This window comes from Helianthus annuus, chromosome 12 (assembly GCF_002127325.2).
Source record: "Helianthus annuus cultivar XRQ/B chromosome 12, HanXRQr2.0-SUNRISE, whole genome shotgun sequence".
Taxonomy (NCBI): Eukaryota; Viridiplantae; Streptophyta; class Magnoliopsida; order Asterales; family Asteraceae; genus Helianthus; species Helianthus annuus.
The window spans coordinates 6,223,020-6,283,967 of NC_035444.2; the positions used below are offsets into that span (position 1 = coordinate 6,223,020).

The 60,948-nt window shown below is 35.3% G+C and overlaps 5 protein-coding genes and 1 long non-coding RNA gene across 6 annotated transcripts in view; 5 read left to right on the plus strand and 1 right to left on the minus strand.

The window, feature by feature from the left end:
• Positions 1–203, plus strand: part of LOC110893902 (O-acyltransferase WSD1) — a 4,915-nt gene extending 4,712 nt beyond the window's left edge. The window contains exon 7 of the mRNA XM_022141056.2: positions 1–203. This exon is cut by the window's left edge and continues 106 nt beyond it. Within this exon, the coding sequence (XP_021996748.1) occupies positions 1–47 (47 nt within the window). The 3' untranslated portion in view covers positions 48–203.
• Positions 204–9,667: 9,464 nt separating this feature from the next.
• LOC118484766 lies at positions 9,668–11,136 on the plus strand. Its single transcript, XR_004874398.1, has 3 exons — positions 9,668–9,808; positions 10,577–10,665; positions 11,077–11,136. It is a non-coding gene; the product is annotated as an uncharacterized LOC118484766 (long non-coding RNA).
• A 1,138-nt stretch (positions 11,137–12,274) lies between these two features.
• LOC118484985 lies at positions 12,275–12,808 on the minus strand. The gene has a single exon (XM_035981158.1). It carries the CDS (start codon positions 12,806–12,808, stop codon positions 12,275–12,277), a length of 534 nt encoding a protein of 177 aa, XP_035837051.1.
• A 16,738-nt stretch (positions 12,809–29,546) lies between these two features.
• Positions 29,547–33,453, plus strand: LOC110893901 (O-acyltransferase WSD1). Its single transcript, XM_022141055.2, has 7 exons — positions 29,547–29,807; positions 30,745–31,299; positions 31,400–31,466; positions 32,100–32,215; positions 32,501–32,710; positions 32,802–32,939; positions 33,084–33,453. The coding sequence occupies exons 1-7, from the start codon at positions 29,568–29,570 to the stop codon at positions 33,246–33,248; spliced, it is 1,491 nt and encodes a 496-aa protein (XP_021996747.1). The 5' UTR covers positions 29,547–29,567; the 3' UTR covers positions 33,249–33,453.
• An 8,672-nt stretch (positions 33,454–42,125) lies between these two features.
• Positions 42,126–45,661, plus strand: LOC110892320 (O-acyltransferase WSD1). Its single transcript, XM_022139490.2, has 7 exons — positions 42,126–42,404; positions 42,710–43,261; positions 43,842–43,908; positions 44,038–44,153; positions 44,557–44,766; positions 45,069–45,206; positions 45,430–45,661. The coding sequence occupies exons 1-7, from the start codon at positions 42,126–42,128 to the stop codon at positions 45,592–45,594; spliced, it is 1,527 nt and encodes a 508-aa protein (XP_021995182.1). The 3' UTR covers positions 45,595–45,661.
• A 1,218-nt stretch (positions 45,662–46,879) lies between these two features.
• Positions 46,880–48,786, plus strand: LOC110893900 (putative pentatricopeptide repeat-containing protein At5g52630). Its single transcript, XM_022141054.2, has one exon. It carries the CDS (start codon positions 46,919–46,921, stop codon positions 48,689–48,691), a length of 1,773 nt encoding a protein of 590 aa, XP_021996746.1. The 5' UTR covers positions 46,880–46,918; the 3' UTR covers positions 48,692–48,786.
• Positions 48,787–60,948: the final 12,162 nt, after the last annotated feature.

Below are 60,948 nucleotides of genomic sequence, written 5' to 3' on the forward strand. Positions count from 1 at the left end.
AATCCCTTCAACAAATCAAGGCTTCTGCTAAAGCAAAAGAGAGTTAAAGAAGACAAGTAATAAATGGACAAGATAATATATAGATGGTGTTTGGACACATCATTAGCTTGTCATTGTTGAGATTATAAAAATCGTTTTAGTATTTTGTTTGTTAAATCAAAGTGCTCTGTAGTGAGTACACCATCACATGTTATATATATTAACTAGTTGTTTACCATGCGCGCGCGTTGCGGCGCGCTAAACCAAATCGTTCTATAAGAATGACAAAACATGTCAAATAACAAAAAGTAGCTCGAACTAAAACGTAACGTATTTTCGGTACCGGTGTTCACCGATTTTTACCCTCAAATACCGGTGTTGTACCAGTACCAACCGGTACCGAACCGTATCGTACCAGGTATATTCGGTACCGATACATACTTTTGGGGATTTCGGTAACGGTATTTTCGGTGCCGATTGGTACCGAGCTCATAAAATCCTGTAACAACGTAGCAATACAAGTAATTGCACAGTTTAGATTACCTTTTATACACACAGTAAATAAACTGACTGACATCATTCTTCAAACGATTCGAGATAAACGATGCGTAACCAGTCATATCCGGTATCGTGGAGTGCATTAAAAAGGGAGCAATTGGACGATTGGATGCTGGGCTAGGTGTTTCTTGGAATGCCCACGGATTTTTCGGGTCAAAACCTCGATTATGAGGATTCATTTTTTCGTATTGTGGTTGGATGAGAATTTTTTTTAAAAATAAGATAGAGATCATTATAGAAGAGGTGGAGTAGTTGTGGTAAAAAATGAATAGAAGTGTGAGTATTTATAGTGAATAGATTTTTTTTTTAAACACATAGCCGTTGGCCAACGGCTAGCCCAAACGGCTACTTGTCTTGGCCAATGAGATCCCACCATGTCATCTTGATAGCCCCGCCCAACGCCCGGGCTGAAAACCCCGCCCAAGAGGCCACGCCGAAACCCAAGCCCACCCGGGGTGGTGATTTGGGCGTTTGTACCCAACCCACGCCACAACCCCCGCCCCATACCCCATATTCTAATATTTCCTAGATCTTTTTTTTAACACATAGCCGTTGGCCAACGGCTAGCCCAAATGGCTACTTGTCTTGGCCAATGAGATCCCGTCATGTCATCTTGATAGCCCCGCCCAACGCCCGGGCTAAAACCGCCGCCCAAGAGGCCACGCCGAAACCCAAGCCCACCCGGGGTGGTTATTTGGACGTTTATACCCAACCCACGCCACAACCCCCGCCCCATACCCCATATTCTAATAATTCTTAGATCTTTTTTAATACATAGCCGTTGGCCAACGGCTAGCCCAAACGGCTACTTGTCTTGGCCAATGAGATCCCGTCATGTCATCTTGATAGCCCCGCCCAACGCCCGGGCTGAAACCCCCGTCCAAGGGGCCACGCCGAAACCCAAGCCCACCCGGGGTGGTGACTTGGGCATTTGTACCCAACCCACGCCACAACCTCCGCCCCATACCCCATATTATAATATTTCCCAGATCTTTTTTTTAACACATAGCCGTTGGCCAATGGCTAGCCCAAACGGCTACTTGTCTTGTCTTGGCCAATGAGATCCCGCCATGTCATCTTGATAGCCCCGCCCATCGCCCTGGCTGAAACCCCTGCTCAAAGGGCTACGCCGAAACCCAAGCCCACCCGGGATGGTGACTTGGGCGTTTGTACTCAACCCACGTCACAACCCCGCCCCATACCCCATATTCTTATATTTCCTAGATCACTATTGATTTAGTTTGTTTTAATTAATTGAAATAACTATTTATTTCATTAATATATATAATTTACTCAATTACTGTTCATTGAGTTTTGTTTTTATCAGTATATAATTACAATATAATTTCATTTCCTTGAATAGAACTACTTTTTCTAGTCTTTTTCTTTAATTTCAATTCCACCTTATACTTTAAATAATATATATCTTAACTTATTTTTTAATATATTTATCTTTTTCTAGTAATTGTATTCGTTATTTATTTTATTTTTTACAAAATGAAAACTAAATATATAATTGTGTTTAATTTTTACCCAATTAAATAAAAGAAACTAATAAGAGAACACATTTCATTCATTGAAGCCATCTATTTTTTATAGATAATTAATATCAATTAAAAGATAATTATAAAATTTAGTTTAATATAAATTTAAACAATTCGTATAGGAGATAATCTAATATTTTAAAATATTTATCAGATTTCAAAATTATTTATCCTGAAATTAACAAAAGATGTACGCTAAATATAAATTAATATAATGTAAATGATTTATTTATTTTATTAAACTAAAGTAGTTAAGGGTAGCACCTATTTCAAAAATGTTTATAAGGGTAAACAAAAATATTAATCAATGTTTATTGGTTCGATACCATTCTCGTGTTCAGCTCTCAACTCAAATACGGTAATCACTATGTTTACGTGACATTTATAAGAACCATCACCGCAATCACTCCATCCATGGTATATCGAGTATATCCGTTAGTTTTTTTAAAAATATAAATTTTTATTAGATTCATTCAACCCGTATGATAAACTAGGTTTTTTAAAGATATAACATTTTAATTTTACTATTCAAAATTACATTTATGCAACTCGTGTAATACACCAGGTTTTTAAAAATATAACTTTTTTATTTTTGTAGTATTTAAAATTAGATTTATTCAATTCATATAATACATAGGGTTTATAAAGATAACCTTTTATTTTTTGTTATATAAATTTGCATGTGCTCAACCCGTATAACACATGAGGTTCTTAAAAATATAACTTTTTTTTCATTATTTAATATATAAGATTAAATTTATCCAACCCGTACAATACATGGGGTTCTTAAAAATACAAAAAAAAAATCATTATTTAAATATTAAATTACATTTATTCAACCCATGTAATAAACGAGATTTTTAAATATATATTGTTTTATTATTTGATATATAAAATTACATTTATTCAATCCGTGTAAATAAACGAGACTTTTAAAGATATATATATATATTATTTGATATATAAAATTACATTTATTCAACTCGTGTAATACATGAGGTTCTAACCTAGTTTGATAATAAAAAAACGTCCTATTTGTTGGATCTATATGTTCAAAATACAACATATATCAATGTGGCTATTAGGCCATGGGGTGTACTCTAACATTTGAGGTGTTAACGGTGACATGACATATTAACCGAGATTGCAAACCACTCCCTCGTTGTGTTAAGGGACATTAAATGGGTTGTATGTTAACTGAATGTTAAGAGACTGAATTAATTATTATTTTCTTTTTTAAAACCAAAAACCACTAAAAAATAGGGTTAAATGAACTTAAAGGGATTAAACCATTTCCTTGAAGTGGAGTAAAATAAAATGGGAAAGAAAGATTGATGTGGCATTTAGGTAGAGGTATTTATTTTTTTTATATTATTTTTATAAGTAAATTAAATACACACTCTTTTAGACCATAGGTAATGGTTAATGCCCACTAAGGGGCATTTTTCACCACATCATCATCATAATGCCCTTTTAGAAAAGGTGTAATGGTTAATGCCCATTTCATTTATTACTTTCCATTATTTTTCTTCTCTTTGGGCATTATTATAGAAATGCCCCTCACTCTTCATGCCCCTATAATGCCCATGAGTAATGGTGTAAGGGCATTATCAAAATCTTTCATGCCCTTATAAAGCCCCATTACATATGGTCTTATAGTTTATCAAAAGCGTAAAAATAATCATTCTAAGTATAGATAACTCATTTTTTTAATAAAAGTTAGCAGTAGAACCTGGACTAGTGGACTTGATACAAAAATAAAAACATATAACATACTACTTTTTAAACTTAGACCTCAAATGCGTAATTAGGACTGCAAACGAACTGAACGAACACGAATAAGACCTTGTTCATGTTCGTTTGTTAAGAAATATATGTGTTCGCGAACCGTTCACGAACACTTATCGAACAAGATTTTATGTTCGTGTTCATTTGTTAAGAAAATGAAATTGTTCGTTCATGAACACAAACAATCGTTCATGAACAAAATATATAATACACTAACACTTATTATATATTTAATTTGTCGGAATTTTAAAGTATTTAAATAAATATAAAAACTAAAAACACTAATGAACTGTCGAACACAAACGAACACGTTAACGAACGCTCACGAACATAAACGAACGAACACGACCTCTGTTCATGTTTGTTCATTTAACTAAATGAACGAAATTTCTTGTTCGTGTTCGTTTGTTTAATAAACGAACGAACACAAATGAACTTTCAGCTGAACACTTCATGAACAGTTCGCCAAAGTTTGGTTCGTTTGCAAGCCCTATGCGTAATTAACTCTTTGTCGGCAACTTCCCGCTGGTTGTTGGTTGATAAAATCGCTGTTGTTGAAGAAAAAAATTAAATAAGAACAATTATTAGTATTCTAGATTCAAATGTACTTCCAGTATGATATCATCAGCCAATTTATATTTGTCATTATATTCGTACCTTGCTACATGTCTCCATCATTCGCACTTTCATGTTTTTATTATTGCTTGAGTTTTTAATAATGAGTTTGATATAATTAATTAGCGACTTGCGTACTTTTTTGGATTATGTGAAACATTGTTTTTTTTTTTAAGGTGTGAATTGTTCGTGAATGTCGGGAGGTCTAGTATACGTTGTCTTAACCGGGTCGCACAATAGATCCTCAATTTAAACCTCTCAATGAAAAATCCCTATCACGCAGACTCGAATTTGAGACCTGTATGGGAAAACTCATCCTGGATGGTTAGGTGAAACATTGTTTGAAACTAATTCTTCAACCTTATCTAGTGTGGGGTTGCACAAAGCCTTATAATTAAGAAACACACCAAACTGATAAGGTGTATGTATATTGTTTCAAGATTGTGATACACACCAAACTGATGATAAGGTTTATGTATATTGTTTCAAGATTGTGATAAATATACACGAGATATTTATAAAAAATACAGTGAATTAAATGTATATTGTTTCAAGACTGTGATAAATATACACAAGATATTTATAAAAAATACAGTGAATTATAAAAATGTATTTCGTGCATTCATAAATGACCTATGATCCATTTGTGGTTTGCAACATATATCAGTCCCATTGTAGGGCCTGATAACATATTCCTCGAAACTATATATACGGACTATGAAAACTCATGAGAAGCCATTTATAACATTTAATTCATGGCTAATGCATGTTTTCTAGCAATTTGAAACTTTTTCTGAAAAGATAATTTGGTTATTTCAAAAGTTATATGCAATGTATTTGGCTAACTAAACACTAAGGTTGATTGAAAAGATTTATAGCTTTCGGATATTATAAAAAAAAAAATAAAGGTCGTTAAATTTGTGTGCAACCCAATGTAAAAGTTGTTGAGTTTTAACAACACCAGTAGTGGGGCAGTATTTGGGTGTGAATATTCTCGAAAACGCCAGAAGCCATTACGTGGGGCGTGTTTTTTTTTTTTTTTTTTTTTTTTTTTTTTTTTTTTTTTTTTTTTTGCTTTTGGCGTATTTTAAAAAACACCTTTCATTTGTAAAATTGACCAATGAGAAGTGAGGACCGTTGATTATTTGTTTTAATTTAAAAAAAATAATTGGTTAATCATGAAATGGGACATTATGGGGCATTATAACACGACACTCGTTTTAACTTCAAGCCTCATAATGCCCATTTTCTTACTAGACAGCTACGTGTCACTTCATGGTCTAAAATGGAGGCAAATATGAACACCATTCAATTTATGTAGGAAAAAAATATGTGATATAACATTTTTCAACGCACTATTAAATTTATGGATTTTGTTTGGTACAGGGTAATAGTGAGCTTTAATGGACCTTTTTAGTGTGTTACTTAGTTGGTTTTGGTTACACACAACTTACATTAGGTCAAAATAAGTCATTTCTGATGTGAACTAAATGAGTATGAAGGTCACTACACTAATAAGCCTTCATGGTCCATGTCATGTGTCAGTGAGTTTGGTTAGGTTACACAAAGCCACATTGGGTCGATCATAATATGTTATTTTGGTGTTAAATCACAAGTGTATAATGTTCGACACACTTATGAGCTGTAGCAGTCCTTGTGATGTTAGGAAGTTGGTTTAGGTTACACAAAGCCACATATGTCGTATCAAGTCATTTTTTTTTTATTAAATTACACGCGTAATGATTGGCACACTAATGAGCTTGAGTGGACTTAATTTATTATGTGTTAGTGAGTTAGTTTCAGCTACACAAAACTATATTAGGTAGTAATAAGTCATTTAGGTGTTATATTACAAGTGTATAATGATTGGTAGAGTGATTGGCTATAATGGGTCTTGTGATATTACACAAAGTCACATTTGTCTTAACATGTCATTTTGGTTTTAAATTACAACAATATGATAATTATTATAGTGATCGGTGTTAACGAGTCATATATGTGTTAATGAGTTTGTTTAGGTTATAAAACTATATTAACTAACAACATGTAACTTCAGTACACTGTTAGTGAGTTGCTTTATGTAACATGAAGCACAATAAATTGTAACAAGTCATCTTGGTGTTGAAAGGCGTGCTTATGGAGTTATGGTTAATTGACATAAACTTGGATCAATAGAACATGCAAGTCAAATCCCACTACAAACCGTCACTCACTATGAAATAGAGGACCTTTGTGACGGACAACGTCGTCGTGTTCCCATAATGAAGACAATAACTTAGGTGAAAAATATCAATGGTAGGCATATTTGAAGCAAACTATATGCTTTTGATTATACAACTAAAAATGTAGAGCATTCATATTTGGGTCTTTACTTTACTTTTATTTCCATCTCCAAAATTTGAAGATTTTCTTGATTTTGCATCTCCATCAAAATCTCTATCTCCAAAATCTAGAATTTTATGAATAAGTGTTTGTATGCAAGATAAAGATTTGAAATGAAGAATTAAATGTTATAAGGTTAAACAAAATTTAAATATGAAATTTAAAGAATGATTATAACTAGTTAAGTTACAGAAATGGAGATTCTGTCGTAAATGATTACAAGAAATGAAAATCACATGGTATTAGAACCATGATCAAAGAAAAAAAATCAAAACAATATATGCATATGTTAAGTATATTTTTTCAATTATATCAAGAAATTTTTTAGAGTTAATTATGCATATAGTCCTTGTAGTTTACTAAAACTAACATATTTCACTGCTAAAGTTTTCAAGTAACAGTTCAGGTGCTATGATTTCAATTTTATAACGTCTTTACTTATTAAGGCTAAATGTCGTTAAATTTCTTGTTTAATCGGTGTAAAATGACTAAAATGCCCTTGAATAAGAAGAGAAACTATTTTTATAACAAATTCTATTTAAACAGAGAGACCATTTGGACAAATTACTAAAATAAAAATAAAAACATAACAATAATTAACCCAAATCCCACAGAAATCAAATTACCGGTGGCCATCGCTATCGGCTCCGGTGACCACAAGCAATAAAAGATGAAGACCTCAAACAAACATCTGTAAAAACAGAAGAATTTGAACTGGAATCAAAGAACAGGCGTCGCCATGAGATCGGGTTTAGATTTTTCCGCAGTTTACAGATGTAAAAACATAGAAATTTAAACTTTGGAATTTAAGATTAATAAAGATTTTGTAACAATTTCACGCCAAAAGTTTACAGTTTATAATGTAATTTGAACGGGTACTAACTACTAAGAAAGAGACAGAATACTACACCTCTGCTTTTGAGATTCTTGATCTTGATGGATATCCATTTGAAATTAAGGCTTTTGTAATGTAACTAGAGTTATTCGCCGCCCGTATTGCGGGACGCTAAATCGAATATTTCTTAGTTTAATAACATGTACGTTTTTATTTCGGTTAGTCATACATGCTACTTATAACACGATCTCAAAAAATATCATCGAGTTAACCAATTAAAGAAAAACACTACCACAGTTATGATAAAAAATAACTAAAACGATGACAAGCGTGTAATTTAGAGTTTGGGGCAAAACAATAATTTGTCAGGACGAATTAGCGAGTGCTAGGCAGCTATTTGGCACGAACAAAAACAAAATTAGTCAACCAAGTAAAATAAAACACTACCAAAGTTTTGCCCAAAAAACGACGGCAAGATTGCAATTTTTAGCTGGGGTAAAAGCGTAATTTTGAAATGGAGGTTAAATAATATTTTGAACTGAGGGCAACCAATTTTTTTATTTTGAAATGTGGGCAAAATCGTATTTTTTTTAACTGCGGGCAAAGTCGTAATTTCTAGCTGAGGGCAAAACCAAATATTTATTTTAAACTGGGGGTGAAATCGTAATTTCAAACTGGGAACCAAATCGTAATTTGGCAGGACTCTAGCTGGGTGCAAACCATAATTTTATTTTAAACCGGAGGCAAAATCGTATTTTTTAACTGAGTGCAAAATCGTAAATTTAAGCAGGAAGCAAAACCAAAATTTTATTTTGAAACGAAGGGCAAATTTGTAATTTTAAACTTGAGATAAAATTGTAACTTGACAGGACCTATAAATAACTATTATATGCAAGGGCAAATTCGTAATTTTAAAATTGAGATAAAATCGTAATTTGGCAAAACCTATAAATAACTATTATAAGCAAAAAAAAAATAAAAAAATTGGCCGCCCAAAATGGCCTACCACATTTAACCACTATTCCCTCCTGCAACTCTAATATGTATGTATTGTAAATGTAAATAACACCCATTTGGGAATTAATTATTATTAATTATTACTTATTATTAATATATATTAATTATTATTATTATTAATTAATATTAATTAATTATTATTAATATTACATATTATATATTATATATTAATAGAGGAAGGAAAATGAATGAAATGGATGAATGAAAAGCAGGATAACCATTAATAGTTTAAAGAAGGAAAGGACGTCCATGATGATTTCTTTTCAGGTAAGAATCTTTTGTTGCTTCAACAATTTTGTTAATTGGTCGGCAGACATCTCTAATCAAATCATGCAAAGTTGAACATTTAACCGCGAAGTCAGTTTTCCCCCACCAATTAGATTCCTAAATATATTTTTTTAACGGCAACAACACTTTATATATATATATATATATATATAGGATTAGGTTCAAACGTGAACAAAATCCTATGCGTGAACTGCGTGAACTGATCTGGGCCCTTGATTTTGATCATCTTGAGATTTTAAGTCAATGGCATGATGGTAATTATTTGATTAATTGTTACTAATTAATTAAATGAATAAGGGTATATGTGTAATTTCTATTTTAAACTGATTGCATAAATCTCGTTCTCTCCACATTTAGGTTTCAAAATCCCACAAAACTCTTTCTCTCTCACATATCATCGTAGCAGAGGATGACGAACCCTAAAATTGATCCTCGCCATCCGCCTCCCACCGCCACCACCACCTCTAGTCGTCGACCTTCCATCCTATCGTCATCAAACATCACCGCTCCTTCGAAGATTATTCTCCTTCCGATTTGGGCCCTCAATCGATTTTCACTCACACACAATAATCAATCAGGTACACTTCGTTCATATTATTCTTCAATTTGTTTCTGTCAAATTTTATGGGTTGTTTATTGATTTAATGGGAAAGCAGGCAGAACGTCGATCATATGCGTCCAGGCCCTGTTTCTTTCTTCATCATCACAGCAGTCAACAGAGGAGTGTAAGGTCGAAATCGAGTGAGTAAACAAGCCGATATCATCATCATCATCAACGCAGGAGGACATCATCATCATTAAGGTAAAAAAATTCTTGTTTTATTTTTTGGTTTTCGGCCTAGTAAACCTGGAATGTAATTTTCAATTGAACTAGAAAGCTTATTTTCATTTTTCATGATATGATTTCAAGCTTACTCCCTATAGGATAGGAGGATTTTGTTACTTACTGTAATCAGTAATCTCCAATTTCTTGGTAACTAATTATTGCCTTCAAGGTGTTTGATGAAATGCCTCAGAGAATTTGAACTTTAAGAAACACACGTGAGTGTTTCCAATTGTATCTTGTTGGGTAACTTGATTTTGGATATCTGGTTTGTACACACCCCTTTTACTATTTTGATTAAAATGTGAATAAAACATAGTTTTCCAAGGGTGAGCCACATAGCATAAATAATCAGTTTTCTTGCAGCAATTCTTCAGCTACTTCTCTCCGTCTAAATAATCAGGAATGAGCATTTTAGACGCACATCCAAACACTCCTTATGGCTGTATATATCAAACATATATAACATCTATTATATGCGAGCTATGTGACTAACGTTGTGGATATATGTAGATGCAAACACTGAATTAAAATTCTTTGTTCATAGGATTTTATGGGTTGTTTATTCATTTAATAATGTGTCAAATTTTTAACAAGAAAGTGGTTTGACTTCACCTATAAAATTACTCAGACACTAATATCAATTGCACACGGCTGACATCCCTGTTTCTAGACACATCCTTGATGCGCTACAGTTATCGTCCTCAAAATTACTCAGATACTAATATCGACTTTCATTTGTTGCAGGGTTGTAATGATTTCAGTTTCTTTTCAAGTCGAAACATTAAGGTTGCAATGCCTGTTGGGAACTATACTACATCGAGCATGAAATTCAGGTACTAGTCTATTTCTAACTAGCACTACAGTTTTGATGTGTTATTTGAATGGACTATAACTATACACCGTCATTATTAGATGTGTCATTAGTTTTTTCACTGCTTTAAGGCGATGTACACATGTGTGTTCTGATTTTGCTTGTTTTTAAGGCGTTGTACACATGTGTATTCTGATTTTTGCTCTGGTTTTAAGGCACTGTACACATGTGTATTCTGATTTTGCTCTGTTTTTAAGGCGCTGTAACATGTGTATTCTGATTTTTGCTATGTTTTTAATGCGATGTACACATGTGTATAGCGTCTGTTTTTGTGATATCTCATATTTTTTTTTGTATTGCATGTGTAAAGTTGTTGATGTACACTTGTGAATTATGCAAAGTACTAATTGCTGAGTTTTTTGTGTTATTATAGGAGACGTCGTAAACGAGGAAAGTGGAGATGGAAGGTCGATAAGGATGATTCACGTATGAGGTCGATAAGGATGATTCACGTATGTTTGTTTGCTTGGTCGATAAGGATGATTCAGCATACAACGCGGTGAATAGTTGTAAAAGACCATGTCTTTTTTATTTTTCCTATTATGTTGCGTTTATTGTTTTCACGAAACTGGAACTTGTAATTGTATGTTTTTTTTTTTGGTTTGGCAAACATTATGGAAATTGTTATTTGTTTAATATAAAATAGGTTTACAAGTTTTGTTTATCTGTATGTAGTATGTAGCTAATTACACATATGTACCATGTTGAGTACACATGTGTACTGTTCAATTCATATCAAAGTACACATGTGTATACCGTTGAAATATGAAGATTACGTGAATCTTAAAAATCATAATCCGAATTCTGGGGGTGAAATCTAAAAAATAAAAATGAAATAAAAGATAATGTGAATAATGAATTTAAAATAGGAAAGATGTAACTTAATTCAATTATTAAAATAATGATTTAAATCTAATTTTTTATATAATTACAATCATACCCTTAACAACTAAAAAGGAAATCAATGGTCCAGATCAGTTCACGCATGGGATTAGGTTCACGCTGGAACCCTACCCTATATATATATATATATATATATATATATATATATATATATATATATATATATATATATAGGGGAAGGATGTATAGAAAACCCACTTTAATTTAGAAAACCCGGGAAACTCAAAGCTCCCGATGTTTTTTTTTCTTGAAAAAATTTACACATGTTATATACATGTTTTTAAGGGTTTTGGGCAAAAAAAATCAAAAAAACGCCGAGTAGATATTTTTAAAAAAAAATAAACAAGTTTTGGTGTAACACATGTTACATTTATCTGACATATTTGTAACATGTGTTACACCAAAACTTGTTTATTTTTTTTTAAATATCTACTCGGCGCTTTTTTGATTTTTTTTGCCAAAAACCCTTAAAAACATGTATATAACATGTGTAAATTTTTTCAAGAAAAAAAAACATCGGGAGTTTTGAGTTTCCCGGGTTTTCTAAATTAAAGTGGGTTTTCTATAGATACTTACATTTTATATATATATATATATATATATATAAAGAGCCAGCAAGAAACTGGGAACAAACAAGAACAAAACAGGAAACGCGCAGAAAACACACATTATAACAAGTTAACAATATTGAACTCCATCCAGTCTTCCCACGCGAGGGCCTTCAACTTGGTTCTATTAATGATCCAGGAAAAGACGTCCTCCTTGATGAGATCGACCGTCTTCTTAACCGGAACAAAAGAATCTTCGAAAGTCTTAAGGTTTCTCGCTCCCCAAATTCTCCAAACCGCCGCCATACCAACCGTGTACACAGTGCGCTTCCAAGCTTTACTTCCCGGGCTTTCCTTCAATATATCTATGAGGTCCTTCAAGCTACTGCAATTAACGGGGAAGTTGATACGCATCCAGGTTAGCACTTGCCACCATATGCACCTAGCCCACAAGTAATTGAGGAATATATGGTCAGGATCTTCAGTCTGAATCCCGCACCGAGAGCAAAGGGTATCCGGCAAAGCAACACCCTGACGAGCCAGCCCAGACTTCGACGCAACGCTGCCCCAAATCGCCCGCCAAAGCAGAACGTTTTGCTTCGGAGGAGCCCAAGAATTCCAAAAAAATTCCCTGTTATGAGTTGGTTCCCCCATACCGGCTTTAAGGATGTTAGCACGAACCTGTTTGGCCGAGAAAAGGTCACCAGAATCATTGACCCACTTCCATCTATCTCTCTTGTCTTCTAAATTAACTTGCCTTAATTAATTCATAAGTGTTTGGGTCAAAAATCAAGCAATGATAATGCAACCAAACTCTCTGTTACGGGGATGATGCTTGAATTAATGAGCAAAAAAATAAGGATCACTCTGAAATGTAATGAACAAATGACGCAGAGATTTATATGAGGAAAAAGCCCTTGATCAATGAATGATCTCCGGCATAAAAAACCTCGGGTGATGGAAACTATCGATCACCAACTCAAATTAAACAAGAAATGTATTACAACTTTGGATGATAGCGAGCTAATTACAAGGATCACTATAGTGTAACGTGTATAAAAGTGTGTAATCGCCAAGTGAATGGTTACGAGCTGGTGAGAGCAGTTACTAGTGTGTGTTTTGCCAAAATTAGCCAAGTGTTTCTATCTTAGCTCGCTATCCCATTTAAAAATAGAAAATATCTAAGCTAACAAACATTCCGTAAATGGTGCAAGTCCTCCACGATCTCCATAACGTCTATTTCAGTCATGCACGTGCGGAATAAACATGGAATATGCTCCAGGAATATCGCCAAGACCAAGTCCAAGTTCGTACTCCTGCAAAACAACATCATATTCAAAGTAGACAATCGTTAGAATAAGGATCCTTACTATGATCCATAATCCTGGTCCTGCAACACTTCTGAGGATCACTAGCTGAAACAGAAGCAAGGATCACTAAACCCAACAGTAACTGAGGATCACTGATCATTGGTAAATCCACCCCTAACAATAAGCATCCCAATTTGCGCCCATTCCTCCGTTGAACTCGGGTCCCGCACCCACTCCTATCTCCACAATCTAAAGCCATCTACACAAGGAGCACAATCCGCAACAGAGGCGTTTTTTAGTTTAGCTAAGCTGAAAATATACGGGTAAATATCTTTTAGAGGCCGAGTGGACAGCCACGTGTCCAACCAGAATCGGACATTACAACCATCGCCAACTTCCGCAATAAGCTTCTCTTGAATACGAATACGAATCCCAATCTTTAAGAGGTCCTTCTCCATGCATCCTATATCCTTCCAAACTCTCGGGATCGTCTTCTTCAACGGGATTAACTTAGTCGTGTTTCTCGTCATGTGAATCGCACACACTACCTTAGCCCATAGTTGATTAGGATCCATCTTATACCGCCACCACCATTTGGTCAACATAGCTTGATTAAAGTCTTGGATCCCCCACCCCATACCCATACCACCTCCTTTCTTCGGATGGACCAAGAGGTTCCATCTAACCCAACGGATTTTATGACCCAACCCGGTTTTACCCTAAAATCCCTGCGAAACTTGTCAAGCTTGTTGATAATAGCCTTAGGAGCCGGAAAAAAAAAGGTAATAGGAAGGAAGGCTCCCCAAAACCGATTTTGCCAGAGTCATCCTCCCCGCGAAAGAAAGGTGCCTAGCCTTCCACTTGGAGAGTTTATTATGGAATTTGTCGATCACGGGTTGCCAAAAACGAGTTTTCTTCATATTCACGCCAATAGGGATTCCCAGATAAAAGAACGGGAATGAACCAGCATCGCAGTTGAGCATCTGGGCTAGTCGAGACACCTCACTATCCTCCACCCCGATCCCAAAAAGTTTACTTTTCCGATAATTCACTTTGAGACCGGTAACGAGATTGAGCCATCTCAACATGCGATTAAGAGTAACCACATTTTGCTCCGACCATTCCCCTAAGAAAATAACATCATCCGCATAACAAAGGTGGGAGATAGTCGAACCACCGTTCGGAAGTTGGACTCCTTTAAACAAACCCAAATCATGCATTCTCAACATAAACATATTAACAACTTCCATAGAGATAATGAAAAGAAAAGGGGAAAGGGGATCCCCCTGTCTCAAACCCCGTTTAAACTTAAATTCTTTCGTAGGAGACCCGTTAATGAGGACCGAACCCGTCCCAGAAACAAGACAACCCTTGACCCACTTGATCCATTTAACAGGAAAGGCCATATAATTCATCATTCGGCATAAAAATTTCCAATTGAGCGAATCGTACGCCTTCTCGAAATCCACTTTAAAAATTAAAAGCTTCGTCTTCGACTTCTTAGCCCAAGCCACTATTTCACTCACAACTAAAGGACTGTCCAATATATTACGACTCCCCACAAAGGCCGATTGCGTGGGCGAAATAACATCATTAATCACCTTCTTCAGGCGGTTCGCAAGGACTTTTGAAATGATTTTATACACCGAGCTGACTAACGAAATTGGCCGGAAATTGGACAGATCCTGCGGGTCTTTTAATTTAGGAATAAGGGCAACAAAGGAGGGATTGCAACCTTCACTGATCACCCCATTCGAATGGAAGTCCCCCATTACCGCCGTAATTAACGGTTTCAAAGATTCCCAAAACGACTTGTGAAACTTCATAGAAAACCCGTCCGGGCCCGAGGCTTTACCGCTATGACACTCAAAGATAGCCTCTTTGACTTCAATAACAGAAAACTCGGCACAAAGAGACAAACCTTGCTGAACAGAAAGAGAAGGCAGCCCTGTGTTTGCGAAAAGCGGCCTGCGGCGAATAGGTTCTGAAAAATGTTTTTTAAACCAGGTTCTGACTTCCAATTTCAGCTCCACAGGATCCGAAATCCACGAGTCTTTAAATCTAAGCCTATTGATCCTGTTATGCACCATGTTCACGTTAATCAACCGATGAAAATAAGAGGAGTTCTCGTCTCCAAACGTGATCCAGTTAACACGAGCCTTTTGTTGCAAGTTTTTTCCTCTAATTGCCTCAAACCTTTTCACATTAGCCCGTAATTCAGCCCTTGACTTCTTCTCACTAAAAGAAAGCGGCCCCAACTCAGCTTTAGATTCGAGAAGATCAATAGTACCCATCATCTCCAAAACTTCTTTGTTCTCGGACACTTTGACTTCTCCTCTCCATTTTTTAATCTCCTTTTTAATGTTTCTCAGAATTTTGGCTAAGAATACATCACTGACATCACCCTCATTAGGAGCAGCCAAGCAAAATTCCACGATCTCCACTAGCTTCTGATCCCCAATCCAGGAGTTAAAGAACTTGAATGGAACGGGACCAAGTCAACAGAAGCACACAAAAGGGCCAAAGGGCAATGGTCGGAGAGGCCCCTTTTTTGCACCTCAAGTTTAGCAAGAGGCCACCGATTTAAGAAATCAACACAGACCAGAAACCTGTCGATCTTACTCATTTTAACCTCCAGATTATCAGAAATAAAGGTGAACTTACCTCCCGTCATCGGATACTCCTGAAGGCCCGTTCTGGTAATAAAGCCTTTAAAAGCATCTGCCGCAGCTCTATCAAAGCGCGAGTTAACCCTTTCTTCTTCTGCCCGAACCTCGTTAAAATCCCCAAACACGACCCAAATCCCAGCGAACTGGGTCTTTAAACCAAAGGAGTCGTCTACTGCTAGAATCATTCGGCTCATGAAGGTTCAAGATGTTCACTCTCTCTTCCACTCCGACAACCTAACCAGAGACAAAAAGGAATCTCTGGTTCTTCACAACAAACTCATCGCTAAAAAAATTCGAGTTCCAAATGGACACCAATCCCCCTGACTTCCCGTCTGAATCAACAGATAAACCTTTCATATTTGAGTTATCCCAGAACCGACGGAGAAAAAATTCCGACATCCCCACCTGATGGGTCTCCTGCAGGCCCAAAAAATTACACTTCAGCTTGCTTTTCAGGTTCCGAACCCAACCAGCTTTGTTAGGATCGGTGACTCTATTAATATTTAGAGAAATAAAATTCATGGGTCACGATTCAAATTAGTCTCCCCAGCAACCAGTTTTCTCACATGGTTGTCAAAGCCTTGAACCTCCACACCTATCTGGGAACCAAAAATCAAAAAGTATCCGAAACTTCCTTTTCAAAGTTATGTCTAATCGACGCCTCTGCCTCACCTGCTTCATCCATAATCGGAGGATCTTGCCTTGGAACCCCCCTCATCGCCGCACTTCTCTGTTCTTTTTCTAATCTAAAAATCTCCCCAATATTAAAAGGATCCGAATTCACCTCTATTGCATCATTCAAGTCGGGTGTTTTAAAGCTCTGGGCCTCCGGTCTGTGAAGTCTAACAGACTTGGGTCGAGTAGTAATGTAACTGGGCCTGTGAGGATCCATATTCGACTCAACACTTGGAGTATTATAATCATTAACCCCTAGGCCCACATCTTCTCTCTCCATCGGCACAACACTTGGAGTATTATAAGCATTATCCCCTAGACCCACATCTTCTCTCTCCTGCTGATCAGAGTCAGCCGCCGTACGAGAAACACGAGGAGTGTCAGGGTCCTTTTCATGCGCCGCATCCTTGGAAGAAGAAAAGTCCCCATGATTTCCCATGCAGGATTGCTCGAGGTCCGACATGCAACACTTCGAGTCCCTACCTCCAAATTCAACCGAATTTTCAGCGACCTTTGAAGATCCGGCAAGATCAGAGTCCTCCGACAATCTATCGGACAGAAAATATGGGCACCATTGTCCGGATATTTCTTCAACCCAACCGGTGAACGAGTGCTCCTTCCAGGTGATATTCAACTCCATTGAAATTCTTTTTTTTTTAATGGACCAAGACGGCCATCCTATCCTCTGCCATGTTACCATCGTTAAACGAGGCTTCCGATCTAACCAACAACCTTCCACATCTTTCCCCAATACGGTCAAAGACGTGACGATCCCACAGGGAAACCGGAACTCCAAACACCTTGATCTAGGCCACCCGTTCAAACAAAGGTGGTGTTCCATCCCAAACATAGAGCCTAGAGAACCAGGTAGCCCACTCCTCACCCCGATTTCTCAGAAAGTCATTAGCTACTTCTTGGTTAGAGAAGGTGACCAAGACTTTAAGGCCACCCAAGTATCTCAGAAAAGGACCTTCATCCACCAGCCCGTCAAGATGAGATTTGAGATTATTGAGAGTCTCAATATCTTTAACTTCCCCAATAAGCGGTCTAAGTTCCCACTTCTTCTTCGTTTCAGTGTCCATAGGAGGTAACTCAACAGTGTTGACTTGGATGATGCAAATTTTGTTTGAAACCACATTACTAAAAGACCGGCTATCTATGTTACCAGAAGTCATACCCACAACATTAGGCTTAGACCGACGAACAGGACCACCGAAATTAAGCCTAGAGAAGACCGACACTCTCTCCCCAGGGTTGAACTTCTCCTTCTTCGAGCCATCCCTATTGAACTTCGCCAAGTTAACTCCAATAATCGCACCATCAATACTGACCTCCTTCATACTCTCCATACACGAATCCACATCCCAAACATTAGAGAGTTTAACAAATCCAAAGTTATTCCCAGCCTTATCCTTCTTCCCCAGGATAAACACGTCCTCAAGATTGTCCATAAAAGCAAAAGCCTTCCATAATCTGTCCCGAGTACAGTCGTCAGGCAGATTGGAAACAAAGAAAGAGGTTGCATTGCGAAGCCTTAATTCCCTGTTCAAGAAAATCTTTTCTTTTCTAGCCTCTTTTTTGCTAAGCACAGTATTCCATCCATCATCTTTATTGAACCTCACATAGTTAGCACCAAAACTGCCGAAGAGACCCCTCCTACCCCCGCGAGACATTGCAACGAAACGAAACCACGGACCTTTAAAAGGTTAATAGGATTCGAACTAGTCTAGCTAAACTATCAGAGATAGCCGTGACCAGTATCAGACCTACTAAGCAATCAAGAATCCGGGCTTAGCAGGACCGAGCCAGGGAAAGGAACAGAAAAAACTCAAGAGAACCGGCCCGGAAGGCGAATGGATTAAACACCAACCTGAATAGAGAGAAAGGTTGCCACGGATCAGACCAGCAAAGGGAGCCAATGGAACCTCACACGCTATTCCTATAACGCTTCGCTTTTTCGTATTTTCTATTTATAGCTAGTTGTATTATACTTTCCTTATTTAGACATTTGTACTCTCATTTTTTTCCATTTCGTTTCAAATTGTAATCCGAGACTTGAAATCATAATGAAAATGCATTTGTTTTGATCATATTCTTGTTATAATTCTATGTTATGTGTGCACGACTTAATACGTTTGAAAACACGTTAAACTATTTCAAACATGTGAAAACAGTTGAAAGGTATCTTAATTTTGGTTCCCAAAACAGTTCTTATCAAGAGATTACCCAAATCCGTACAAAAATCGGGAATTCGGACGCTAATTCGGCGAATTACCCAAAATTTGGTTAAAACAAATAATTATAGAACTTATTATTAATATTTTAATAAAGCTAACAAGGTTAGCTAACATGGTTAATTAATTATTATTAATTATTAGTAAACAAATTAACTAAGTTAGTTAGCAAACTCAATTATACACTAACTCGGTTAATAAAAGGCAGTTAGATCAGTTAGTCACTTAAGAAACCTCAGGGGCTAAAGGGAAAATATAAAAACATGAATGTCAAAAAGGGGGCCCTTCTTTAAAGGGCCGGCCCTTAACAGGATTCGAACGCGCGACCTTTGCTTGAAACTCGAGTGTCTTAACCGGTTTATCCTCCTACTAGGAGCTGAAGGAATACAGAATTTAATTAATTTTATCCACTCCTTCGAAATTCAAATTTGATTCCCTTCACTGACAAATCAGAAAACACGTTAGACCCAAATCCTTTCCTTTCTTCTCATCCGGCGACATTACCATACTTCGATCCTTTTTTTTCCGATCAATCATTCCCAAATTTTATTCGGTTTCCATAACTCCCGAAATCTTTCCAATATCTCGGTTTATTTCCAAGGTTAACCGACACCCTCTAACACCTATAAATACCGACCCACACTTTCACTCGAACCTGCACCATTCTCTCGATCACCCTCACCCTCGTTTAAACTCGCGAATCCCGACAACACTCGTCTCGCTTTGTTCCGTCGCCGAACCAGCCGGACTGTCGCCGGAGAACCTTCCACCATCGCCGGAGAAGACGACATTCGCCGGGGTGGTACGATTTCGACTCTGAGATGCAATGTCTATTATTATATTTATTATTATTCTAAATATTAATCTTAAAATATTTGAATATTCTTATTATTATATTATTATTATTATATCAGTTATTATTATTATTATTATTATTATTATTATTATTATTATTATTATTATTATTATTATTATAATTAATAAACTTAATAATACTATTATTATTATTATTAATATCAATATTAATATAAGATTATTATTATCAAAGTTATGATTAATATTAATCATAATATTATTAAAAATTAGTCTTAATTATTATTGTTATTATTATTATTATCTTAATTAATATTATTATTTTTATTATTGCACATATTATTACTAATTATCATTATTAGTATTATTACTTATTAATATTAGATCTTAATTTAAACATTATTAATATTATTATTATCACTATTATTAAAATCGTTATTACTAATATTAGTATTATTATTATTATTAAAATAATTATTATTAATAGTAATTAATCTTACTAAGATTATTATTATTATTATTATTAAAATTATTATTTATATTAATCCTAATATTAATATTCTTAATTATTATTACTAATATTATCAAAATTTGTATTAATCCTAATATTATTAATGTTATTATTACTATCATTCACATTAATCTTAACATTATTATTAATACAAATACTATATTTTTTTATTAACACTGATATTATTATTAATCTTAATAAGGTTAGTAATATTAAATAGTATTATTTTCATTATTATTTAGAATTATCAGGTATCTAAACCCTAGCTATAAAACGCTACCTCATTAATTCGCAAACGTAATCCAAACACTAACTCAAATCGATACATATTAACTTATGCGTCACGTTCAAATCATTTGGGGCAATCTCTTGCAACCTCTTGGAAAATCTTTACACTCTACTCATCCTCATTTACAAGAAACGCAACGCAATCAATGTGAGTATACTCGATCCCCTTTTCGTTTTAAACACATTTGGGTGCAACATGTATTCCATATTCAAATTACACAACACTTGAGTCTTATTTTTATCACACTCTATCCACATTTAAACATGAAACGATTTGATTCTTGTAACCCCACATTCTATGCAACTTGAACGATATTTGAATGCAACTTCAACACTCTTTGAGTGCAACTTCATTTGAATGCAACTTCATTTGGATGCAACTTGAACGATATTTGAAAGCAACTTGAACGATGTTGAAAAGTGGTAGCTAGTGTCATCGTCTTCATGTTGGATATTGAGCAACTTCAAAACCTGTTTTATTCTACTATGCTATGTATCAAACTTGTATAATCGCCAACTTTTGTTGATTTTATTTTAATACATGTTGCAGGTTGATAGACAAGATGATGAAGAAGCAAGTTAGGGTGGACTAGAAATTCACCTAGAAAATAAACTATGTTTGAAATTTGATTTATGTTTTGATCATGTTTGAACAATGTATGACATTTTAGCATTTATGAAATTTAATTTAAATTATATTGTCACAATAGTGTTATGAAGCTTTTGAGCGATTTGTTCGTCTCATCCCGATGTTTCCGCCATCGGTTGGGGTGTGACAGATTGGTATCAGAGCCATAACTATAGGGAATTAGGTAGAATTGTTTTACTTTTACCTAGTCTATAGTTTAGGAGCTTTATCCTTGATGTGCTGTTTAAGATTATCTTCCCTTCTATCTTCTTTGCTTCCCTCTACTTTCTTTGGACTTTTAATATACATGCCTTTCCTAAGGCTAACTCAAAACACACTTGCAGGCTTTGAAGACACTCTTATAACACAATCGAAACGATTCATCAAAATAGGGGTGATTCCCACATTTGGTGGAGACTTTCACTCAGCTATACTTCGATTTTTGCACGAAATCTACCCTCAAGTTAGGAGTGATATCCAAATCTTGAATGGAGTTTTCCATTTCATATTCTAGTGGACCCTTATCTTTTGATAGGTACCAACCACACTAGGGTACGATGTTATCAAGTTAGAGGTGAAACTCGCATCTTGTTAACTAGTCCCACTCCTCGATTTCAATCTCGCCAAAGTTTCGATTTTCCCAATCGATTAAGGACGTGTAGTAACTGGAAGGACAAATATCGTTAATCGCTTCTCGATGAGAGTATTTGTCTATTAGGCCAAAGCACGTTTCCTTAATTCGAAAAGGATTTCGATTTACTTTGGAATAGTCGTATATTACGTTCCGTGACAATCCATGTTTTTAAATCTCTTTTATGTCATCTCAATTACTATGTGTTTTACAATTGAGCGTTATTTTCATTTCAAGCTAGGAGACACAAATCACACTATCATCGAAATCTAAAACAACTAATAATATTCTTTCGTGAACAAACTAAATTTATTATGCTTTCATTTTACATGTTACGCTATGTGTTAGCATTTGAAAGTCTATGTCAAACAATGTTATACTGTGTGTTAGCATTCGAAATTCTATGTCAAACAATGTGCTATGTGATAGCATTTGAAATTCTATGTGAAACAATGTGCTGCATTCATGAAAACAAGTTTTCCTAAACAAAACATTATGATTAAAGTCTCATCCATTCTTTGTTTTGAATTCTTAGATGTCGTCATCTTGTCAATCTTCCCACTCATCCAAGAAGTCCAAGACTAGCTCTCAAAAGAAGATGATGGCATTCATGGCCAATCAGATTGCTCGTATTGTCCCTAAGATCGTGAGTGAGATTCAAGCTTCAAACACTCCCAACACCTCTGTTGACTCGAAAGTGGTCCAACCCAAACCTTTAACCTTTAACTACAAACACTTTGCCTCTTGCAACCCCAAACCTTTCACTGGCAAAGAGGGGGTGACCGCTATGCTCGAATGGTTCGATAGCATAGAGGTTACGTTCATTAGCAGCGAGTGTCCTGAGGAACTCAAAACGCGTAGTGCTACTGGAGTGTTTCAGGCTAGAGCCTTAGAATGGTGGACCAATGAAAGGAATATTCGTTCAAACGAAGTGGCTTATGCATTACCTTGGGAGGAGGTGAGACAAATGATGATGGAGGAATTTTGCCCTCCTCATGAACAGCAAAAGCTTGAGGAAGAATTTTGGGCCCTCAAGCAAATCGGTGATGACAACCTCGCCTATACCACCCGTTTCAAACAGTTGAGCTTCATTGTACCATACCTTGTGTCAACCACTGATCTCATGATCAGAAAGTATATCCATGGGTTACCTTCTGGCATGCGTGACACTATTGAAGCAGCCAAACTTGACAACATCGAGGCTGTCTATCGTCTCGCAGCTAGCCTAAACAACAATCGCGTCCGCGATAAACAAATTGCAACCCCTACCAGCTCCTCTAAGCCAGCCAACCAAATTACCCACCAACCAAGTGGTAATCAGGGCAAGAAACGTCAGTTTCAAGACCCTGTTTGCAACGTGGTTGTACCTGCTGGAAACCCAAACCCTAACACACCTGGAAACGCTAAGAGGCAATACACCGGGACTCGGCCAAAGTGCCCCATTTGCAACTATCACCATCCCACCAATACCCCATGTCGCCATTGCACTGTGTGCAACCGTTTTGGTCACCATACTGCCCACTGTCCGCGTACCCAAAACCCTAACCTAGCAAACAATGTTAGAGCCTGTTTCAAGTGTGGGGATACGACGCATCTTCGTCCACAATGCCCTTTATGGAATCAAGAACGGCAACAGGCACTACAAGGTCCAGCTCAAGATAACAACGAAGACATTGATGTCAACACCTGATGGAAGTCCGTCACGATTAATGTTATTCTTCAACATTCATGTTTCAATGATCAACCATCATTTTGTTCCTCTTCGTTCAGCCTTCCTTTTAAAGATTTCGAGGACGAAATCTCCTAAAGTAGGGGAGACTGTAACGCTTCGCTTTTTCGTATTTTCTATTTATAGCTAGTTGATTTGTACTTTCCTTATTTAGAAATTTGTACTCTCATTTTTTTCCATTTCGTTTCAAATTGTAATCCGAGACTTGAAATCATAATGAAAATGCATTTGTTTTGATCATATTCTTGTTATAATTCTATGTTATGTGTGCACGACTTAATACGTTTGAAAACACGTTAAACTATTTCAAACATGTGAAAACAGTAGAAAGGTATCTTAATTTCGGTTCCCAAAACAATTCTTATCAAGAGATTACCCAAATCCGTAAAAAAATTGGGAATTCGGACGCTAATTCGGCGAATTACCCAAAATTTGGTTAAAACAAATAATTACAGAATTTATTATTAATATTTTAATAATTAAGCAAATTAATAAAAATTAATTAAAATAAATAAATTATAAAAAGATTAATTGATAAAATTAATGTTGTTAAGTTATTAAAGCTAACAAGGTTAATTAATTATTAGTAAACAAATTAACTAAGTTAGTTAGCAAACTCAATTATACACTAACTCAGTTAATAAAAGGTAGTTAGATCAGTTAGTCACTTAAGAAACCTCAGGGGCTAAAGGGAAAATATAAAATCATGAATGTCAAAAAGGGGGCCCTTCTTTAAAGGGCTGGCCCTTAACAGGATTCGAAGCGCGACCTTTGCTTGAAACTCGAGTGTCTTAACCTGTTTATCCTCCTACTAGGAGCTAAAGGAATACAGACTTTAATTAATTTTGTACACTCCTTCGAAATTCAAATCTGATTCCCTTCACCGACAAATCAGAAAACACGTCAGACCCAAATTCCTTTCTTCTCATCCGGGGACATTACCATACTTCGATCCTTTCTTTTTTTTTCCGATCAATCATTCCCAAATTTTATTCGGTTTCCATAACTCCCGAAATCTTTCCAATATCTCGGTTTAATTCCAAGGTTAACCGACACCCTCTAACACCTATAAATACCGACCCACACTTTCACTCGAACCTGCACCATCCTCTTGATCACCCTCACCCTCGTTTAAACTCGCGAATCCCGACAACACTCGTCTCGCTTTGTTCCTTCGCCGAACCAGCCGGACTGTCGCCGGAGAACCTTCCGCCATCGCCGGAGAAGACGACATTCGCCGGGGTGGTACGATTTCGACTCTGAGATGCAATGTCTATTATTATATTTATTATTATTCTATATATTAATCTTAAAATATTTGGATATTTTTATTATTATATTATTATTATTATATCAGTTATTATTATTATTATTATCATTATTATTATTATTATTATTAATAAACTTAATAATACTATTATTATTATTAATATTAATATTAATATTAATATTAATATAAGATTATTATTATCAAAGTTATGATTAATATTAATCATAATATTATTAAAAATTAGTCTTAATTATTATTGTTATTATTATTATTATTATTATTATTATCTTAATTAATATTATTATTTTTATTATTGCTAATATTATTACTAATTATCATTATTAGTATTATTACTTATTAATATTAGATCTTAATTTAAACATTATGAATATTATTATTATCACTATTATTAAAATCGTTATTACTAATATTAATCTTAATATTAGTATTATTATTATTATTAAAATCATTATTATTGATAGTAATTAATCTTACTAAGATTATTATTATTATTATTATTAAAATTATTATTTATATTAATCATAATATTAAAATTCTTAATTATTATTACTAATATTATCAAAATTTGTATTAATCCTAATATATTTAATATTATTAATGTTATTATTACTATCATTCACATTAATCTTAACATTTATATACTATTATTTTGCAACATATTGTTGCATTAGTAGTTGTACCAACTGCTTAAAGTTTAGTACATCATTAGCAACCATTCTTTGCAATGGTAGTTGTATCTTTTGCATATCATTGTTGTACGTTGGTTTTTGAGAGGTTTATAAAAGTTGTGGGTTGGTTTCTGAATTGTTTATGCAAATTGTACTTTGTGCTGTTATATAGGTTATTTATTTGCCTGTTACCTTTATCTGACCGTCACTTTCTCCCTCTAAAAATCGTTGCCTCTTTCTCGCACTTAAAGTTTGTCGTTCTGTTGTCGACGGTCGGCGACCGTGTGTTATTTGTCGAGAAGAGAGGCAGACAATGGGTTGCCTTTGGGGTTTTCGTCGTCTTCGTTGCCGGCGGTTCCGACCGTCTATGGCGACGGGTTTGATACTTTCATCATTGAGGATTGGGAGTTACTCTAACTCTCTTCTTGTAAAGAGAGAAACAGATAGGGGGTTCCATAGAGAGAAGCATAGAGGGTTTCTGTTTTCGGAAGCTCTGGCCGTCGATTGGATGGCAGTAGATTTGTACGGTGTCGATGATGATGATGGTATCATCAGAGATGCCGTAAAGCTGGCCGCCTTTGCCGACATTATAGGCGCTATCGTTTTGGGTCTATACAGTGGTCCGGTACTTTTGTTCATACACGAGGGTTTGCTGTCGGCCGATTTACTTCTCGGACGATATGAAAGGGTTTCGTTGCTTGCTTAGAATCCTTATTGTACAGTCTATGATGACATCGTTCTAAGACTTACACAATTAAATTTTTGGATTGCAAATTTTAGAGATATGTCAATTTCATTTATTTGTCTGAATGTTTATGATCAATTTGCTGTTGTGTAGACACACCACCAGAATAATTGATTTACTTTGTTCGTTTTGATGTTTTTTTTTACTTCAGTTGCAATTGATTTGATTACTCTGTTTAGTTACTTTCGATTACTGCAAATTCTTAGATATTAACTTTGCACTTTTTCTTTTGATATTGAATTTTAAAAAGGTGGGTTTGTTGGCAGAGTAGTAATAAATAAGATTAACATGTTGGCAAGATGGTACTGTGTAGGGAAGACGAAGGGATAGATTTGGAAATTTGTTATCCATGTGTTAAAAGAACAAGTATTGTAGTATTCAAACACAAATCAATATTGATATTATGTATTATATGTCTTTCAAGGAAAAAATGATATCATGTCATCTTTGTTTGGACACTACAAACTTAAAAATAAATAAATTACTATTGTTAAGGTTGCTAACTTAAATTATGCTTTTATATACCGAATAAAATTGCTTAGCTTTATCCTACGTTGCTCGAAGAATATGATTTCAATTTACCATCTAAAAGACTTGACTAACTGCATGTTTTCTTATGTTGAAACACTTTGATGGTTTTTCGACGCTTCTGAGCCCTCGTTTAGAAACAATTATTAAGGTATCATAGAATACAATAGTATTATACCCAGAAAGAAACTTAGAATGCAAGAAATCGAAGTATCAATATCATCACCTTTCGGTTCCGTTTTCTCTCCGGCTTTGTCCGTATCTGCTAATTCAATTTTTTTTCGCAAAGGCCTCTACCCTACTTTTTGCTATCTTTCGTTCTTCGGAATTTTGAAAACGAATCTTCACCTCACCTTCAAATTCATAATCATTCTTCAAAAGTTGTATACTGCAACATGGATGACACTTACCTTCCAAAAACGCGTAGACTTTTTTTTCGGTCTTGTTCCTATACACGTTGGACTTCAGTGTCATTGTCATTTTAAACTTCCTTTTTTCGTACACATACGAGTGATATTCCACCATGTTGTACTTGGAAAGTTTGACTGGCAAACCTATTTTGTGGTTCGCTTGGTTGATAAATTTTGTGATATTTTTCTTCGAAAGCATCTTGACAATTGCACTTTTTGTGTATGTTAGGTCATCTCTACTTAGGGCTGTAAACGAGTCGAGCCGAGCTAGACCCAGCTTGAGCTCAGCTCGAAAGCGATTTGAGCTGGCTCAGCTCGAGCTCGAATTTCAAATCGAGCTGAGATTTGAGGCTCGGGCTCGACTCGATTACAATTCGAGCTAGCTCGGCTCGACTCGATCTAGCTCGAACTAACAAAGAACCGCAAACTTTACTACTTAAAAAACCCTTAAAAATGAATTTCTTCATAGACTAAGGGCCATAATTGCCATTTGATTTAACCATATGGCTAATATGCAAGTATAAATAGTTAATTCGTACATTGTCTTTACCTTCTTTTATAGGGGAGATACTTCCTTAGTTTTTGTTTTCTAAGCGATGTGGGAAAAAAATGAAGGATGTAAACTTTATCGAGCCAGCTCACGAGCTGAGCTGGCTCGTTATTATTAATACAAATACTATATTTTTTTTATTAACATTGATATTATTATTAATCTTAATAAGGTTAGTAATATTAAATAGTATTATTTTCATTATTATTTAGAATTATCATGTATCTAAACCCTAGCTATAAAACGCTACCTTATTAATTCGCAAACGTAATCCAAACACTAACTCAAATCAATACATATTAACTTATGCGTCACGTTCAAATCATTTAGGGCAATCTCTTGCAACCTCTTGGATAATCTCTACACTCTACTCATCCTCATTTACAAGAAACGCAACGCAATCAATGTGAGTATACTCGATCCCATTTTCGTTTTAAACACATTTGGGTGCAACATGTATTCCATATTCAAATTACACAACACTTGAGTCTTGTTTTTATCACACTCTATCCACATTTAAACATGAAACGATTTGATGCTTGTAACCCCACATTCTATGCAACTTGAACGATATTTGAATGCAACTTCAACACTCTTTGAGTGCAACTTCATTTGAATGCAACTTCAACACTCTTTGAGTGCAACTTCATTTTGATGCAACTTGAACGATATTTGAAAGCAACTTGAACGATGTTGAAAAGTGGTAGCTAGTGTCATCATCTTCATGTTGGATATTGAGCAACTTCAAAGCTTGTTTTATTCTACTATGCTATGTATCAAACTTGTATACTCGCCAACTTTTTTTGATTTTATTTTAATAAATGTTGCAGGTTGATAGACAAGATGATGAAGAAGCAAGTTAGGGTGGACTAGAAACTCACCTAGAAAATAAACTATGTTTGAAATTTGATTTATGTTTTGATCATGTTTGAACAATGTATGACATTTTAGCATTTATGAAATTGAATTTAAATTATATTGTCACAATAGTGTTATGATGCTTTTGAGCGATTTGTTCGTCTCATCCCGATGTTTCCGCCATCGGTTGGGGTGTGACAATTCCGGAATGAGGCTCATCGTCGAGCACTTCCGGCGACGGTTGATTAACTACTACTACTTATATTATTGGATGATGAGAAAGGTAGATTCCTATATATTAAAACTTAACCTAAGTTCACCAGCTTTCAAAATGTTCTTGAAAGTGGTGACGCCGTCAACTTTATTTAAGCTACCGGAAATAATAGATTTATCCATGCAGTAGCCGTAAATCATGACGTTATCGTACGACTTGTTCAATGGGGGTGGTGGATATACATTTAGTCACTTTATACAAATATAGTCCCTTAAAATAAGAGGTGTTTTATGAACGACTTTAAAATAAGTACATAAATAGCCTCTTCAGTCTTCAAGGATATTGTTGTTATTTTACATTGATTTAGTTACGTAGATAGTCTTGGTGGTTTACCAAATTTTATTTTTATTTTTATCATGGTAACACTCCTCAAAGTCAATATTAGGCCGGTTTGCTTAGGTAATAGTGGGGCCACCCTGAACAATTGATTTCTTCTTGATTTTCGTATTTCAGGAAATGATTGAATAGAAAATAAAGATAAAAGTAAAATAAAATAAAATAAAAATAAAAATAAAAAAGACACAAATAAGGACAAGGTTGGTGTATATATAGGGTGCCATTCATGAAACAAAGTATATCTCTATCTAAATATAGAAAGTCGATGGGTTCCTCAGAAGGTCTCAAGAGTCTCAAACATATCAACACCACAACCACCAAAGATGATCCAAGATTTAAGGAAGAGGACCAACCTTTGAGCCCTATGGCTCGGTTGTTCCATGAACCTGGTTCCAATGTCTATATCGTATCCATGATGGGTTGCAAAACCAAGATCAACCCCGATGTTATCAAGCAAAATTTGGTTCATTCTCTAGTCCGCCATCCTCGATTCTCAAGTTTGCAGGTAAACAACAACTATACATTCAATACATGTTTATTTTTATATTTAACATGCAAAGAATGACTTTGATTCACCATACATATTCATGAAGTGACTACACTCGATGCTTCACATTCAAACTTGTGCTCAATGTTATTCAGCCTAGTTACTAACTAGGCGAAAACTCTATCGCATAAAAGGCATTGATATATTTCTGTCTCTCGAGAATTTTGTGACACCAAAGTTAAAGCGATATAAATTGTGTCGGGTTCAGACTGAAGGTTTTACATAACCCCGACCCAGGGCCGTTCCAACCTTTCTGGAGGCCAAAGGCGAAATGAAAATTTGGGGTCCTTTTTCCTTCTTTGATTATTATAAACGATACTTTGTTATCCGTATTTGGAACGAAACAAAAATCTAACACAACTATAATATAGAGTGGTTTGCTTGTACAAGAAAATCAAACAAATCTAAAACAATATTTGCACTAATATTAATTGTTAGCATATTGATTTTCTTTTAAGTGGAGGCCTTATTTTTTTCGGCTCTAGGCCCAAGTCTGGATTACTTGTATTATATGTCCGACCCTGTCCCAACCATTGTGCTTGGTTAATATGTTTTATTTTATTTTTCTTATATTTTTTACTTTTAACCTTTGTACTTTTCATCTTTTACAAATTTTCTGTTTTATGTTTCAGTGATTCAGTCTAAATTTTGAGAATTAACATGTTGCAATGTGGGTGTGTGGTTCAAAGTTTTTCCGTCTATTTTTTCCTGTTAAACGGCCCTGTCGCAATGTGCAGGACCTAGGTCGAGTTAGTTACTATTTTTTATGTTTTATGTTACGTGTAATTTTTGCGTTCAATATTCTTACGTCTACCTTTCGTTCGGTTTAATGGACTGATCGCAACGTGCGGGTCATAAATACTAAATAACTCATGCATGCAACTCTAAATTTCAGGTTACCGATAAAGAAACTGGAAACATCAAATGGGTACCAACAAATGTTAACATCGACAACCATGTTATAGTCCCAGAAATCGATCCAAACATCGAGTCTGCCGACAAGTTTGTCGAAGACTATATATCAAACCTCAGCAGATCTTCAATCGACAGGTCTCAACCTTTATGGGATCTCCATCTTCTTAATAACATCAAGACAACTGATGCTGAAGGAACCGGAGTTTTTCGTTTCCACCATTCTTTAGGCGACGGTATGTCTTTAATGACGCTTTTGCTCGCCTGTACACGCCAAGCGGCCGATACTGACGCTTTACCGACACTTCCTATGAACAAAGACTCAGCTTACATTAAAGTTACTAGTGTTTGGTCGGTTTTGGTAATGCTTTGGAACTCCTTTGTAGCAATGATGATGTTTGTTTGCACTGGGTTGTTTCTTAAAGACACCGAAACGCCACTAAAAGGGTCCGCAGGTGTCGAGAATAGACCGAGGCGGTTTGTTCGCAAGAGTGTCAGCTTAGCAGACGTTAAGGCGGTGAAGAACGCTATGAATGTGGTAAGTAGTAAGTTGTAGTTGGTTAGATATAGATTTATGGCAATTGATAAGCGTTCAATGTGTCACTAAATGATGATAAAATATTTATGACGACATGCAGACGTTGAACGACGTCGTACTTGGAGTCACTCAAGCAGGTCTATCGCGTTACTTGAATTATAGATACGGTAATTATTCATTAATCTTGCACACTCTTTCTAATGTTCGAGATTAACATTTTCAAGTGTTTTTTAAAAACCATAAAAAAATAACATTTCCTAATTAAGTAACAACATTTATTCTTTTATTCTTTTTTAATTTGTCTATGTGATACTTCTAATTGGACGCAAGAAACCATAGTCTTTAATTTATTTAAATTATCTTTTCGAATTTATGGGCACAAGAAACATATATATATATATATATCTTGCTGTCATGACGCAAGACCAGAAATTAAAGCTAGACATGTGACGATGTATCAGTGAAAAAAAAATCTTGTAATATTAAAATTGGTTGGCCCTTTTTTTTAAAATATTCAATACATATTAATAAATGTCACTATTTAAGGATTTCAAGGATTTTTTTTAGATTCAATTCCAAAATCTTCTTTTGTTGAAATGAATAGGGTAATAAATTGAATCCGCATTTCAATTTCATCTAGATTACATTCCATTTTATGAAATGAACAGTACCTAAAAAACTCAATCTTTTGGGGACACCATAGCATATGCGGCACTATTGGAAATCATGTCACTTGTTAACAAGAGTTGGCTAACTAAAAGATATATTACGCTATAGTCACTATTTGAGTTTGTCATTAGGTGAAATCAACCGTATCGGTAGAGGTGATCATCATGATAAAAAAGACTTCATTCCCAAAGGCGTTCGACTTCGTGCTACATTCTTTTTCAATCTAAGAGCAACCACCAGGATCGATGTGAGTTCATCACCATCTTTACTTCTCTAAAAATACCTGCCTAAATATGTCGCCAACTATTTTCAATGAATTTGGACGTTGATTATCCAATGAACTTTATTATTATTTTTGGTATTAAAACCAATTGAATTTTCATTTTTTTTGGTGAAAACCACAAAGGAAAAAAACACCAAAAATGAAACTCTAATTAGTTTTAAGTACACCAAATATGAAAAAAAAAAAAAAAAAAAAAAAAAAAAAACCTAACCCAACTCCACTCTTTTTCTTTTCGTACATGATCATTAGACTTTGGTCGAATCAATGAAAAGCGGAACTTTGGGTCGATGGGGCAACCAGATAGGTTACGTGCTTCTCCCTTTTGCAATTGGACTCAAGCGCAACCCGTTAGACTATGTGAAAGAAGCCAAGGCAGTCATAGATAAAAAGAAAGTCTCACTGGAACCTTTGTTCGCTTATTTCGTTGCTAGCCTGGTTCTCAAGTTGTTCGGGATTAAGGTACACATGTTACACTAATACATTCATGTACGTTAATCTAGTTAGAGAACGAAAGCCTTTAAATTACTAATCATATTTGGGATTTGTGCAGGCTGTAGGGAAACTGAACCACAAAGTGTTCTTTAATACAACCTTGTGGTTTAGCAATGTGCCTGGACCGGAACAAGAAGTCACATTTTATGGGCAAGACATAACTTATATTGCTCCTAGTTGCTATGGACAACCTAATGTAAGTATCCATGTAACTAACTACATACTATAAAACCATGCGTCAACTATGGATTTAACGTCAATAAGTATACATCTTTACCGTCGATCGATATATGATGGCTATATAACTTGGATTCTAACTACAATTGTTTATAATGTGTAGGCGTTGATGATTCATATAGTGAGTTATATGGATAAATTGACATTTGTAATATCGGCTGACGAAGAAACAATACCAGATCCTCATAGGTTGGGCGATGATCTTGTCGAATCCCTTCAATTAATAAAGGCTTCTGCTTTAGCAAAAGAGAGTACCAAAGACAAGTAATCAAAGGAAGAAAATATAGAGATGATGTTGTTTTGATAACATCATTAACGTGCCATCGTTGAAATTGTAACACGGTTTTAATTAATATTTTGTTTGTTATATTATAGTGATGTGTGGTGATGAGTACACCGTCACATGTTATATCCAACTAGGCTTCATTGTTGTATTGTATCATTGTCTAAATAAGATATTTCCTTTTATCCTTGTTGTTCATGAGCACCGGTAGCATAATGAAATTAATGCAATCCGATTTAAGTGTCTTTCTCCATAATTAATGAGCTCGATCAAACCCTCAAAACCTTCATTTTAATGCTAAGTTTATTCCTTAATACTTGCGAGTTGACCCCGCGATGTTACGGGTGTGACTAAAAATAAAATTATAAAAGTTTTATTCTAAATACCAAAATGGGTCAAGAGGGAAGGACCTAGGTAGAGAGGTCTGGATAGGTGGGCGCACCCCCTGAAAAAAATATTTAGTGTATTTTATAGGGTACAATCTCAATTGCACCCCTTGAAAATTTGGTTAAACCCCTTGAATATATTTTCTGGATCCGCCACTGCGGGTCAACTCGTTTTTACAGGAGTCAACCCGAACCCGATCTGATTTTAAAACGAGTGAACCGAACATGACCCCTTTAATTAAAACGGGTGAATCCCAAAACGACTCGTTTTTTAAATCCCAAAACCTATTATTTTCTTTCATTTAGTGTTGCGGATCGTGTCTAGAATTACCGCCCATGCTTGTCATCATCAATTTCTTTCAACCTTTCGATGCATGTTTAAATCGAGTTTCACATTCACCGATCTCAATTTCATCATTTCTTCATTTTATTCAATTGATTTTTTGTTCTCTGATTTTTTGTCCAGGTTGCTAATGACAGTTAGTGTCGACAATAGAGTTACTGCTAACGAGTTCCCAATGATGCCAGGAGTTACCATTGCTCGGTTCCTATTGATGATTAAGACGTGGGGGTGGCTTGCGTTGATTCAACATGGAGGCTGCAGCGTTCCCCACCCACTCCATATCGCACAATAAGACGTTAAAGTGGGTTGTGTGTATGGAACAACAACTGATAGCCTTCTTCAAGTTATGTAAGAACCCAAATAACCTAGATAGCTAGGATAAGTATGGTATCGACATATCGTATTCACGAGCAACATGTGATTAGTAATATATGTAGTTGTTGTCAAAGTGGTGGCCCATGTGAACATTTATAATGGCCCAATAAACTAATCTTCTGGTCCACTATGCGAGCCCATAAAAGAAACAAAACCAAGGCTCTTTTGTGTCATGGATTTTTAGTACAAGAGCATGGATTTTAGATCAATAGTTCAATACTTTAACGTACTATGTGAATTTAATGCAATTGAAGGACACCATAACACAAAAGAGTGTATGACGACATGAGATTTGACCCTTTTACCATTAACATATTTTTTTTCTTTTTTATTAATTACTAAAGTTCGTTTTTCTACTTTTATTAATATATTATAAAAAAGTGAAAGTGTATTACATTTTTTTGGTAATATCGGTGTGTTTAGGAAACAAATAATACGCGATAGAATGTACATATCGTCTACAATGCCAACGGCTAGTTGTTTTTTGTTTTGTTTTGTTTTTTTTTTTTTTTTTTGAATTTAAACCGTCCTAATTACTTATTTTCACACGAACAACAAAGGACGTGGAACGAGCTTTTGTTGTCCACATAAGTCGGTGTATAATTCGAAACCATACACGAGCAATTCATCCTAGAAACATAAGTACCTTTGCATTATGTTATATAATATGATTTTAAGAAACGAGGTAGCCATGCCCTTTTCTTAAAATCAGCTTCCAATTGTTCAAGAAGCTCTAGAAGTAATTCAATATATATTAGGGAATTCCATTGCTAATTAACCCACCACAACCTACAAGCGGATCTCGTATATTTTTTAAAAGTTAATTACAAAGTCATTTGGCTATAAAAATATCTTTGGGTTTATGTTTAAAAATTCTGCATTTTGGATATGTGGTTTTCATGGAATGTGATGGAATTGAAATTTGCATAGAAATTGAAATTCGATTTGGAATTTAAACATTCAAATAGAAATTTAAATTTTTTGAAATTAGAATCTCAATTCCATCTCTGATGTATTTGGTTGGCAAATTGTAAACCCTAAAAACATCAAGAGTCAAACACATTCTAATAACACATTCTAATAACGACAAAATTTGGCTCTCATTTTGAACTTTTTAAAACAACCTTCATAATTACATCCAAAATGATTTAAGTTGTACATGATCAAGCTAGTTTGATACATTTGACGTAAATGATATACCATGTTCACCAAAACACAAGTTTTTAAGTAACTAACATAACAACCAAAGACCATGCCCGTAAATTTTACATAACCCAAAAGTTTAACATCATGGCATCGGGGAAGCGCATCTTCTTGTGTGTTTGCCTCAAGCTTGATACTATTTTAAATTGAGGATTTACCTACAACATTTCCAACATGTTAGTAACGACAATTTACACAAACATAGTTCATTCTAATTGTTTTCCTTCAAAGAAACAATAGTCATACTTTCAAATGTTTTTCATTCTTGTGGACATACTAAGTTGTTTCCCCTATGTCATCCGAAATCATTCTTTTCATTCTCAAATCATTTTCGTCTTACAAAATGACCATTCTATTCAACCCAATAGAAATCTAAATTCCACTTTTGGGTTTTCATCCACTTACCACTCTTTACCCAAATTGACCCGCTTCAACGGGTCAACTTCATACCACTAAGCTACGACTTAAAACCAACTTTCTGCATAAAGCCTTAACTAATTGAACATTACCAACTATTACCAAACTAACTTGTAAGCTAGAAGAATTTACCTCGATCTTGGTTCCCTTGTTGTTTCGAGTTGCTCGACCCTTCTTCCTTCGCTCCTACACTTGATAAATACATACTTAGATTTCATGACTTCTTTCCATTAGCATGTTTTTTGATGTTCCGCTTCCACTTGTGAACATGTTAGGCATTTCGCTACATACTTAATAATGTCGCGTTTCATTCTATGCCACCAATAGTTCTTTTTCAAGTCTCGATACATTTTTGTTGCTCTGGGGTGTACATAATATCGAGACTTATGAGCTTCCTCGAGTAATAAGGCCTTTGCTTCACAAAACCAAGGAGCGGAAATCAAGGAAGAAACAAGCACGCGAGAAGAGACGAAGCAAAAAATGAAGAAAAACATGTTATGGGGATGTCGGCATGTCCTGATTTTTTTCATTTTTGTTTCGTCTCTTCCTGAGTGCTTGTTTCTTCCTCGATTTCCGCTCCTTTTGCACACGATCGAACACCTGTAAAACATCCCAACTAATACATGTTGAAAACAACTAATAAAATGACCAAAATGTATACAATTGTAAGGAAAAAACATATGTGCTTTGCAACACATCACAATGAGTCTTAACTAAAATAAGTACACAAATCAACACGTATTCAACCTACATAACTACACTAATCACCACTCATCAACATAACAATAATCAAGTCCGCTACCTACCACACGATGAGCATCGATAGTTGCCTGAGCTTCAGATGGCATCTGATAGGTTGGATTGGGTTCTGCGTCACCCCCGGTGGTTGTGCGATGATGACGGCAGTGGCTGTGCAATGATGAGTACAGCAGGGTTCTGTGATGATGACGACACGGTAGTGGTTATGCGATGATGACAACAGCAGGGTGTGCGATAATGACGGTGGTAGTGGCCGATGATGACGGTGGTGGAGAGACCGGTGTTGATGGTAGGTGAGAATTGGGGAAAAAGTAGAGGATGTAGAGTGTTAAAATGACAAATGTGGGGGTATGTAGTTTGGTTAGGTTTTTGTTGAATGCGAAATGACCTAATTGCCCCTACTACAGTGTTTAGTGTTACCCACTTAACAGAATATTCTGACGGGAACATACTTTAGGGATTCAGAATGTAGCGTTTTTCAAACAACTTGGATGCAAGTATCCGTTCTCACAAAGTAGGGACTTAAGTTGATTTTTGCCACATACTACAAGTACGCAAATTGCACTTTACTCTTATTATTAAGTAAATTATAGAAAGTATCTGGCATTCAATCATCTTACACTAAATTGGCATAATATATAAATGAAAGTTAGTCTTTTAACCTAAAGTTGCAATACAATGAAAACCACAAAACCCAACATGTAACTTCTTAAACTTAACTAGTATTAAACTCCGTGCGAGTTGCGCTGCAGTTCCTGAATCGTTATATACAATTTGTTAGGTAAATAATAACAAATATAGTTATAACCGAAAAAACGATGTTGGTGATTTGCACCACTTTGATTACAACTTTTAACCGACAGTGCGATGACCAACTGTCACACCCCCAAAATACCACCTAGGGAGTGTCCCTGCTAGGCGTGTGACAAACCAATAACGAGCCACCAATTGATAAGTTTGTAAGTAAATACCAATTATTAAAGAATTATACCAATAATAAGTTTAGTAATTCCCAATAAGTTCAGTGGAAGCAAAACAGAAAACTATCGTCAAACAGTATCAATAAGCCAAGTTATAATGTCAAGAACATCTCATGAATCTCTTCAGTCGACCCATGACCACTCCAGCTTCCTCAGACAGCAAGTTCCTCAATCCAGGATACCTAACGACCTGCGAGCATGCAACAAGTGTATCAGACAAAGCTGGCGAGTTCACAGTTTTAATAAAACGTTAGTTACCAAGTATTTAATCCAGTCTGTTTAACAAATACGATAGCAATGTTGATAATATCTCGATACTGAACAGGACGGCTCTTGATGTACGTTTTGCCCGTTCCCCAGTGCTCCTATCAAAGCACTGGGCCCGACTGGGTCATTAGTTCACACCCGCCCTCTCTCAGGAACGGGGTGAAGGTGCCACACCTAAGTAGTGCTACCAACTAATACCCCGCTACCACCCACGATAGCAAAAGATGGGACTTAAGAGATAGAGAGTGAGAATATTATCCAACATTCCAGTTTTACCCAAAAGACTTATCCCTTCCCGGGATACCCACTGACTGTCCCAAACCACCGGGACGCATGCTCAAAGTAGTGAACTCACCTGGGTTTGCTCGGTAAGGTTAATGCACGTATTCCGAGTTGATCAATTAGTTCCTAGGGTGGTTATCACCAACCGTTAGAATCTCATTTTTCCCAAATCACACATGCAACATAACAACTTGTAACAATTACACGTAGCTACCAAATAAACATTTAGTCCTCATACTTTTCACATAGCACGTTCACGTCTCGCATAAACATTTCACAACGTCATACAAATCAATCAAATGTGCTATACAACCCGGAGTTCCACTCGCGGCCCATGACTTCACCAACCCAATCCATTCGGTGATCCAAATCACATCTGTGGGCCACCACCAGTGTGTAACCCGACCCAATTGCTGGCCCACAACGTCGGCCCAGACTAAACAGTTATACGGCCACAGAGGAGGCCCAACTCGACTGTGTGTATGGACATATGTTATATGGTTTGGGCCTAGTGTGCTTGAATCTAGAGGGTGGTCCAACTGAACCCAAGTTTCGTGCGATGGTATCTGGGCCCGAGACACAGATTGTTACCCAGCCGAGTTACCCCAACATAATTCATTCAGTGCCCCAACCATTCAGCCCAATCATTACCTATCATTCCCCATTCCATTTGTTTCTTTAGTGTGGTCAATAATTCAATAGCTCATGTACATATAATAACCTATCTAGCATACATGTGGTTTATCACGGTATTCGGCCCATCTTTAACATTTGAAGCCTAGTGAATCTCATGCTTAGTTATCACTAATAAATCGGTTCCCTTATCCTATATTCATGTCATCAACATCATCATAGTTACATACAATTCAACATAGCAAGTATTACTCACAATAGCCTAGTCGGATTGGTTACATCATTCCAAACATACAAATCAATCTTACCTTCATTAATACATATTGTTCTCACAAGAAATCAGAATTTTATATCGATAACATGAAGGATCATCAGGCACGGATCCATCAACACATCATATATCGGATCACGTATATCACAGTTACGCTACTCAATTACCATGCTAACAATCGGCCATATTCCATAAGTCTAGTTATCATATGTTACATCTAATCACTATATGTTAATAATGCACATCGATACAAACACATCACAAGATCAACTAGTAAAGAAGAAGGGTAACCACAATTCCGATCCAATAACCAACTGTTTCAAAGAGGAAGGGGGTCTCGTCCACTGTTGATGCGGTTTGGGAGAAGAAGGGTAGGGTTTGTTGGTTGCTATTGCGGGTTGAAGAATAAAAAGGAGCGACGTAAATAAAAAGTAGGCCGGTGATCCTAAATTTAATATCTATAGCATGCAAATGTTTAAGGTGGGCCGGTGATCACCAATGTGGGCCGAGAACCATTATACAGATTTGTGGATTCGGGTATACATATTCGAGGACAATTATCCATTAAGTAGTTATTGAAGTGTGAATATGTGGCCCAATTCATTCGGTTTTACTACACCAGTCGAATGACGCACAAAAAGTTTAGCAATTTTCCCTATAGTTAATCAGTTATACAAACGAAATCATTTAGTGTAAATAGGCACACGCAAGAAGTTGTGGGATTTCAAACCATGCTAACCTCAAATATCCGGGTCGTCACATCTTCCCCAACTTGAAAGAAATTTCGTCCCGAAATTTGCCAAGTAAGCACAGAAGAATGAAGAGAACAAGTAAAGATTGTTGCGGATTTTGCTCAGGTGTCACACCAAACGTCTTATTGGGCAACCTCTATAGTCGGCGCTGCTATTGTGGGATTAGGGTGGCGAACCAGATGCTATGGTCGGCTCCCCTCCTTCCTTTTCTCTCTCTAATCCTAATTGCCATGTAAATGTAAAGTGGAAGAAAAAGGGTGGACATGTATATAGGGAAAGATTGTAAAAAGAGGAGCAACTATACCACCACATATGCTAAAGGTACAATAAACAAAAGCAACAAATACTAAAGTTGCACAATGTACAACATCAACATGCCTAAGATTGTTTTAAATTAATAGTATATAAATTCTAAATGTGATACTAGGCCACAAGGCCTATTAGTGTAATTAACTTTTTTTTCTTAACGTGTTAGTTGGTTGGTTTTGGCTACACAAATCTACATCGTTATAACAATTACTTTAGCTTTGAAGACATGTGTATGATCAACTATACACATTTGGGCTTTAATGGGATTGCCATGTGTTATTGGGTTATTTTTTGTGACAAAGGGTTAGACTAGGTCGTAGCAAGTCATTTAGATTTAAATACATGTGAATGATTAATTATACACTCATGGGTCTTAATGGGCATTGCCATGTATTTATGGGTTAGTTTAGTTTATACAAAGGTCATAATAAGTCACTTTTCGTGTTAAATCAAGGAAAATTGGATTTTACTTATTGGTCGGCAAAAATCTCAACTAAGAAAATATTTTGTGGTAGTCTCAATTTTTAACTTATTTCCCTCAGTGATCCCATACTAACTAGAAGTTAACCTAGTTAGTTTTTGTTAATGTGGATTTACACATAAGCAGCCCACGTCATCAAAACTTTGCCATGTAAGCATGCCACGTCATCAAAACTTTGACTTGTTTGACACATAAATGGTCCACGTCAGCAAAAACTAACTGGATAACATTTACTTAGTAAGGGATCGCTAAGGGAAAACATGTTAAAAGTTAGGACTTCACGAAACATTTCCTTAGTTGTGAAAATTGGTGGCTAATATGTCAAAGTATAGATTATTGCAATCCAATTTTCCTGAAATCAATATGTATGATTACTAGTACACTTTTCGACCTTGTTGGGCCTTGCATATGCTAGTAGGTTAGTTTAGCTAATTACACAATATTGCCACATTAGATCATAACAATTCATTTTTGTGTTAATGACATGTGTATAATAAATTATATATTTGTGGACCTTTATAGTTCAATTTTCAGCCTTAATGGGTCTTATATTGTTAGCGGGTTAGTTTAAGTTACATAAGGGCCACATCGGGTCATAACAATTCATGTTGCTGTTAAAAAATGTGTATGATTAGCCTTACACTCTTGGACTTTAATGGGTCTTGTCATACGTTAGTGGATTAGTTTAGGTTACAAAAAACCACACATTAGGTTATAATCAGGGGCGGATCTAGGGGTGTTTTGGGGGTTCCCAGGAACCCCCTCGGTTTGGAAAATAATGGAAAAAGTTAGTGGAAACCTTGTATGATTTGAAAAAAATTGGTGAGAATCTATCAAAAGGAACCCGGTGAAAAAAATTGTTGGATCCGCCACTGGTTATAATAAGTTATTTCGGTGTTAAATACATGTGTATGATTTCTAGTAAACTTTTAAATTTTTCTGATCTTGTGATGTGTTAGTGGGTTCTCATCTGTTATCGAGGGATACCACCAAGCTTGGACTATATAGGTAGTTTTACAATGGTTGTCCGTTGTCCTGTCACAATTGGACCCCACACCGACAAACACTTGAAAAACCTAGGCGGGAATCTTTCTTCACATTACCAGTGGATATTATATGTTTTTGTTTTGAGTAATATTTTGATGAAGAACATATGAGAAATTATTTTTAGTAATGGGTACAATAATAAACAAAGGAAATAGACGCTTTATCTAAGCATTGGATCGAGTCTTAGCATGGATCGAGTCTTGGTCAATTTAGGTTTGCTAATTTGATACGTACTAGTTCGGCTAGACAGGTTGATAATATATCGTTTTTTTTCTATTTATAGAAAGAATTAATAATGGAGTAAGATAAAAACATAAAACATCATTATAAGGTTGGTGTATATAAAGGGTGCCATTCATGAATAGAAGTATATCTCTCCCAGAATATAGAAAGCTGATGGATTCCTCACAAGGTCTCAAGAGTCTTAAACAAATCAAAACCTCAACCACTAAAGATGATCCAAGATTTAAGGAAGAGGACCAACCTTTGAGCCCTATGGCTCGGTTGTTCCATGAACCTGGTTCCAATGTCTATATCATATCCATGTTGGGGTGCAAAACCAAGATCAAACCCGATGTTATCAAGCAAAATTTGGTTCATTCTCTACTCCGCCACCCTCGATTCTCGAGCCTGCAGGTAAAAAACCACTTTATAGTCCACAAAACCTCATAGTACTATTTTGTGTCGTGTTCATGTCTTAAACGTAATTGTCGTACTTTACTCACCACTTTACACACTATCATTATTAATATTTTTTTTTTGTTTTTTGTTGCTTTAATTCTCTAGCTACATTTTATGTTTTTTTGGATTACTATAATTAATCGACTTACACGTAAAAAAAAGAGATTTTTTTAGGCGACGGATCACTAAACCGTCACCACTAAACCGCTTTACTAAACTCATCTTTGCTATTATGAGTGAGATTTTACTCAATATTTCAGGTTACAGATAAAGAAACTGGAAACATCAAATGGGTTCCAACAAATGTGAACATCAACAACCATGTTATAGTCCCAGAAATCGATCCAAACATCGAGTTTCCCGACAAGTTTGTTGAAGACTATATATCAAACCTCAGCAGATCTTCAATCGACAGGTCTCAACCTTTATGGGATCTCCACCTTCTTGACATCAAGACGACTGATGCTGAAGGAACCGGAGTTTTTCGTTTCCACCACTCTTTAGGCGACGGTTTGTCTTTAATGACGCTTTTGCTCGCCTGTACACGCCAAGCGTCCGATACTGACGCCTTGCCGACACTTCCGGTGTACAAACATTCAACATATATCAAAGTTACTAGTTTTTGGTCGGTTTTGGTAATGCTTTGGAACTCCATTGTGGCAATGATGATGTTTGTGTGCACTGGGCTGTTTCTTAAAGATACTGAAACGCCACTAAAAGGATCCATAGGCGTTGAGAATAGACCAAGACGTTTTGTTCGCAAGAGTGTCAGCTTAGCCGATGTTAAGGTGGTGAAGAATGCCATGAATGTGGTAAGTTAATTAATCCACACCACTTTGTAGTTTTATAGATTTATAAGCGTCAACGTGTCACAAAAAATGGCCACTAGATAAGTGATTATTTTTTGGGTACCAAAATATTGCATGCATCACAATGAGTAAAATCTTGAACATGTTTCACAAGTGGAGTCGTCGCCATTGGCATCTTGCACTACTAGAAAAGTGGAAAATTCGACAACAGAGTGAGAAAATTGTTGGAAAATGGATGTAGCGATAATTTTCTTACGAAAGTTATGTCGGAAAAACCTTGTTGGAAAAGAAGGTGCCAACGATTTTCCAACAAAAGCTCAGACAACTTAGCGACAAAAATAGTGTCGTCACTATTTTCCGACAAGTTTCCAACAAAAATATTTCAGTTTTACTTTCAATTAGTGACAATTCTTCCACAAATCATTTGTAGCTATTTTGTCGGAAAGTTGATGAAAAAATAGGGTGTTTTTTTTCGTTAAAAAGTCGTCGCGAAATCATGGGAAATATTTTCCGTCGGTATTTTGTTTGAAAATTCGATCATGTAACCTAATATTTAGCAGTATTGATATGTATGATGTTGCAGACATTGAACGACGTCGTACTCGGAGTCACTCAGGCAGGTTTATCTCGCTACTTGAACCGTAGATACAGTGAGTTTCGTTGTCACTAAAGAGCAATATTTCTGATATTCCCTTTTGTCTTGGCTGATATCACTTGTTAAGAAGTTTTGTCAACTTAAAAATCTGTCGCTAATAATCAAAATTTGAGTTTGTTTTCAGGTGAAATCGCGGGTGTTAATAAGACAAATCATCATGATAAAAAAGACTTTATTCCGAAAGACATTCGGCTTCGTGCTACATTCTTTTTCAACCTAAGAGCAACCACCAGGATCCACGTGAGTTTGTGGGTTTGGGTTTGATCTAAATGAGCTCGGATCGTACCCGCGAACATGTTTAGCTAAACGGGGTTGACCTATCGGGTTCACGGTTTGACATGTTTAACCCGTTTGTTTTTATAAGTTTTAGAAAATAAACATTGATTATAATATTTGATTGTGTATTTCATGTCAATTTTTTAAAAATAGATGAGAAATAAGCATCCGGCTTTATTAATTAAATACAATTATTTTATATATCTATACCTTTTGTTTCAAAATATAATTTTAGAGTTAAAAGGTTATGCTCGTGTCAATTAGTAAAAACTCGTGTTGTGTTTGTGTTCGAGTACATGTGCCTAACATATTCTGAATTTCTAATCGAGTATCGACCTTTTTGTGATCTTTGGTGCAACATCACCAGACTCTAGTTGACTCGATGAAAGCCGGAACTTTGGGTCATTGGGGCAACAAGATAGGTTACGTGCTTCTCCCGTTTGCAATCGGACTCCGAAGCAACCCATTAGACTATGTGAAAGAAACCAAGGCAGTCATCGATAAAAAGAAAGCCTCATTGGAACCTTTGTTCGCCTATTTCGTCGTTGACCTCGTCCTCAAGTTGTTCGGAATTAAGGTGCGTACATATGCATTAGGGGCTGATCTAGGGTTGTCCGGGCTACTCCACAACTTTGTCGGCGAAGTGCAAAATTATTACAATATATAGTTTTCTCCTATCTTTTATGTAACGTATAGCCCTCCTTGAACAAATATTAGGATGCCCTTAGGTCAAAAAAAATTAGGATATCCCTGATTTTTTTTTCTAGATCCGCCATTGACTGATATGCATGGTACTTCATAATTAATTTAATATAGTTATAGGACCAAAACCACCAACATATACATTAAATTTGAATTGTAAATTTGGTGTTTGTGCAGGCTGTAGGGAAGCTACATCACAAGTTGTTCTTTAATACAACCTTGTGGTTCAGCAATGTGCCTGGACCAGAACAAGAAGTCACATTTTTTGGGCATGATGCAACTTATATTGCTCCAAGTTGTTATGGACAACCTAATGTAAGTATACAAGTAATTGAAAACGAAAGGTTTGTTTCATAACCATCGAAAACCACAAAAAATGTATAATACATATTTGTACATGGTGCATATTATTTGTTATGAAACGAGCTCCCTCGATGTACATATACATATGTGTACTAATCAAAGTGGCACAAAAACGGTTTATCATGAGCCCCAAGTTATTGGTTTGGTTCTCATTTTCATCGTTTATATCATGTAGGCGTTGATGATCCATATAGTGAGTTATGTCGATAAATTGACGTTTGTGATATCGGCCGACGAAGAAACCATACCAGACCCTCATAGGCTGGGTGATGATCTTGAGGAATCCCTTCAACTAATCAAGGCTTCTGCTCTAGCAAAAGAGGGCAACAAAAACAAGTGATAAAAGAACAGAGAATAGATTATGACGTTTGGATCACATCTATAATGTATTTTTGTCTGAAATTAGTAACATATATATAGTTTAATATAGGGTTTGCAAATAGGAGCGATTTGTGGTGATTACACCACAATATGTTGTATCGTTTTTCTGAATAAGATATTTCTTTTTATAAATAGGGATAATATTTTTTTAATAGCTTAATTTTTGTCACGAATGGGACTTGAACCGAACCCTCATCATATGAAAAGGTAAAGCCTTATCCAACACCTCAATATCACCAGATCAAAGGTCCTTTAGTATTGATCTCAAAAGAATGCAAACTAAATTAATGACGGTTCAGTACAGGATAAAAGTTGTATTGGAACTAGGATTTCCCTATCGCGCGTTGCAACGAAGAATTCGTGTACGAACCAAACAGTACAAATCAATTTTTTATGTATATACATGTATTAAAAACTAACTTGTTTTAACTAACAATGACCGGCTTAAGATATTAATTTTGGCTGACATTTATATATCATACAATTCCCATGGAGGAAAATAGTGTTAGGCAGCTGGCTGACACTTTCCCATTAGTCTAGTTAAATTACGATTTTACCTCGTTTAAATTTACAATTTTACCATTGGTTTGTTCCCCAGTCAAATTACGGTTTTGCCCTCAGTTCAAATTTACAGTTTTGACATCGTTTTTGATTTTTTGGGGCTCTGATGGTGAGTGTTGTTTGGGGCTCTGATTTTGCAAGTTTTCTAAAAGGTTGAGTGTAAAAAACCCTTATAAAGGAACTTAAAATCTCACCACAATTTGCTCAAAATCGACTAGCAAAAGTCATGGAACCTTGAAAAGATGACTTGAAAATCTCACCACAGTTTGCTCAAAATCGAATAGCAAAAATCATGGAGCCTTAAAAAGATGTCTTGAGTCTTACGGCACACCTTATTGCCCATTTACCTGTCATCTGTTTATGATTTGTTATTTTGACATTATAATAAATTTGAAATATAGATAATATGCTTTTCATAAAAAAAAAAAAAAAAAAAAAAAAAAAAAAAAGAAATAGAACTCGTCTTTCTACTCTAATCCAAACCTATACTAAACAAGACTACAAAGGCCTATACTAAAAGTGTCATCTTTAACTTCAAATGTGCCAGGATTGTCCACTGCAAGCCAAACGTTGACTTTTAAATCCAATTAAAGTCAAACTTTGACTTGTTAAAGTCAAACGTTGACTTATTTAAACTTGTTATTGTATACAGTGTAACTCTTCTTCTTCCTCCTGCAGAAAAGGAAAGAATATAACAAAGCAAACCCTCCTCATCTTCAAATATGCTTACAATTCCACAACAATCTCCACAATCCACCTTCGAACAAAACTACAGAAACATAAGCAGTCTCCTTCTCTCCGCAACCAGATCAAGAACACTCCGTGACGGCATACAACTTCACGCTCACATAATCAAACTAGGCCTCCAAACAATCCCGATCATATCCCACTATTTAATCAACTTCTACTCCAAAACCCAGCTCCCGATCGACTCGCAACGCGTTTTCGAACAAACCCAGATCAAAACATCAACCACTTGGAGTTCTGTTATCTCCTCTTTCGCCCAGAACGAACTCCCGGTTCTTGCGTTACAGTATTTTAAAAAAATGATTGCTTTTGGTGTTCGTCCTGATGATCATATATTTCCCAGTGCTACTAAAGCGGCTGCGATTCTTTCGAGTTATGATGTGGGACGGTGTGTGCATTGTTACGCGGTGAAGATTGCTTATGATAGTGATGTGTTTGTTGCGAGTTCGGTGGTGGATATGTATGCTAAATGTGGGAGGATTGGAGATGCACGTAAGATGTTTGATGAAATGCCTGTGAGGAATGTGGTGTCTTGGAGTGGGATGATTTATGGGTATGCTCAGTTGGGGGAGAATGAAGAGGCTTTGTGGTTGTTTAAACAAGCTTTGTTTGAGAGATTTGAGGTTAATGATTTTACGTTTACGAGTGTTATTAGAGTTTGCGGTAACACAACGCTTCTCGGGTTGGGAAAACAGCTACACGGATTGTGTTTAAAACTGAGCTTTGGTTCGTCTAGCTTTGTCGGGAGTTCTTTGATTTCCATGTATTCCAAGTGTGGAGTCATCGAGCTGGCTTATCTTGTTTTCGATGAGATACCCGTTAGGAATTTAGGCATGTGGAATGCGATGCTAATGGCGTGTGCTCAACATTCGCATACTAATAACGTATTTGATTTATTTAAACAAATGGAATCCAGTAACATGAAACCGAATTTCATAACTTTTTTAGGCATTCTTTATTCATGTAGTCATTCGGGGTTAGTCGAAAAGGGGAAGTATTATTTCAACCTGATGAAACAATACGGGATCGAACCGAGTGATCAACATTACGCGTCTATGGTGGACATACTCGGACGCGCTAACAAAGTACAAGAAGCGCTCGCGATTATAGAAGAAATGCCGATGCAGCCTACAGAATGCGTATGGGGCGCGTTGTTGACCGGATGTAGACTTCACGGAGATACGGAATTAGCAGCGTATGCCGCTGACAAAGTGTTTGAATTAGGCTCGGTGGGGTCGGGTATGTACGTTTTGTTATCAAACGCGTATGCTGCAGCCGGAAGATACGAAGATGCAGCTAGAGCCCGGAAGATGTTGAGGGACACAGGGGTGAAAAAGGAAACGGGTTTAAGTTGGGTCGAGGAGGGTAATATCGTCCATACTTTTTGTTCAGGTGATAGACGTCATTTTAGATCGAACGAGATTTATAACAAGTTGGAGGAGTTGGAAGATGAAATGGAGAAAATTGGTTATGTTGCAGATACGAGTCACGTATTGAAAGAAGTGGGTGACGAAGAGAAAAATATGGCGATTAGATATCATAGTGAAAGAATAGCCATCGCGTTTGCTTTGATTACTTTTAAGGACGATAGGCCAATTAGAATTATGAAGAATTTGCGTATTTGTGGTGATTGTCACACTGCGATAAAGTTTATGTCGAAATGTTGTGGAAGAGTGATCATAGTGAGGGATAATAACCGATTTCATCGGTTTGAAGATGGGAAATGTTCTTGCAGTGATTATTGGTGATCAAAAAGACATGATGATGTTATTATGATCAAAATTTTGCTCTAACATGATTTATGATTGTTCAAATAAAAAGTAAAAACTATTTACTATTGAGACATGGATGTTAAAGCATGTTATACCAAGTCTTGGGACATGGATGTTACAAAAAGAAAGTGTAGGCAAAACCATATATGCATAATGTTTACGAACAAAGTTTAAAATCAAGGGATATTGGACTTCAACTTACAGCAATTGGCCGATAGCACTCTCAACTTTCGATTTGTACCACACAACTCTCAATTTTCAACTTATTGGCCGATAACACTCACAAACTAACTGAACCCTAACCCAGTTAGTTTTTTTTTTGTTGATGTGGCACTTGTGTGTTGACATGACATCTGACATGGAATTTGTTGATAACGTGGCAGCTGATGTGGCATGTGACTTGGTTTTTTGATGACATGGCATCTGACTTGGTTTTTTGATGGCGTGGCAGTGGTTTGGTGACGTGGCAGTTGATGTCAGCAAACCGGGTTAGTTTGAGAGTGCTATCGGCCAATAAGTTGAAAGTTGGAAGTGGTGTGGTACAAATCGAAAGCTGAGAATGCTATCGACCAATTAGTGAAAGTTGGGATTATTTAAATGCAATAATCCTATGTGTAGTTTATATAATTTTATAGCTTTTTGTACGATGTACAAGGTGATTGAATTGAAGGATGTCTTTAAAGCAAAACCATGTACGAGATATATAATTTTATAGCTTTTTGTTATTTCTTTCTTATTACAAAATATTAACGGGTAAAAAAAAGATAATTAAAACCTAACAACTATTTGATAGTTAAACTGAATACAAGGTAAAGATGAGTGCATGACATATACTTTTAATTGAATGTCAGAAAATAGAACCATAAATTAACGTGTAACTTTAGTCATGTGTATCTTCAATCTTCATGGTAGTTGTCTTCCATAGTCGATCTTCGCTTGAATTAGTGATTTGGCGACACGAGAGTCTCAACATATATCGCTCCTGCATATTCATGGGGCCGACACATTCTTTCATGATAACAAACGTCTGTTACAAAGTCCTCAATAAAAGCACCCTCGGAAGCTATACTTAGAAGTTTGTAGTCATTAGAAGAGTCGTCGTAGAAAGCAAAAGCGCTATTAACGATATTTTGGAAACTAATACGGAACTTCTTGTAGGCACCGGTAAGTGGATTCCAAAAGGCTAACTCTCTTGGAGTTTTGAACAAGGCTACACATACCAATCCATCCAAGCTTGCTAAAATCAACTCATGTATGTCCTTGAACGGTATAGGACGGGTAGTGGTGATTGAATCATGGTTCAGGGGTTCACAATCAAGTGTACGAAAAGTTCGGATAGTTAGGTAAAAAAGAAGAAGTTTATAGTTGGTTTGGTAGCGAAGGTGCATCCGCGCAAAGTCAAGCGTCGATAAGAAGGAATTCCATGCTTTACAAACGCACCGGAAACGACCTATCGACTTGGCAGGAGGTCTTGGTATAGGGTTTGCAATTTTGATCGAACATGTAGAGGGAGTCAGGGAGGGATGAAAGTGGATAAATATATGGAGTCCGAGTGTCGACACCAAATAAATATAAAATAAACCTATTTGACACACTAAAAATAGTATGAAAGAAAATCAGGTTCGTGTCCACAGGGATACAGATTAACTGGTTATGCCAAAACGTTTTAGACACAGATACGGTTGTTTTGAAAAGAAGGTTTTTAGTTTAACTAGAATGTATAGACAATTTTATTTTTTAGGTTAAAAAGAAAAGCTAACTAAAGTGATTCGAAAATTCAGATGTTAAAAACTAATTTCAACACCAAGGCAATTTCTTGAATCGTTCGGTTGCGATCATTAACGGTCATGGTTCAATGATTCTTTTTAAATAATAGTTTGTATCAATACTAAATGTCATGCACGCAGTTCGTCAGTTAGAGCCAACCCACTACTCTAAGCTAACGCCGCCCGGATCTTAGTGTGCGGGTTGCTTTATAGAAGTATCGATTATAATCAAACACACACGTTGTTCGGAATGTTTAATTATATTATATGATTCTATAATATTTTGGGTTCATAGACAAACTCAAAATATTATTTTGTTCCTAGTATCAATAATTAAAATTTGATTAAGGTTTTAAAAATGATAAACTTAATTAGAAAAGTTAATAAGTTGATAAGTTTACTAACAATCTAATATTTTTCAGATTAATCCGTAACAAACCACAAAGTAGCAACAAATTTCCAGCCCAACGACCCAATAATTCATCTACGCTTTTTGAAGCCCATAACTTGAAGATTGCATTAGTTGTTTAATATTATTATTATATTATTATATAATTATTTTACCTTTGTTTATACTAAATTTTATGATAATTTTAATAAACATAACTTGTTTTAGTTTGTTTTTTAGTAAGTTTCGTTCTTATTGGATGATGAAAAAATGTTTTATTATCCGTGTCTGTTAATTAAATCAAAAAGGTTTGCTCCCTATCTTTTTTTTTAAAGAAAACTTCATTAAAAAACAATACACCTCCGACTCAAACGGACAAAAGGCCAAACACAACAAATACCCCTGACCTAAACGGGCAAAGGGCAAGAAAATTATAACATATACATCGGATATTTACACAAATCCCCCAAACTAATACTATTACATTTTGTTCCCTATCTGATACTCGGAAGTTTTAATAACTTGAGTGTTACACATTTTTTACATTAACATTTATAATTAACGAATCTAATAAAAATAAATGTACCTTCTCATCCATTATGGCTCCACATTTTTATGATTCAAACTTTAATGGTAAAATTTTCATTTTTATTTACATAGTGATTTTTCTTGGATTCATTAAGGTTGTTATTAGTTGAAAAGAATAGTTAAATAATGATTGTTATGAAAATAAATAAATAGTGTGGTATTCGGTTTTTTAAAGTATTAAAAGAATTTGACACTCAACTGTATGTGCTTGAACAGTTGCTTTCAATCTAAATCTGAATGTAAGTAAAAAATAACTAAAACTTAAAGACGCATAATAAGTTATTAACAAACACTAAAACTGATTAAAAGAATTAAAAGAAGATTAAAAATTGTACCTAAACGGACCGTATTTCTCAAAATTGAACAACAGACGGTATAAAATTTTAATTGTGTTTGGTAGGAAAGGAGTAGGATCAAATACAAACTAAACTAGGTTAGAACCCCGTGTATTACACGGGTTGAATAAATGCAATATTATATACCAAATAATAAAAAAAAATATATCTTTAAAAATCTCGTTTATTACACAGGTTGAATAAATGCAATTTTATATATCAAATAATAAAACAATATATATTTAAAAATCTCATTTATTACATTGGTTGAATAAAGTAATTTTATATATTAAATAATAATAAAAAAGATATATCTTTAAGAACCGCGTGTATTGTATGGGTTGATTAAATTTAATTTTATATATTAAATAATAAAAAAGTTACATTTTTAAGAACCTCGTCGAGCTGAGGAGCGAGACTAAGTTCGGCCGTTAGGGATACTAAAGCGGGAGGCTGTGTTATACGGGTTGAACACATGTAATTTTATATACCAAACAACAAAAAGTTATATCTTTATAAATCCTATGTATTATATGTATTGAATAAATCTAATTTTATATACTACATAATAAAAAAAAGTTATATTTTTAAAACCCCGAGTATTACACGAGTTGCATAAATGTAATTTTGTATAGTAAAAAATAAAAATGTTATATCTTTAAAAAACCTTGTTTATTACACGGGTTGAATGAATCTAATAAAAATGTATATCTTAAAAAAACTAACGGATATACTCGATATACGGTGGATGGGGTGATTGCGGTGATTGTTCTTATAAATGTCACGTAAACATAGTGATTACCGTATTTGAGTTGAGAATTGAACACGAAAATATAAGTATAGAACCAGTAAACACCTTTTAAACATTTTTAAAATAGGTTCTACACTTAACTATTTTAGTTTAATAAAATAAATAAATCATTTAAATTAACTGAGTTAGGGCTAAAAGACATAACTTGCAAGGGTTTGCAAACATTGAGTACGTTTTCTGTAATTATTGAAGACAAAGGACACAGTTTGCAGTAAGTGACATACATAAAGGACGATTTTTGTAATTTACTCTATTTTAAAATATTATATATATATATATATAGGGTAAGGATAGTGTAAAAAGGGCTTAAAGTGTGAGAAGTGTGAGAAGTGTATTATAACACTATATATAATACTATATAACACCCTATAAACACCGTATAACAATATGTAACACCATATAATACCATATAACACTATGTAACACTATATATCATTATATAACAAATATAACACTATACATCTATCATAGGCATGCTATCAGACAACCTATAGTGTTATATTTGTTATATAATGATATATAGTGTTACAAAGTGTTATATGGTATTATATCGTGTTACATATTGTTATACTGTGTTTATAGGGTGTTATATAGTATTATATATAGTGTTATAATACACTTCTCACACTTTGAGCACTTTTTACAGGATCCTCTACCTATATATATATATATATAATCTCCTATATGAATTGTTTAAATTTATATTAAAGTTAATTGTATAATTATCTTTTAATTGATATTAATTATCTATAAAAATAGATGGCTTCAATGAATGACATGTGTCCAAAACTTGGTTTCTTTTATTATAGTAGATAGATTTCGTATACAAACCGTAAGAACCATTTAAAAATTGTCACGTGACATCCAACCAATTATAGAGAAATGATAAAATAATATCCTAAACAATATCAATTATATTGAATTCCCTGTAAATATGCTAACAAACAATTACTTCTTTATTTGGATCTTTCTTTTGTTTTCAATGTGCTGATTAACAAAAGTGCTGATATCATTCAAATGTGTGCTAAAATCAGTTATCTTGATTAATTTTTATGTGCTAATATAATCCAAAATTGCTACTTTTATATATGTATTGCTTTGGTATGTGCTACTTTAACTTTTTTTTTAAGTGCTAGGATATGTTCTTACGGTTTATAGGATAAATATGGTTTGTAGCGGAACCAAACCCTGGTAGGAAACAAATTTAAATTTATCAAAAACTGTGAGTTGAGATTGAAATATAAAATAGAATAATCTAAATCATACAAAAATTTATTGAGTAAATTGTCATTTTAGTCCCTGAGTTTTTGTCCAAATTGCCATTTTAATTCAAATAGTTTTTTTTCTCCTCTGGGTCCCTGACTTTTTCTTGTTATTTTGATCACATTACCTAACTTAGTCTAAAAAACAGGTTATAATTAGGGGTATTTTCGGCATTAAATTATTATGAGGTTTATAAATTATGTTGTAAACTACCTTTGGTTATCACTACATAACAGTTGTGCCAAAAATACCCCTGATTATAACCAGATTTTTAGACTGAGTTAGGCAATGTGATCAAAACGGCAAGTAAATGGAAAAGTCAGGGACCCAGAGGAGAAAAAAAACTATTTGGACTAAAATAGCAATTTAAACCAAACCTCAAGGACTAAAATGGCAATTTACTCAAAATTATTAAATAAAATTATAACAAAAAACCCAACAAACTTATAATATACCTATATTTGGAAAGATTTTTAATGCAGTCTACCAAAAATTTGTTCATTAAAAATAGAATAAATGTTTAAACAAGTATTCAACGTTTATTTATGATATAATGTAATTAATGAAAACTTACCAAATTTGATTTGATTAATATTAAAAAAGGAGTTAGACCGGAGGGTATGGGGGCGTCCCCATGCCCGTCCCTTGCTCACCGCCCCGTCTTCCCCACCCCTCTGCTCCAGCGCCGTCCCCAGGTCTGGCTTCTCCGTCCTCCAGAAGCCGGTGGCGACGAGCCTCTCTCCCACACACACACCTATACATACATACATACATACATATATATATATAAAGAGGTTCATCCCCCACCCCCTAGGTCCATCCCCTTTAGGCCTCGCTTACGTGGCGGTGACGTGGCGGACCATCCCCTTGGGGTTGGGGATGAGGCTCTCCATACCCACTGGTCTTATAATCAGTTTTGGATTTTACCATGTTTAATTTTAAAGTACAAAAAAAATAACTTAAATGTATTTGTTTTAGGTTTTAAAATTACCAAATCTAGGGTGAATGTTTAATTCAAATTTGATTACAATAAAGAGAAAATAAAAAGTTATAAAATAGTGAGACGGTTAATTTGAATGTTGTTATAACAATTGTTATAAAAAAGTCAATACATAGGTGTTAATAATGGGAATGACTAATAAGAAAATCAGTAGATTAGTAAATCATTAAAGCACTAATATATACATATAAATAGAAAACATAGAAAATAGTATCAATGTATAATGCTTCAAAAGTGTAGAAATTTATCCCCTAAAATCATACATTATGCCTAACCATATGCCAAATACACATAAACCTACAAAAGGGATAGGTAATATAAATTGAATAAAATATAAATAAAAGTAAACTTATATATTCTAACACAATATGGACTTGTAAGTAGATGCATACCAATATAAACGAATCATGCGTCACAAAAACTTTACATTTATTCCATGAAAGACCATTACAATTAAATATTTTGATTATATGTTGACCTTTACAATTAAATATTTTGATTATATGTTGACCATTACAATTAAATATTTTGATTATATGTCTATTTAAGTAATGAAACAGAATCAATATGATCATTATAGTATCAAGCAATAGATTAGAGATACAACTGGATCAATTACATTTGAAGAAACTTTTTAAATGAATAATATCAGGTTTAAAATCGAATCAATTTAGATTAATATATGAAGAATAATAATATTAGACCGCCCGTAGTGGGGCGTTTTTTTTTTTTAAAATTGCCCGAAAACGCCCAACCCCCTATTACAGGGGGCGTTTTACGGCGTTATTTTCGAAAAAAATACCCTCCGGCGTTTAAATTATAAAGCTTAAATCGCATGGGGCCCACCAATTTCGACCGTTTTCAAACGGTCACATTCCTTTATTTTTTTTTATTTTAAATATTCCCCACTATATATATTTACCCCACATTCACACCATTTTTTATACAAAAACTCATTATCTCTCCCACTTTCCTCCAACTTTTATAAAAAAAAACCCACTTTCTTCTAATTTTTATACAATCATGCATCCATACCGCCCTCCTTTTGGTGTCCCCGCTAGACCCGCAAACCCGAACACAACCCAACCGCAAACCCCGTACAACCTTCAAGACATGGACCCGAGCTTTTTAACTTACGCGGCTTACTTGAGTGGCGCCCCTCCGTTTGTTCCTCCCACTTTCGGCTATGGTCAAGCCGGCGGGTCTCAACCGTCACAACCCGAAGCCGAACCCGATGTGGAAGTCGTACCGGAGACGCAACCCGAACCGGTGCAAACCTATCGACCACCTACAAGGCGAGGCAAATGGAAAAGGACATCGAGTTTTTGTCCAAACCTATCGACCACCTACAAGGCGATGCGTTGATCCTTGCGCAAATGCGTCGCCAAAAAATTAAAGAAAAATATGGACTCTAGATCATGTTATTTTTTTATGTTTTTTTTTTATTTTTTTCAGCTTTTTTTCTGTTTTTTTTTTTATTTTCAGTTTTGTTTTTCAGTTTTTTTTTTTTATTTTTTTTTCAAGTAACGTAATTTTATTTTTAAATTAATGAAGTTTTTTTTAGAGAAAAATGCTCGGATAGTCCCTGTGGTTTCGCCTTTTTTCACCTATAGTCCCCAACTTTCTAAAATTACCTGAATAGTCCCCAAGTTTTCAACTTTTGTTCCCGGATAGTCCCTGGGTCTAACTTCAGTTTGTTTTCTCTGTTAAAAGGGTGTGAAATGTCAAAAATACCCTTTCCTTAAAAAGGCCAAACCACAGGGACTATCCGGGCATCTTCTTCATTTTTATTTATAAAACCCCACCACCACACTTCATTTTCAACCTCCACCCACCATCACCCTCCTCCAACCTCCACCATCACAGAGGTGATTGAACCTGCAACGTACTGTTTCCCTCATCTCCGATCAATCTCCGGCGATCTCAACTCCTCTTCGATAGCTCCCGATTAGCTCGACAACACCACTCCGTTCTCTCGTTCACCGTAAAGTTCATCAGCCGTCGATCTACCGTCTCATTTTTCTTGTACTCTTCTTCTCTCACTTCAACCTCTGTTATCAAGGTTAATAGATACTGATGTTGATGTTTGTAATTTATCATGTGTCTTAGTAAAATGACTCTTCATTGCTTGTTCTTAAATGATGCGTGAAATAATATTGATGCTTACCCTGTTCACGTTAATGCTTATGTTTATCCGAAACTATGTTCAAACGATGTGTTGATGAGACAATGATATAATAGATAAGGGTTTAATGAATCTCTGTTAATAGTTGAAGGTAGGATGCTGGGTTTTTCCTTAAATGTACAACTGCACATGCTCCGGGTACAACCTGGTTATGCACGTTTCAAATGTTCAGAAATAAGGTGTGATGTTTGCTATATGTGTTAAGAAAAGGATGATTTTTTGTGTCATGATATCGATAGGAGGATTTAACAAGAATCAAATGTTGTGAAAAGGCCTGATGATGAACGATTCTTTGATAAGTGTTTGTAAAATAATGATGATAAGTGCCTCATAGTTAGCGACAATAATAAATAGATGATAAGTGCCACATTGTGCTATTACTTCCTCACCACCACCGGGACTGGTCCGGTTACTCCCGTTTGACCGGTTCGACCGGTGCCGTGGCGGCTGTTGCGGCTCAATCACCTCTGTGATGGTGGAGAGTGGAGGAGGGTGTGATGGTGGGTGGAGGTTGAAGATGAAGTGTGGTGGTGGGTTTTATAAATAAAAATGAAGAAGATGCCCGGATAGTCCCTGTGGTTTGACCTTTTTAAGGAAAGGGTATTTTTGACATTTCACACCCTTTTAACAGAGAAAAGAAACTGAAGTTAGACCCAGGGACTATCCGGGAACAAAAATTGAAAACTTGGGGACTATTCAGGTAATTTTAGAAAGTTGGGGACTATAGGTGAAAAAAGACGAAACCACAGGGACTATCCGGGCATTTTTCTCTTTTTTTTTATGTTTTAAATTAAAAAAAATAATTGGGAAATGATTGTAAAATGATTGAATGGGGGTTATGGCATAATGCCCCACTACACCACTTTTGCTATAATGCTCCCTTGCTGACTAGGACGCCACGTGTCGTATAATGCCCCATGGTGGGGGCATTATAAGCTTCTACCAGTACACATGGTCTTACTAAACTTTAAGATGTTGAATACAACTAAATCAATAATAATGTTTGTTAAAGTTTAGAAAAAAGAACCAGAGATAAAACAGAATGAAAACTAATTACTAAAATGAGCTTCGAGAAATCCACACAAATTGCAGAGAAGGAGGATATAGTTAACCTAAGTGTATTTTAGAATGATCAATTTAAACCTGAATGCATGAATGAAACAATAAGAAAATCAGAATGAGATCGGATTGAAGTCAGAATACGGGATTTCAATTTTTTTTCTTAAAACTTGAATTTCATTTAATAACATACTTACTAAGTTACGTCAAAACAGAAGGTAGACGAGCAACAAGTTGTGCCACCACCCCTTTCTGAATTGCAAACCCTAATCTATCAAAGACAAAACTCTGCCCCTCTGAGGCTGAACGATTACTGTCGATGACCCGTTGGACCCTGGTCAGGAATTGGATAGCTTCTGGTGCTAGGGAGCCAATGTGTCAAAGGCAAAAGGAACAAAAACATGTTGATTATCTGCACAAGCTTTAGCGTGCTTGTCAACTTTCTTCGATTCTGTCTTTCTTGTTGCTTGACCAGCTACAAACCCGTTTTCCCTTGGACCAACCAGAGGGAAAACCCTCGTGAGGTCCACACAAGCATGTTTCCCCTAGCCCAACCAAAGACGAGCAGATCCGCTGGTCGCAGAGTAGATCTCCCTTCCACAGGGTTCGTAAGGAAATTCAAAGAAGCCTCTTTCTTAGCCGAAATCTCAGCTCTTCTCAGGATGTCCCACAAAACAAATTCATCTAAAATAGATTGATACTTGAAACCTAAGAACTGGGATGAAAGGTAATCAAAACATATTACCAACACCCTAAAACTTCAAAGACATTACAATCGAAATAACAAAATTACCAATCAGATTTTAGTAATTTTTACCATCAATAGACAACAAAAAAACAAACATGATTCAAACAGACTAAAATCATCCATACAGACTTTAATAATTTTTACCATCAATAAACAACAAACAAACATGATTCAAACATCCATACAACCATACTCGGAAGTAATTTTTACCATCAATAATCATCCATACATATTCAAACATGATTTTGTTCGGAAAAAATCAAGTGTAAACGCACAAAACAAAGTAATAAGTACAGATGAACAAAACATAACTAGCAATTGAAATTCAAAGCGCATCAAGTTAAAGATTACAACAAATTAACCAAAACAGAATATCATTTAAGTCTAACTAATCAATCAAACGCACCATTCTTTTTATTCAAAATTAAACAAAGAAAATCTAAACTAAAACATGATGAACACGGTTATGATCCCGTCGATTTAGATGGTCTTTGAATGTTCTCTGCCGACCGAAATTGATTATAAGAGAATAGAAGACGCTTAGGGTTATGTATGTATGTATGTATGTATGTATGTATGTATGTATGTATGTATGTATGTATGTATGTATGTATGTATGTATGTATGTATGTATGTATGTATGTATGTATGTATGTATGTATGTATGTATGTATGTATGTATGTATGTATGTATGTATGTATGTATGTATGTATGTATGTATGTATGTATGTATGTATGTATGTATGTATGTATGTATGTATGTACGTACGTACGTACATACGTATGTATGTACGTATGTATGTATGTGTATATACGTGTTTATATATGTATGTGCATATGTATATGTATATGTATATGTATATGTATATGTATATGTATATGTATATGTATATGTATATGTATATGTATATGTATATGTATATGTATATGTATTGTATATGTATATGTATATGTATATGTATATGTATATGTATATGTATATGTATATGTAGGGAGCCGCTATAATGAAAACCACCTCGAGTTGTAAGAACCGCGAGAACTACACCCCACGGAGCGCCGTTCGCCATGATTTGTTTTTACAAGTAGATGTGTATATTATAAACACAGCCGTAAAAAATCATGGCGAACGGCGCTCCGTGGGGTGTAGTTTTTTACACCACAAGTTTGGTGAAAAAAAAAGAAAAAAGAAAAAAAATTAAAAAACACCAAACTTGTGGTGTAAAAAACTACACCCCACGGAGCGCCGTTCGCCATGATTTTTTACGGCTGTGTTTATAATATACACATCTACTTGTAAAAAAAAATCATGGCGAACGGCGCTCCGTGGGGTGTAGTTCTCGCGGTTCTTACAACTCGGGGTGGTTTTCATTCTAGCAGCCCCCTGTATATGTATATGTATATGTATATGTATATGTATATGTATATGTATATGTATATGTATATGTATATGTATATGTATATGTATATGTATATGTAGAGTAGGAGTTGGGTGGAAAGTGTGTTTTTCCTAGAAAGTCTAGGAAGCAATAAGAACGCGACATGTGGCATTGAAGGATTTTATCTAAAAGGGCATTTATGTACTTTCACAATCTATTTTTATTTTAGGAAATTATCTTCAATAACTAACTATCCATAAATTTCGGAATTTATTGTTTTCGATTTCTGATCTCACGTAATATCAGTCATTCTTTCATTTTCTTGCTGGAATCTATCAGCATGTTCTTGGTACTGTGTTTTAACAGTTTGTTCTTGGTGATGTGTTTTAATAGCAAGCAGATTCATACAGCTGTGTTTTATTATTCAGATTCATACAGTTGTGTTTTAACAGCAAGCAGATTCATACAGTTGTGTTTTATCATTCAGATTCATACAACTGTGTTTTAACAACAAGTAGATTCATACAGTTGTGTTTTAACAGCAAGCAGATGCATACAGTTGTGTTTTAGCATTCAGATTCATACAGTTGTGTTTTAACAGCAAACAGATTCATACAGTTGTGTTTTAGCATTCAGATTCATACAAGTGTGTTTTAACAGCAAGCAGATTCATACAGTTGTGTTTTAACAGCAAGCAGATTCATACAGTTGTG

What these genes read in the sequence shown, in the direction of transcription:
- LOC118484985 (XM_035981158.1), bottom strand. Translation starts at nt 12,808, where the DNA reads ATGGGGGAACCAACTCATAACAGGGAATTTTTTTGGAATTCTTGGGCT.
- LOC110893901 (XM_022141055.2), top strand. Translation starts at nt 29,568, where the DNA reads ATGGGTTCCTCAGAAGGTCTCAAGAGTCTCAAACATATCAACACCACA. An exon ending in CTCGATTCTCAAGTTTGCAG is followed by an intron (nt 29,808 to 30,744) that starts GTAAACAACAAC and finishes TCTAAATTTCAG; the next exon opens with GTTACCGATAAAGAAACTGG. An exon ending in GAGCAACCACCAGGATCGAT is followed by an intron (nt 32,216 to 32,500) that starts GTGAGTTCATCA and finishes CATGATCATTAG; the next exon opens with ACTTTGGTCGAATCAATGAA.
- LOC110892320 (XM_022139490.2), top strand. Translation starts at nt 42,126, where the DNA reads ATGAATAGAAGTATATCTCTCCCAGAATATAGAAAGCTGATGGATTCC. An exon ending in CTCGATTCTCGAGCCTGCAG is followed by an intron (nt 42,405 to 42,709) that starts GTAAAAAACCAC and finishes TCAATATTTCAG; the next exon opens with GTTACAGATAAAGAAACTGG. An exon ending in TGAAGAATGCCATGAATGTG is followed by an intron (nt 43,262 to 43,841) that starts GTAAGTTAATTA and finishes ATGATGTTGCAG; the next exon opens with ACATTGAACGACGTCGTACT.
- LOC110893900 (XM_022141054.2), top strand. Translation starts at nt 46,919, where the DNA reads ATGCTTACAATTCCACAACAATCTCCACAATCCACCTTCGAACAAAAC.